This window comes from Salvelinus namaycush, chromosome 21, assembly GCF_016432855.1.
Source record: "Salvelinus namaycush isolate Seneca chromosome 21, SaNama_1.0, whole genome shotgun sequence".
Lineage (NCBI taxonomy): Eukaryota > Metazoa > Chordata > Actinopteri > Salmoniformes > Salmonidae > Salvelinus > Salvelinus namaycush.
This window is the reverse complement of record NC_052327.1, coordinates 12,335,197-12,407,285: the sequence shown is the minus strand read 5'-3', so window position 1 is coordinate 12,407,285 and position 72,089 is coordinate 12,335,197. Positions and strand designations below refer to the sequence as shown.

Below are 72,089 nucleotides of genomic sequence, written 5' to 3'. Positions count from 1 at the left end.
TACACAAAGGGTTTTGTTGTATTAAAATACAGTTATGTAGCCTCAGTTGAGAAGTAATATGTACCACGTCACAGTAAATTGAGACGCCAAAATTTGTATGATATGGACTCGTTCAAATCACAAGAAAATGAGCAACTAGCTGTTTCTTGTACTCTTATAAGGAAATATGTCATAATAAAAAGCGACATGAAAATAAACACTTATTTATAAAAGGTTTGAGAGCTTTGATTTAAGTACATCATTTCATTGGATACAATAAATGTACAATTGAATCACAGATTAAATATTTTTATTTTTATTTTGCTCAATTGTAAACGGGATCAAATTCAAGACTGACCGTTGAAGCTGAAATTATAAATATATCTAATATCTATCGAGAATTGTTCTGACAGAAAATAATACATAATACAAGTTTAGAAGGGTATTTAATCATTGTAGTGATTGTTGAAATTGGTTTCCATTGTATCTTTGTGCTCAACCAATACCAAGAGTTTCTCTCTTTATTGCTAGCCTATATATACAGTATGATAACACAAAGAAATGTGGTCAACATTGTTGCAGTAATAGTCATGTGCAAAATATTGTAGATACAGCATTATTCAACCTGCAATTAGTCCATAGTTGAAGCTAACAAAGCAAACTGTCCTTTTCCAAAAACTGCATATACCTTTTCTCTCACCCACCAAAAACCATGTTACTTTTTCTGTTTCATTGTGTTTGACAAGTTCTGTTGTAGCCATAGGAAGAATCGATTTACTGGGCAGGTTTGTACACTTGTCCAAACAAGTAGTCTTACTTACTACTGGATTCTGTGTCTGTATTAGGCCTGTACAGTACATATGAAACCCAAAAGATTAATAATTTAGAGTGAGTGTATGTGTCTGTCTGTGAAGGTGGGTCAAAGCAGTATATTGATGCTCTATCATTCCACCACTAAAGAACCAACATAGTTTTGTTCAAACATCAAGTAAACGTCTGTTTCTACAAACCAGCGTGTACAGCGATGCGAATAGATGCAAATACATAAGATGAAAATAGAGGCAAATATAGAAAGGGCAAAACAAAAAGAAAAGCAAGCAAAAGGAGAAACAAATGAGTTGAGGAAGATTTAGATTCAGAGAGGTAAAGAAAGAAAAGACAATTGGATGTAAAGGAAGGTTTGTAAAAAAGAAGACCATTCCTTGGGATCTATTTGAACAATTTGAACCATTCCAAATCTTATTTGTCTTCGCATTTTTTTTTTGAAAAGGGTTTTTCTATTTTATCCATTGTTAGTCATTGCTGTGCATGCTGGCTTTCTACTGGTTTTCAACTATTTGAACCACTCTCATTAATCAGGTTGTAAAGATAAGATGATTTTATAATCCATGTGGGGACATTTTGGTTGTGGCTCTGTGCATACATGAAAACACAGAATTGTCATTTTGAGTTTGCGTCCCTTTAAAAAGTCCCTTTAACTCGTTCAAGTGGAACCATTGACTGATATGATTCTGGTTGTACTGTAGATTGATGCAGTTAGATGTTAGTTATTATGGCCTTCTTACACAGAATCAAGCATAGACAAGGACACATACATCTGTATAATATATACACTAAACACAATAGTACACTCTCTTAATTACAATGTTGACTGTATATTACTTTCCCACAGATTGTCAGCTATTTGAACCATTTCAAATAGTTACTCTGTAGGTCTGTACCAGATCGCTATGAGGTTTTTTAACTATTTTAACTATTCTAATGATTTACAGTTCATGCTGGGTTGATAAAGGTTTTAAATGCGAACACATTCTCCAGCAGCAACGACTTGGGGAAGAGTTACAGGGGGGTAGGGGTGGGGGAGGATAGATATTTGACTACGGTAAACTACCAATGAAACAATTGATCGCTGTTAGTTTTGTTTTCCCTTCTAAAAAGAAAACAGTATAGATGCAAACTCTTAGGGCCGGTTTCCCAGACAGATTAGGCCTAGTCCTGGACTAAACCATATAAATGGAGATTCTTCTAAGAATGTTTTTTTTTTAATTATCCAGGAATAGGCTTAATCTCAGTCTGGGAAATAGTACATTTCCCTTCAGTCTCCAGAAACATAGAAAGAAACCCTGAATGTCAAAGTCCTGTTTTTTAGTTGTTGTACTTTTTAACAAAGACACAGACATGAGTGACAGGTATTCTGACTGGAAGCTGTTTCTGGAAAGTAGCTTGTATACCAAAAACAAAAGGGGATGTACATTTTTAGGAGGCCAAAGGTAAATTGGAGCTGTAAACAATTTCAATGAACGGTGTGTGTGATGTGTGTGTGTGTGTGTGTGCACGTGCGTGCGTGTGTGCGATGTGTGTGTGTGTGTGTGGGGGGACCGGCCCGAAGGTCTCTGCTCTCACCAGACGGATGTGATCGCCCGTAAACAATACCAGAGTACGTCTGTGCAGTCACTGGGTTATTTCTGACTCGGTGGATTCTACACTTGCGAACTTGTTCGAGGAACTAATCACGGCCACCTGGTCAGGTCAGCATAGGGCTAAACGTGCAGGTTACGTAATAGGAATCGCTAACATGTAGTGTTTTATCACGTCCAACTATGTCAGCAAACAATAATACAATAATAGGACGTTTTATCCAGTCTCACTGTACCTTTATTGTGGTATGGTGACTCCTTTCAACAGCACCCTTCTTGATGGAACATGGCAGCCATTTTGTGTGTTTGTGTGTGCGTATGCTTGTGTTTATGCATTTGAGTGTGTTTGTGTGTCCTCCCCATCGAAGTAACAAAGCTGATCTTGCCAACAGATTCAAAGAACAGTAAACAGTCTGTCCAGAGATGTCTGGGGGCTGTTAAGACTGTGACACCCACAGTCAGAGTCCTGCCCCGAAGAGGAGCACCACTCCCCCTACCTGGACACGAACAGAATGGTGCTCCGTTAATTACTGTACCCCCATGTAACATGTGCTCCGCTCGGGGCGATGACACAGTTCCTTGTAAGTAATGTCAAACGGAGTGTGACACAGCACCACATGTGGGGCCTTTCTAGGGTTGCAAAACTCCAGTAACTTTCCTAAAATTCCCAGGTTTTCCAGAAAGCCTGATTGGATGATTCCGGGATTCCTGCTTATTGCCTCCTGATTCCGGGAATCTTCCAACTGGGATTTCTAGGAAAATCTGGGAAACCCTAGGCCGACTGAAACGTGTTGTTTGATTATTTATGCTTAGTATTTTTCCTTGAATTCAGGCAACCATCCTCATTACTCTAAAGTATCTCCATTTCACAGGGTATTTGAATGAAAGTGTAATGTCAAGGTACATAAGAGTGCTTTAAGACAAAATGTAATGCCCAAATGGTTCAGGAGAAATAGTGTTCACCAATCTGGAACTTGTGTGTATATCAGTTTCTTGAGATAGGAGACGTTAAAAAATGCTTGGAGGGCCAGACGCACACGCTTGTGTCTGGATTGTTTTGACACGTGTGTGTGTGTGCATGTCTCTGTGTATGTGCACACAATATAATGTGCTGCACATGTGACCTTTGCACTGTATTTGTCCACAAAAAAAGATGCAATACAATTGTGTTCGTAGGAGATTTGTAAAATACATGATTTCCGAAATGGGGGAAGTGGTGAAACACAGTCCTTTTCTTCTCCTCTTCTTCTCCCAGGACAGACACATCCCTCTGTTTTACCACTTCCCCCATTTACGATATCATGTCTTTTACAAATCTCCTACTAACACAAGAGAAAAAGACAGAGAGCATGAGACTCTGCTCATAACAATGGGACTATTGCATCTTTTTTTCTTATATACAGTGGGGCAAAAAAGTATTTAGTCAGCCACCAATTGTGCAAGTTCTCCCACTTAAAAAGATGAGAGAGGCCTGTAATTTTCATCATAGGTACACTTCAACTATGACAGACAAAATGAGAAAAAGAAATCCAGAAAATCACATTGTAGGATTTCTTATGAATTTATTTGCAAATTATGGTGGAAAATAAGTATTTGGTCACCTACAAACAAGCAAGATTTCTGGCTCTCACAGACCTGTAACTTCTTCTTTAAGAGGCTCCTCTGTCCTCCACTCGTTACCTGTATTAATGGCACCTGTTTGAACTTGTTATCAGTATAAAAGACACCTGTCCACAACCTCAAACAGTCACACTCCAAACTCCACTATGGCCAAGACCAAAAAGCTGTCAAAGGACACCAGAAACAAAATTGTAGACCTGCACCAGGCTGGGAAGACTGAATCTGCAATAGGTAAGCAGCTTGGTTTGAAGAAATCAACTGTGGGAGCAATTATTAGGAAATGGAAGACATACAAGACCACTGATAATCTCCCTCGATCTGGGGCTCCACGCAAGATCTCACCCCGTGGGGTCAAAATGATCACAAGAACGGTGAGCAAAAATCCCAGAACCACACGGGGGGACCTAGTGAATGACCTGCAGAGAGCTGGGACCAAAGTAACAAAGCCTACCATCAGTAACACACTACGCCGCCAGGGACTCAAATCCTGCAGTGCCAGACGTGTCCCCCTGCTTAAGCCAGTACATGTCCAGGCCCGTCTGAAGTTTGCTAGAGAGCATTTGGATGATATAGAAGAAGATTCTTAGAATGTCATATGGTCAGATGAAACCAAAATAGAACTTTTTGGTAAAAACTCAACTCGTCGTGTTTGGAGGACAAAGAATGCTGAGTTGCATCCAAAGAACACCATACCTACTGTGAAGCATGGGGGTGGAAACATCATGCTTTGGGGCTGTTTTTCTGCAAAGGGACCAGGACAACTGATCCGTGTAAAGGAAAGAATGAATGGGGCCATGTATCGTGAGATTTTGAGTGAAAACCTTCCATCAGCAAGGGCATTGAAGATGGAACGTGGCTGGGTCTTTCAGCATGACAATGATCCCAAACACACCACCCGGGCAACAAAGGAGTGGCTTCGTAAGAAGCATTTCAAGGTCCTGGAGTGGCCTAGCCAGTCTCCAGATCTCAACCCCATAGAAAATCTTTGGAGGGAGTTGAAAGTCCGTGTTGCCCAGCAACAGCCCCAAAACATCACTGCTCTAGAGGAGATCTGCATGGAGGAATGGGCCAAAATACCAGCAACAGTGTGTGAAAACCTTGTGAAGACTTACAGAAAACGTTTGACCTCTGTCATTGCCAACAAAGGGTATATAACAAAGTATTGAGAAACTTTTGTTATTGACCAAATACTTATTTTCCACCATAATTTGCAAATAAATTCATCAAAAATCCTACAATGTGATTTTCTGGATTTTCTTTTCTCATTTTGTCTGTCATAGTTGAAGTGTACCTATGATGAAAATTACAGGCCTCTCTCATCTTTTTAAGTGGGAGAACTTGCACAATTGGTGGCTGACTAAATACTTTTTTGCCCCACTGTATATATAAATATGAGAGAGAGGGGGAGAGAGAGGGGGAGAGAGAGAGGGGGAGAGAGAGAGAGGGGGAGAGAGAGAGAGGGGGAGAGAGAGAGAGGGGGAGAGAGAGAGAGGGGGAGAGAGGGGGAGAGAGAGAGAGAGAGAGAGAGAGAGAGAGAGAGAGAGAGAGAGAGAGAGAGAGAGAGAGAGAGAGAGAGAGAGAGAGAGAGAGAGAGAGAGAGAGAGAGAGAGAGAGAGAGAGAGAGAGAGAGAGAGAGAGAGAGAGAGAGAGAGAGAGGAGCATCTTTCCCAACATGCTTTGTAATGAACATGGTTAAAATAATGGTTCTAATGTAGTCCAGGCAGACAGGTGTATGTGCCACCTTTTGATTTTGACACAGCACCCCGTAACGGTACGACGCACATTTCTACCATTGTGCAGACATTTTGCCGTCAGATTCCGTCATTTCCTGCTGCTACAGTTCTCATAAAACGATGCTGTGTGTGAACAAGCAAATCCTGCATGTATTGGTGGTCCTGACTTTACGTCGGGAAAATCGGTTTATATTTCAAATGCTTCGTTTGATAAGTTACTGTAAGTAGAAGTCCAGATATGAAGCCACACCTGTACAACTAACTATACATCATATATGTTCTTAACAGAAAATGCACAAATTTGTCCAAATAGTGAATTACAGTAGGTAGCTATAGTGAATTATTAATTGATTTTAAAGCTCTTGTCCTCCATGTCCCTCTAAAACATATCAAGTTTGGTAAAGAGATTATAACAGAAAGCATTCTTAGAACTGAAAAAAATAACAAAGAGTCGTCAAGCTTCCTGTCCCATTTGTAAAGTATCCCATTGTTAATTTGATGTGAGAGGGAAAAAAATGTTTTCTTCTTTTCTTTGTTTCCCGAGAGACACAAGTTAGCCCGCATGAAATATCTATAGGACTAGCGATTGGATGCTTATATTGCTGTTGTTGAGGTGGACATATTATTTTTTTACTCCAACATGTAAAGACAATTGTGTGTGTGTGTGTGTGTGTGTGTGTGTAAGAGGAGTGTGTATACAAGGTTTATGAAGTGTGTGAAAGGGAGAGACGCTGTGAGTGTGTTGGAAAAGATGTATGTCTTTACCGCGAGTAAATGGCTGTTGATCTGTTTTGTCTTTCGGTGAGAGACGGAAAGAAACAGAGAATACAACACGTTTTTCTAGCAACATCAATTTTTTTCAGACAACCTCGGTATCCTTGAGGGGCTGAAATACAACGTATGTTTGTTTGCGTTACAGGAGAAGCGTGTGTGTCCTTTTCACCTGGCCATTCCAATGAACCTGGACCAAATCAGACACACACCTGTCACTCTCCCAACAGAAGAAAACACAGGTAATAATCCACAGTATACATCCCATGGGGCTCTGGTTAAAAGTCATTCACAAATAAAGGGAATAGGGTGCCATTTGGGACACGGACCTTGTCTATGCTATAACCATGGGATGAAACAAAATGGTACAATTTGATTGTCCATAAACATACAGAAAACATTCCGGATGTTAATTCTGTAACTCCTTATGTCTTTTGACTGCAATCCTGTGGGTGGTTTCTGTCAAAGAAACACTGAAAAGGTTCAAACAATTTCAAAACGAGAGAAACAATTTATGTTTATGTTTAATGAGTATACTTTAAAAAAAATATATACAGTACCAGTCAAACGTTTGGACACGACTACTCATTCAAGGGTTTTTCTTTATTTGGACTATTTTGTACATTGTAGAATAATGGTGAAGACATCAAAACTATGAAAAAACACATATGGAATCATGTAGTAACCAAAAAAAGTGTTAAACAAATCAAAATATATGTTATATTTGAGATTCTTCAAAGTACCCACCCCTGATGACAGCTTTGCACACTCTTTGCATTCTCTCAACCAGATTCATGAGGTAGTCACCTGGAATGCATTTCAATTAACAGGTGTGCCTTGTTAGAAGTGGAATTTCTTTCCTTCTTAATGTGTTTGAGCCAATCAGTTGTGCTGTGACAAGGTAGGGGTGGTATACAGAAGATAGCCCTATTTGGTAAAAGACCAAGTCCATATTATGGCAAGAACAGCCCAAATAAGCAAAGAGAAATGACAGTCCATCATTACTTTAAGACATGAAGGTCAGTCAATCCGGAAAATTTCAAGAACTTTGATAGTTTCTTCAAGTGCAGTCGCAAAAACCATCAAGCCCTATGATGAAACTGGCTCTCATGAGGACGGCCACAGGAAAGGAAGTCCCGTAGTTACCTCTGTTGCAGAGGATAAGTTCATTAAGTTACCAGCCTCAGAAATTGCAGCCCAAATAAATGCTTCACAGAGCTCAAGTAACAGACACATCTTAACATGAACTGTTCAGAGGAGACTGTGTGAATCAGGCCTTCATGGTCGAATTTATGCAAAGAAACCACTACTACCAATAAGAAGAAGAGACTTGCTTGGGCCAAGAAACACGAGACATGGACATTAGACCGGTGGAAATCTGTCCTTTGGTCTGATGAGTCCAAATTTGAGAATTTTGGTTCCAACCGCTGTGTCTTTGTGAGACGCAGAGTAGGTGAACAGAGAATCTCCGCATGTGTAGTTCCCACCATGAAGCATGGAGGAGGAGGAGGTGCTTTTCTGGTTACACTGTTGGTGATTTATTTAGAATTCAAGGCACACTTAACCAGCATGGCTACCACAGCATTCTGCAGCGATACGCCATCCCATTTGGTTTGCGTTTTTCAACAGGACAATAACCCATCTCACCTCCAGGCTGTCTAAGGGCTATTTGACCAAGGAGAGTGATGGAGTGCTGCATCAGATGACCTGGCCTCCACAATCACCCGACCTCAACCCAATTGTGATGGTTTGGGATGAGTTGGACCGCAGAGTGAAGGAAAAGCAGCCAACAAGTGCTCAGCATATGTGGGAACTCCTTCAAGACTGTTGGGAAAGCATTCCAGGTAAAGCTGGTTGAGAGAATGCCAAGAGTGTGCAAAGCTGTCATCAAGGCAAAGGGTGGCTTCTTTGAAGAATCTAAAATCTAAAATATATTTAGATTTGTTTAACACTTTTTTGGTTATTGCATGATTCCATATGTGTTATTTCATAGTTTTGACATCTTCACTATTATTCTACAATGTGGAAAATAGTAAAAATAAAGAAAACCCTTCAATGAGTAGGTGTGTTCATACTTTTGACTGGTACTGTATATTAGGCTATTAATTAATAGGCTATGTCCAGCACATATTAGGAAGTCAATTTTGATGCAGATGATTTATGATTAGATTACTAGAATACACAAATGTTCTTTGAACTCCCAAATAATATTCAGTGGGAGAGAAAAGAGTGTGTGTGTGAGAGTATACAGTGTGTAAGAGGAGTCTGAAAGGGAGTGTGTGTGTGTTTGAAGAGAGTGTGTGTGTGAGAGTATACAGTGTGTAAGAGGAGTCTGTGAAAGGGAGTGTGTGTGTTTGAAGAGAGTGTGTGTGTGAGAGTATACAGTGTGTAAGAGGAGTCTGTGAAAGGGAGTGTGTGTGTTTGAAGAGAGTGTGTGTGTGACAGTATACAGTGTGTAAGAGGAGTCTGTGAAAGGGAGTGTGTGTGTTTGAAGAGTGTGTGTGTGACAGTATACAGTGTAAGAGGAGTCTGTGAAAGGGAGTGTGTGTGTTTGAAGAGAGTGTGTGTGTGACAGTATACAGTGTGTAAGAGGAGTCTGTGAAAGGGGGTGTGTGTGTTTGAAGAGAGTGTGTGTGTGACAGTATACAGTGTGTAAGAGGAGTCTGTGAAAGGGAGTGTGTGTGTTTGAAGAGTGTGTGTGTGAGAGTATACAGTGTGTAAGAGGAGTCTGTGAAAGGGAGTGTGTGTGTTTGAAAGACGGTGTGTGTGTGAGAGTATACAGTGTGTAAGAGGAGTCTGTGAAAGGGAGTGTGTGTGTTTGAAAGACGGTGTGTGTGTGAGAGTATACAGTGTGTAAGAGGAGTCTGTGAAAGGGAGTGTGTGTGTTTGAAGAGAGTGTGTGTGTGACAGTATACAGTGTGTAAGAGGAGTCTGTGAAAGGGAGTGTGTGTGTTTGAAAGACGGTGTGTGTGTGAGAGTATACAGTGTGTAAGAGGAGTCTGTGAAAGGGAGTGTGTGTGTTTGAAGGGAGTGTGTGTGTGAGAGTATACAGTGTGTAAGAGGAGTCTGTGAAAGGGAGTGTGTGTGTTTGAAGAGAGTGTGTGTGTGAGAGTATACAGTGTGTAAGAGGAGTCTGTGAAAGGGGGTGTGTGTGTTTGAAGAGAGTGTGTGTGTGACAGTATACAGTGTGTAAGAGGAGTCTGTGAAAGGGAGTGTGTGTGTTTGAAGAGTGTGTGTGTGAGAGTATACAGTGTGTAAGAGGAGTCTGTGAAAGGGAGTGTGTGTGTTTGAAAGACGGTGTGTGTGTGAGAGTATACAGTTTGTAAGAGGAGTCTGTGAAAGGGAGTGTGTGTGTTTGAAGAGAGTGTGTGTGTGACAGTATACAGTGTGTAAGAGGAGTCTGTGAAAGGGAGTGTGTGTGTTTGAAAGACGGTGTGTGTGTGAGAGTATACAGTGTGTAAGAGGAGTCTGTGAAAGGGAGTGTGTGTGTTTGAAGAGAGTGTGTGTGTGAGAGTATACAGTGTGTAAGAGGAGTCTGTGAAAGGGAGTGTGTGTGTTTGAAGAGAGTGTGTGTGTGAGAGTATACAGTGTGTAAGAGGAGTCTGTGAAAGGGAGTGTGTGTGTTTGAAAGACGGTGTGTGTGTGAGAGTATACAGTGTGTAAGAGGAGTCTGTGAAAGGGAGTGTGTGTGTTTGAAGAGAGTGTGTGTGTGAGAGTATACAGTGTGTAAGAGGAGTCTGTGAAAGGGAGTGTGTGTGTTTGAAAGACGGTGTGTGTGTGAGAGTATACAGTGTGTAAGAGGAGTCTGTGAAAGGGAGTGTGTGTGTTTGAAGAGAGTGTGTGTGTGACAGTATACAGTGTGTAAGAGGAGTCTGTGAAAGGGAGTGTGTGTGTTTGAAGAGAGTGTGTGTGTGTGTGTGTGTGTTTGAAGAGTGTGTGTGTGACAGTATACAGTGTGTAAGAGGAGTCTGTGAAAGGGAGTGTGTGTGTTTGAAGAGTGTGTGTGTGTGAGAGTATACAGTGTGTAAGAGGAGTCTGTGAAAGGGAGTGTGTGTGTTTGAAGAGTGTGTGTGTGTGTGAGAGTATACAGTGTGTAAGAGGGGTCTGTGAAAGGGAGTGTGTGTTTGAAGAGAATGTGTGTGTGTGAGAGTATACAGTGTGTAAGAGGAGTCTATGAAAGGGAGTGTGTGTGTAAAAGGGTGTGCATGAATATCTTGCTAGAAAAAGATTTGAAGAAATGTAATCCATTTTAGCAGTATACAGTTAGACCTTTTTTTGCTATTAAAATCATGTAGCCTATATGTACGACCTTGTGTAGTGATTTGATTTGACCACACAAATATTATCATTGTACTGTAATTTTTCAGACTGACTTTAATTATGTAGTAAAAGTAAAATAATAGAAAATTGCTGGTTAGTTTGTTTGGGATTGTTTTATAAAGTTAGAACTGAAATTATTGTGTGTGTGTGTGTGTGTGTGTGTGTGTGTGTGTGTGAGAGCGAGAGAGAATTGGATTTGTGTTTCAAGAGTGTGTGTATGCAGTGTGTAAGAAGATTGTGTGAAAGGATGTGCATATGTACATTGAATATCTTTATTGAACCGTTTTGAAGTACTCTCTCTTGGAAATGTAATGCATTTTAGCAGTATACAGCTATTTATTTTGGCTAGCAAAATCATGTAGCCTATATTGACGACCTTGTGTAGTGATGTGATTTGACCACGCAGATATTATCACCATACTGTAATTTTTAAGAGGATAAAAATACGTTAATTTCACAAAAAATGTCATTTGTTCTGTGCTGTAAAAGTATGACAATAGTAAATTGCTTCCCACTTGGCACAGACGTCAATTCAACGTCTATTCCACGTTGGTTAAACTTCATTTCATTGAAATTACGTGCAAACGACGTTGATTCAACCAGTGTTTGCCCAGTAGATTGTTAGTTTAAGAAGTGTTCGTTAAAGTTAGAACTGAAATTATTGATACATACAGCAACCTACATGGTAGGAAGACTATGCTTGGGATCTGTAGAGTATTGCGATTCTTCTCAGTTTGAATACGGTTTACTCGTTTGTGAAGGAGCAGACGGTTTTGATGTAGCCTATTTGAAAACCCTGCATGTGTAGTACTGTGACAGATATGCAGGCGTTTGCCAGGAAACCAGTATTTTGTTCATTACTCCTACGTAAAGGACGGTGTACAACTACCACGTTAATATTTTGTAGGCCCGTTTCAAAAGTTGCGAAATATTAGAGCAATTCGGTAGCCTAAATATGGCAGTTTCATTGTGTGACCAGGTTAGAATTGATCCGATACTTTTAGGTGCAGGTCTGTAAATTTTGAAGCACATGCAGCACGTGGCAGCAGTGAAGAGCTCGAAAAATGCAGGCCCTGTGCATATTTGTGCATACCGGTCTTTGGAAGCAAAAAAAAGTTACAGAAAAATTCATAACAACTGCATTAATATCGAGGAAACATTCGAAATCTGGGAACATGTGAGTGGCGGAGGTGGGGACTGTAGACGAGTGTCGCTGTCCAATGAACGGTGGTGCTGAAATGTAGCGCTCTTCGTATGACTGTCAGAAGCCATTTTAAACACATACACATCAAGGAAATTATTGATTGGAATATAACAAATGTCAAATGTGGACTTTTAGTGCAGAACAGAGATAAACATGCACATGTGATTTAAAAAAAAAATGGGTGCAAAGTTATATGCACTGGACAAAAATGAGGGAAAGTATAGCAGCCTAGTTTTCATTGTCAGACACTTAGAGTCAGCAATCGTGTGGATGGGCTATGGGCACACTTGAATGTATCGATACTAGAGGAGTGGCTGTGTGTTTCAGGGGAAATGTATGCAACACCCAGGAGTTTCAGAATATTGTCAAGATCAGAGTCCATATATTTGCTATAATTCTGAATGAGTTTGTCCCATGCATAAGACTCTTTTGTTTATATTTCGCAATTTCAGTAACTGCCATATTTTGTATGTGTTATTGGGAACACTTTCTGTTGATGTATTATCAATGTGTGTGTTTGCGTATAGGCATGTGTGAATACATACTTGTCTCTGATGTCAGACGTGATGATCCATTGAAAAATGACATGTGCCAACATGTTCTCCAAAAGAGAATGTGTTTTTTTGCAGGGCATGATAGTATAAAATTGTACCAAAAGAAGCTGTCGGGTGTTTAGAGAAGCTACACAGTCGTGAAGAATATTTACAGTTTGCTGCTGTTTTTATTTGATTTGTGTAGTGTCATATTTGAAATCATGGCAGATAATGACAGCTGTGAGTTATGTTGTGTTATGGCTGGGTAAATATGTATACTTCTTTGCTGCAGATGAGAAGCTGTCGAATATTTTCAGCATTGAGGTTGTCGCTGTTTTAACTCATTCAGAATATGTGTGTGAATGGGGTGATGAATTGTTGATTTCACTTATATTTTTTATTTATTTTTAAAACCTCTATTTTTGGCTGCGGTGTCATTAAGTATTACTTTGAATAACTGTTTTTCAGATGTTCATGGTGGGATCTGAGAGCAATGTGAACAACTACAGGTGCAACTCGTACAGATGGACGTAACGTATGAAATGTGCTGAATATATCCATGTATTTATATCCTAATTTGTACACATGGAATTGCTGTATTCATTTGATGCTTATAGAACGTCTCTTCATAAAATCTCAAATGCTGAAAGATCCTGTCAAAATACATGCTTGGTGTGTTTATTTGGCTCTTTGCTGACTTCCATTTATAGATGAATTCTGAAGGACCTTTATAAGATAACACTATAGTTGGCCACGTTAAATAACATCCTATTCATACGCCTGGTCATCTAAGCAGGATGAAAAGAATAGGCTACGTCTTAATGAACTACCAATTTTGGATGAATAGCCTATCATGTTAAGAGATATGCATGTAAAAAAGATATGTTTGGTGATATGTCAAATAGGCTACAAAAAGGGATTTCGTTGTAAACTGCTGAAAAGCCAGTTCACCCAATCCCATCGGCTCCACAAGTCACGTATACATTCGGGAATATTCACTTCTGTCAAAGAATGCAAATGACGGCATGACGATTTCTACAAGTCAATTGATTTTCCCAACAAGCACATTTTGATGAGTACACTACACCTGTCAGTTATACTCAGGCAGTTCTGGTTGGTCAATACTTTATGTTTAGTTACATGTCGGTGTAAGCATACAGCTAGTATGGCGATAGTGGGGGGTGGGGGGTCTTGAAGACAAAAGCAGCCTAGGCTACACTGTTGTGAGACTTTATGTCTGGATTACAAGCTAATGCATTTAACATCAAAATGCCCAACTCTCCTGAGTCGTGACATCCCGCCAAGGAGACGCATATTCTCTCAACAATCCTGTTCGAGTTGTGTGGTTCACAAATGTACAGTGCGATGGAATAAAGTGTTAAGACATCCACTGACTGTCTCTGTGTTTATGTAAGGGGAAACACTTTTTTCCAGTTAATCACACATCCTCCCATCTCTTCCGTGTTTGGGAAATGTACTATGGCAAAGAATTTCTATGATATTGACAAGATAATCGAGTGACCGCTCTAACAATGGAGATACACGTCCTGAAAGATGGAAGGCAAGCTGGAGGCGAGATCATGTGGGACCATTCTATCCATTGAGAGGGCAGATATCGCGTGTGAACAACAGGTACTACTCCGATATAAAGGCTTTCCCCAAAGTTGCCGAAATGCCACGTGTGTCCACTTATATCAGTGCATTCGTAACAACCTGACCATTACAAAACTTCAAATTAGCAGATATATCTTTTGGGGACCAAATTCGGTACTCTCTCATTGACCTCCATACAAACGTTCCTCACTTCGTGGTCTTATTTTCGTGTACAGATTTTGGATGGAGTAAACAATCTCGCTTCGTCTCGTCTTCTCTGACTAGGGTAGACGGGTCTCGCGAATCGTGAGAATAGAATGAAATGGCCATATGGGGTTTGTAGTTTTTTGGGGGGGACGGGTGCTTTTGTGCTCATAAAATGTAAGCGCATGTGTTTGTTCTGTTTTAGGGCGTATATAAGCTTTATCAGTGTAGTGTGTCCCATCACTTGTTGTAATTGTCAATATAATGGTACCAGGGTGCTTAAAATAGGTGAATGAGTCATGTTTAGAAGGGTGCAAGCTGATTTCATAATCGAATGACGTCTTTCCCAAAACTCTCCGGGAGGCGGGTGGATAGATTATTGTTCCACCAATCGGAGCATCCTTCCATTCATAAAGTGGTGTGGGCAGTTTTTTTTGGAACGCGTGGGTTTGGAGGGTTTCATAATCCTGACTAAACCTGAAAACCCTGTTTCAACAAGAACCAATGAAAGGCTCGGAAGAGAAGTTGCCGTATTGTACGCCCAATCGCTCCTCACCTAGGACCACATTTGAGCCACCCTGCTTCATAAAGAACACTGGGCACGTTTGTTTTGCATGGCCCGGTGCCTCAGGGGAATGGAGACCAATGGAATGGTCTATAATGTACATACTCCGTCTACCCGGAACACCGGGACATGCAAAACGAATGCGCCCAATGCATGAATGGGAATGGAGTCTGGGGGATTGACATGTAAATTCACCAAAGGGTGGGCAGTTTCTATTGTTAGACAGCTGTTGTATCCAATCACGAGCAGAGGTGGGTTTTCAGGCAGGCTATAGAGTAGGTGGTGGGTGTGTGTTTAAATCAGGATAGACTAGTGTTGTGGGAGTGTGATGCTACAACCTCCTTATAAAGGGATTCGCACATTGTGGCTTGAAATTAGAGCACATTGCCTAAATTTGAGGTCTCCACAGAGTCACTGAAAAACAGCTGTCATGTATTCGTTGAACGTGGAGGACATGCTTCCTGTGGCCGAGACGCCACTCTTCTGGGTCGGAGCATTCACCGTGGCCTCACTGTCTTTGTGGGTGCTCCACCGACTCCTCCAAGGTTTTCGAATTTGGGTCTGGGGAAATGGACAGTTGATCTCGCCGAAACTGGGCAAATGGGCAGGTGAGTTGGTCACATGGATTCCTTACGAAAAAAAAAACTAGTCACGAAGGCTGCTCAAGAAGCCTTGAGCTCTACAAGAAAATGTAAAAATGTGGATATTTACGCCAACTTTATTATACATCAAGAAAATACTGCATTCTCATCATATTTGACGTATCACCGACTTTAGGAACTTAAGTTGTGTATCAGGACTATCGCGTAAACGCACTAACAGGTTAACAAGATCACGCTTATTGGCTTTCCAGTGTGCAACAGCCGCACTTCAGCACCCATGATTGAAGTTCCAGACCCCAAACCAGCATTGTTGTTCGCTCTCCATTCGAAAGGATGAAGATGTCCAGTATAGATAAACCAAATTCCGCAGTTTGTGCACTCATTTAGAGATAGGTAATATGTGGGTGAGAATTCATCCAGCGGCACAGTGAACGACAGCCCATCCACATGATATATATGCCCAATTAAGACGTGACCTATATTTGGATTTACCCCAAATATAGATTCCTCTCTTTAATGTTAACATTTCATATGTTATTCAACAGTTTATAATATACCCCAGGCTATATTTGTCATGCGTGTATTGTTGCCATGTGTTTTTTGTTTACGCAATTAATAGCCTACCTAAAATGTGTTATCAAATGGATTGTTAAATTTTCGATATTCTTATCTGATTAGCTTGAAATTGATTTGAGTTTCTCATTCTAAGCATCCAACTGTATTTGGTCTAACTCGTATCCTGTGTTTTTCAAGTTTATTTTTTTGTTTAAACTAGGGGCTTCTTTCGCCGTCCTGGTCAAATAAGAGTATATTCTCTGTTAAGACATTTTAGGATCGTGTCTTTGCATAATGTGGAGACTAGTCTCGTTGAAATAGCCTTGGCCTAGCTTGACCCAGTTATCCAGTCCTCTTTCGAGCATACTACTGCGTCTGGAACAAAAGCGCGTTCTCGTCTTGCTGCGCAATTTGCGCCCCCCATACCATCCTTTACGTTCTCTTATCCAAAACGATGACAGTGTATTGTTTTTAAAGCTACACCTTTCTCTCTGCATCATGACGTACGTTTGTCTAAAGTTGTTTCTGGGTTTGGATGGCTTTGTTTATTTGGTTTAAAATGAATGTCATGTGCGTTGGATGAAGGAATCCAACATGTGTCGCATTGGTGGAATGCTTATTGAATGCGTAATGGCATAGTTTGATGTTCTCTTGGTTTATATGCTTCGGGGTACCAGTGGACATCGGCGCTCTAGCTATGTGATCGGTCATTGCCTTGTCATAGATTGCGACACATTTCCAAAATCATGTCATGGCGCTCACGTTGAATGGTCGCTTGAATGTAACCATTATATAACTCTTGCAGCCCATCTCCGAATTTATTGTTGCACATTCTGAGGTATGGCATGCTGCTAGCCTACATCACTATATACTAATGAAAAGCTGTAATATTATCATTAATAATTTCTGACTGATAATTGGATTTATTTCATTTTTTGTGGGGGTGCTATTTTTTTGTTTAAAGTGCTACCTTGGTATTTATAGATAACATTTTTTTGTTGTGAAATATGCATGCCTCACCCTGAAACCAACAGTCATAAGAGTACCAGTCTGACTAGTCTCTTCTCAAATTAATTTCCAATGACAGTCCCTAGAGTATGCACAGCAGTTGGAGGTGACAATGCACCAGGGTATGGAGAAACTGGTTCCTGATCCTGAAGCACAGGTCTAGCAGCCAGGTTGCACCACACATGCATGCTCACTCACTGAAGTCACCTTACAGCCTCTTCTCTTATAGCCTGATCCCAAATCTGTTTGTGCTGTCTTGCCAACTCCTATGGTCATTGTTTAAACCACACAAACAGATCTGGGACCAGGCTACCTGTTCATGGATATCATACCAAATGTTTTTGTAGGCCTATTTGTCTGTTGGCATCTTCAACAGAGTATAAAGTTACCTTATTGCAACGTGTGTACCATAGGGCCTTTAAAAAAAAAAAAAAAAAGATGCCAAGTTTGCTGACTTGCATGTAGCTCAGGTTTCAACGCACAGTTCCCATTGCAATACCCATGGCCTGGCTATTAACACAAGTGACAGATCTCGCCTGACGAGTTCCACTTGCCCAAAGCCACTGTCAGAACAGTGCACGCACCCCTGTACTGGTAGCTGAGTAGGTAAAAGTAGCCCCAAACCACTGATGCAGTATCAGTTAAGTTTTCTCCCCCTATGGCTAAGGTTTGGAATAAAGGTTGGAAATCTGACCCTAGACCTGTCAAGCGCAAGTTCTACCTCGAGGGCTGGTTTCTCGGACTTAAGTCCTGGACTAAAAAGCAGTGTGCTTACATGCATACACTTTTGTAAATTATGTATTCATACTTAGGTCAATTATGTGGACACCCCTTCAAATGAGTGGATTTGCTTATTTCAGCCACACCCTTTTCTGACAGGTGTGTAAAATTGAGCACACAGCCATGCAATCTCCATAGACAAACATTGGCAGTAGAATGGCCTTACTGAAGAGCTCAGTGACTTATAACATAGCACTGTCATAGGATGCCACCTTTCCAATAAGTCAGTTCGTCACATTTCTGCCATGCTAGAGCTGCCCCGGTCCAACTGTAAGTGCTGTTATTGTGAAGTGGAAACATCTAGGAGCAACAACGGCTCAGCTGCGAAGTGGTAGGCCACAAAAGTGCACAGAACGGGACCATCACATTTTGGATATGCCATGTCTTGCAATATGCAGACAGCTGGCTTCAAAGTACATTTACAAAAACACTATTTTCAATTGCACATTATTGTTGTCCAGGACTAGGCTTAATCTGTTTCTGGGATACAGGCCTGAGAGTGTTGCTAAAATGTCACCAGTGAAGAAATTCATGAAAGGAGACATTCTCAAATCTCCATTCTTTTTCAGTCCCCATTTTTCAACCTTCATGTGTCTTGCTGTAGCCTGCCAGTACATTGGCTAAATCTCTTGCGCACATACTTGATTTACGAGCTACGCAAGAATTTCACTGGCGTTCCTTTGGATGCTCCAGCGAGGCTGTTGTGTTCCCTGAGTGGAGGGGACCCCTGGTGGTAGGTTTGGAGTCATACACCCTGCCTGACTCAAGGAGGCATCCCCTCTTGTTCTCCTGCCTTATCCATCGTCTGTAAAAGACTAAAGCTTTTGCTTAACTATAGCATCTTATGTGGTATGCAGTGTCCTCCAATAGTTATGAAATTCAAGTGATCTACGTAAAACATTTATATCCAAAAATGTGACGTTTTTGTTTGGGGAAAAATGAATAGTTGAGGCTGTTTTAGAAATGACCAGCATATTCTGTAGGTTGAATATACTTTTCATAGAGCTCAGCGATCCCTATTTTAATTTTTTAATTTTTTAAATGTGAGACATTATTTTATTATTTATTATTTTAAGTTATTTCTAGACTCGACCGGTCTGTCTTGTAGAAATTCTCCTTCTCCCCACCTCTTCATTAGCTCAGAGCAGCACATCTTACATAAGGATAACCAGTGTGCTGCAGCTGATATACATTGCATGTGTGAGGGGGGGGGGGGGCAGTACAGAAGCTTCTAATTCCTTTTTAGAGGCATGGATCAAACCAAGGAGTAAGATTTTAGGGTTGGTGTTTTTGCCTCAGTAAATCTAACCGAATGGATGACGCTACGGTGTAGGAGACTTTGAAAGGTTATTCTTAGGATGTAGCTCATGAAAAGGTAATTGAAATTGGATTCAACATTAGGGAGACTAGGTTCTCTGCGGTGTAGTTCATCCATTGATGTTGATGGGCAGAGACTTCCACAGGGCATTTGACGTGCACCTTGTCACACAACCTCTAACTCTTCTTATCCCGTTTTCTCCCCCTCCTTGACAACATTAGTTTATTCAGAGATTGGAACTGTTACATATTATAAGGGATGGGTGTAGCCATTCAGGAGTTAGTGTAGGCGTGACATGGAAGACTGGTCAGTTCTTACGAAATGTAAAGGACCCTTTTATTTGGTTGACTGTCATGGCAACAGCCTAAGGATGTGGGGAAATTCATCTTTTGATGAAGGGAAAGTTGTTTAAAAGTGACATGCAAAAGGTTTTCAGTTGGTGTACTTGTCATGAATAGGTGCTCTTTCATTCATTGTAAGGAACATGCACACCCTGTCAAAAGTTTGGACACCTACTCATTCAATGGTTTTTCTTTTCTAAATTGTAGAATAATAGTGAAGACATCAGCTATGAAATAACACATGGAATCATGTAGTAACCAAAAAAGTGTTAAACAAATCAAAATATATTTGAGATTCTTCAATGTAGCCACCCTTTGCCTTGACAGCTTTACACACTCTTGGCATTCTCTCAACCAGCTTCACCTGGAATGCTTTTCCAACAGTCTGGAAGGAGTTCCCACATATGCTGAGCACTTGTTGGCTGCTTTTCCTTTACGCTGCAGCCCAACTCATCCCAAACCATCTCAATTGGGTTGAGGTCTGGTGATTGTGGAGGCCAGGTCATCTGATGCAGCACTCCATCACTCTCCTTCTTGGTCAAATAGCCCTTACACGGCCTGGAGGTGTGTTGGGTCGTTGTCCTATAGTCCCACTAGGTGTAAACCAGATGGGATGGTGTATCGCTGCAGAATGCTGTGGTAGCCATGCTGGTTAAGTGTGCCTTGAATTCTAAATAAATCACAGACCCTGTCACCAGCAAAGCACCATCACACCTCCATGCTTCACGGTGGGAACCACACATGCAGAGATCATCTGTTTACCTACCCTACGTCTCACAAAGCCATGGCGGTTGGAACCAAAAATCTCAAATTTAGATTAATCAGACCAAAGGACTTATTTCCACCAGTCTAATGTCCATTGCTCGTGTTTCTTGGCCCAAGCAAGTCTCCTTCTTGGTGTCTTTTTAGTAGTGGGTTCTTCTTTAGTAGTGAATTCGACCATAAATTTGACCCATTTGGGGGTGGCAGATAGCCTAGTGGTTAGTGTTGGACTAGTAACCAAAAGGTTGCAAGATCGAATCCCCGAGCTGACAAGGTAAAAATCTGTCGTTCTGCCCCTGAACAATGTTCCTAGGCCGTCATTGAAAATAAGAATTTGTTCTTAACTGACTTGCCTAGTTAAATAAGGGTAAAATAAATTCCACTTTTTTTTTTAGTAATGGATGGTGTTAGTGCTCAGGCGCATGAGGTACATTTCCACCAAGTTAGGAGAGGCCACCTTAGCAGTATAGTTGTAATGGGGTGAATTGAATACTATTCACTGCATAGAACTGCACAAGGTTCTTGTTGATTTTGGTAGCCCAACATGCCCAGAACCAGAGTCCATCAGTGCATTTGGCGGCAAGTCCGTGCATGCACAACACAATGTGGTGACACCTGTGATTGTATTGCATCATAAATCAACTTCCTTAAGGCCTATTCTCTGTTTCAGTTGAGGTCTTGGGTTTTGGAATAGGTACATCCCTAGGCAATAACTCTGAACCCTAACCCAATTCTCCTCTTGCACAGACTTCCTATGATGTCTTGGTTTCTGAGAACCTTGTGGAGAAGATTTGCACAACGTTGACGGTGAAAGATTAAAGACCTGCATTGACATTGTGTGAAGCTCTACAGTCGAGAGTTTGGGTTATTGATTACCTCCTTGGCAAAACCACTTAACTGCAGAGCTTTGCACACTGTCGACGAGGCGTGTGTCTCCACTATGTTTGATAACCAAGACCTTATTGGAAGAGTATGTAAGATGGGCATTGGGTTAGGATTCAACTGAAGCAATGGTTGTGTCCCAAATGGCACCCTATACCCTATGTAGTGCAGTACATGGGCTCTGTTCTCTCGGACTCTGTCTGGGCATCATAACGCTGTCCTACTGGGTTTTCCTGCTGTCTCCTGTTGAGGCGTCTGAAATCTCTCGTGCGCTTTGTTACCCCTCTGCAGAAAAACCTGCTAAATCTAGACTTTTTAAAGTTGTAGTTTGTCTTGCAGATAAGGTACTTTCATCTGAATCTAGACAACTACAATTTCAAGTCTAGACTTTCATGGAATGGGGTAACTAGGGATTCATCATGGAGGCTCCTCAGAGGAGGAAGGGGAGGACCATCCTCAGTGAATTTCATAAAAATGGAAACGCATTGAAGTTATCCTTTTTAGATAAAACCATTCTAAATATATTCACGTGACCAAATTGATTAAAGCACACTGTTTTGCAATGGAGGTCTACAGTAGCCTCAACAGCACTCTGTAGGGTAGCACCATGGTGTAGCCGGAGGACATCTAGCATCCGTCCTCCTCTGGGTACATTGACTAAAATACAAAACGTAGGAGGCTCTTGGTTCTCACCCCCTTCCGTAGACTTACACTAATTATGACCGGATGGAGGATGTCCTCCGGAAGTTCAGCGCTCTTGCAGCATGAACTGACATGTCCTCCACCCAATCAAAGGATCAGTGAATTAATCTAGTACTGAAAGCGTAAGCTACAGCTAGCTAGCACTGCATTGCATAAAATGTGATGAGTAGTTGACTCAGACAATAGTTCAACAGTTTCAACAAATACATTTCTTGAATGGAGATGCAAGTTTCTATCTTTTCAGTTTCACTTAGCTAGCAAATGCAGCTGGCTAGTTTAGTGGCTCAGAGGGATGCTATGTTAGCTAGCTGACTGACTATCCAACACAATACTGGAACTCTTCCAAGTCAAGGTAAGCTTTTGGTTGTATTAATTTGTTGTCACCTGGGCGTGCCAGTGTAACTGCATGATTGTAGCGTGTTTACTAACGCATTAGTTCTACAAGCTATGTTGACTAGGCCGTTACTTTAGCTAATATGGTGACAACGATGTAGGCTGTGTGTAGCGGTTATGATATGGTTTTGCTTGGATAGGCTTTTCCGCCTGGTCACATACAGCTGATGTGTTGTATATTGAAGTCCACAAACAAAGGGAAAATGTGAGGAGGAGAATGCATAGATGCTAGAATGAATACAACGTGGCTGCTATGATCAGGGGTGTGTTCATTCTTCTTAAACGTAAGCAAACGAAACGGGGATAAAAAATACCTGAATTTGTCCAATAGACTCGTTTGCCACTGGACTAATGATTACACCCTAGATAAGCTAGATGCAGGCAAGAGTGTGAAAAGCAGTATTGAATGTGTCAGTCTCACACAAGGTTAATCTCGACCTGTGTGCACCTACGTTGTAAACTTTCATTCATAGGCTAGGTTATAGCAACCTCATGATGGGTATAGGGAAAATTTGAGTATCATATAGTAGCCTAAACCTATTGACGTTACGTTCAACTGGGTGAATGGAATATGAATGACAGTCATCCAACATGCTGTAATAGAAATAAGGCCATGCTCATGGAAAAAATAACCGTCCTCCCTCATCATAAACGGCACTGACCACCACTGGGATTCATAGTTACACGGTTGTAAAGGAAAGCCTGTTCTGGTCATCAAATTTATATCTGCGACAGTTTATTGTCCATTGAAATGAATTCCTTCCATTTCTTTGACCTAAAAAAAAAGTTATCCCCCGTGAGAAGTTGCAATATGAAGGAAAATAACAAGCCTGTGACTGTGGGAGGCTATTTTTGCACACTGTACTCAAATATAGATGCTATATTTGGTCGTGGGCGGCTCGAAGTAGACTTATTTTTGCTCTCGGCTCATAAAGCAGTAGTTGTCGACTTTATTTATTTTTGCCCATGTGACTTGCTGCTTTGTGTTATTTAAAGCAACTTGTTTGAGGTGGGTGAAGGCAGGGATGGTGTTCGCGTTGGGTTTTCTACTGCAGCCCGCCCCCCTACCACACACCTTTCTCTGGCAGAGGGCTGGCTCGTTGATAGGAGGGACAGGGGTACGACAAATGACTTAACAGTTCCTGAGGAATGGAGAGGGGCAACACGAGGGCCGCATCCTCTCCACGAATGTTAATTGGGGCTTTAGTGAGGGATGGGGATCCACTTTCAGTTTGGCACCCATTTTGACTTGCGCAGTTTTTTTTTCGGGAGCTACAGCGCTATATTATATACAGCCATGAACGGTGCTGCAATAGGATGCTGAAATAAGTATGATTGCTCCAATGCCGTTCTGTATTTTCTTTTGGGATGCATTGCAGAGTGTAGACCCCGTTTTTTAGGCATACCAGTTTTCCCCCCCACCTGTGTCCATTCCTTCCTTGTTGGTATTCAGGTGCTGCGGCAGGCAGGCGAGATCCAGACGAGGCTGCGCTCTGCTCCTCGCTGCTATTTTTAACTCGTGCTGCTTTTTTTAGCCCTCAATATGAATATTGAGCAGGCGACAGGCAGGGGCAGCTCCACTGTGCCTCTGAGGTGGGAACGTCGATATGCAGCAACTACCTCGGCTACGTGATGTGTAGCACTGAGCGCCGAGTGCAATTTAAGCCCCCCCCCTCCACCAGGGAATAACTTAACCAAAATGGCATTGAAAATGTGTTATTGTCTGAAATATATAGAGATGGGAGTGACACATCTGAGACATTCTACACTGAACACAAAATATCAACGCAACATGTAAAGTGTTGGTTCCATGTTTTTAATGAGCTGAAATTGAAAAAAAATCCCAGAAATGTCCCATATGCACAAAGTGCTGATTTTAAACAGCATGATCATTACTCAGGTACACCTTGTGCTGGGGAAAAAAAGGCCACTTTAAAATGTGTAGTTTTGTTGCACAAAGTGTGCAATTGGTATTCTGACTGCAGGAATGTCCACCAGAACTGTTGCCAGAGGATTTAATGGTTAATTCTCTACCATATGTTGCCTTCAACCTTGTTTTTAAAGAATTTGGCAGCATGTCCAACCGGCCTCAACTGCAGACCAAGTGTAACCGAGCCAGCCAAGGACCTGTACATCCGGTGGCTTCACTTGGGGGGTGGCTGTAATAAAGCCCTTTTGTGGGTAGAAACTAAATCTGATTGGCTGGGCCTGGCTCCCAAGTTGTCTGCAGCCCTGCCTAGTCATGTGAAATCCATAGATTAGTGCCTAATTTTAAGTTGCCTGATTTCCTTTTATACGAACTAACTCAGTATACTCTTAGACTTGTAATAAAACAAATTCAACAGTAAAAAGGTGTCCATGGACAAAGTAACCGCTCGTCCCTCCGTACCTTTGTTACGTGCGCCAGTTGCTGTGGTGTCACTTGTGTGCCTGCTTGCGTAGCTCCGTCCTGTGTGCAGCGTCACTGACCGTAATGCTCCACTCACGTGAGGGGAATTTTAAAATCCTGCTCTTCGTGAATTTAACAATGGGAAATTTGGACACAATGTTCCTTTCTGGGTCCAATGAGTGGAAATGTTGACTGAATGGGTGATGTGTTTTAATATTTAAAAATATATATATATATATATTCCAGGATCTTACCAACAGATTTGAGTTTAATCTATTTTATTCTTTCTGTTACATATCAGAGTATTTTGGTTAGAATGAGTAAATGCAAGTCTTTAACATTGGTTGTCATTGTAGCGTACAACACAATGGGGGCGATGGGATAGTAAGTCAAGTCTGGATGTGTCTGATATGGCCCCCTATTCCCTATATAGTACACTACTTTTGAGTCCTATTTGGGCCCTGGTCGAAAAGTAGTGCACTTCATAGGGAATAATGGTACGTCCGGAATGGCACACTGACCTGCCACCTATACAGTGAGGGTGCCATGAATTACGATATCCACTTGCCAAAAATGTTATTGTCCTTCTCATCTTTACCAAAATTAGTTTGAGGGCATGGTTCTTTTCTATAATATGAGGGAGCGGTGTAGCCATCCAGGAGTTACAGGAGGGAGGCGCGAAGCGGCTACATAGGACATTCTGAGCTGCAAAACCATCGATTAACTTGAATCTGCAATGGTCTTTATTTTTTTGTTGAGGTGGAATCAGGGTTCAAAACCTAGTTTATATTCCCATTGCCCCTTCGTCTCCTCTCTCCTATTCATCGTTCCTGTAGGCAGATGGCGTGGTATGCGAACATGGTGCTTCCTCCTCCCTCCCACTCACCCTGTGTCTCGTGAATACCCCTCTCCCATCCCTCAGTCTCCCGTCTTCTATTCCCACATGAACACACTACATTCCGGCGACCATGAAACCGCGCAGTGGCAAAAGTGTAAGCAGTAATGCACTTGAGTGTACAGACAAACTACTCCTCCCGACAGGTGAAAAAAAAAAAAAACATGCGCCCTACAGTTCCTGTGGGATTCCATAGGCATTTAACTTCTAGTGAGTTGCATACCCTTTGTTCCACATGTTAAACTCTGGAATGCGGTCGGTGCAGATTCAGAACCTCTCCTTCCACCCCCCTCGGCCCATTCCGTTTTTTTTGTTTCAGTCCGTCTTGTTTTGTTGGTTCGTCCAACCAATCCATGGGACTATATGGTCGTTGTTCCCTGAAAGAGAATGTGTTGCTGAGTGGGTGTACATGCCCTGAACTTTGGGTCAAGTCTCGGGTGAAGCAGGGCGGGGGAGGAAGTTCAAGGAGTTCTTGAGTGCAGGAACTTCCAGTCCTGACAACACTGCCCTTGTCATAATGAACCTATGCTGTTGCGTTCACAAAACGATGTGCCACCATTTTTAACAAACCGTAGATGAAATTACATGTGCAATTTGTGTAGGCATCATGCACTCTCCTGGTGTATTCCTAATCGGGCATATATCTCACGACCAACTGCGTGGCTCACTATCTAGCATACAGCTCCTCTGTTGCTCATATACAGTATGTGTAGGTAGAGTAGCTCACTATGGCATTTCTTTTGAGGGATGTGTTGGTATACTGTCATCTTTAGCCTGGCCATACTCTGCATGTAGCCCCTTGTGCAGGGGAGTGTACCATCTCCTCTAGTCTCAGACTGATGCGCCGCAGTCAGTTGCCCATTGAGGCTTTTCTGCCAAGGAGCGTTTCATTCTTAAGATGGGCGGGGGGAAAAAACAGAATCTGCTTCTCTCTTCACTTTTGACTGCGCGCTCTCTCTCTTCTCCCTCCTTTCACTCACTTGTTATTTTCCTCTCTCTCGGTTTCTATTTTTAGCCGCCCCTAGGATCCCTGTTCTCCCTCCCTCCACGCTTTCTCTCGTGCTCCTTGTTCGTCATCATCCCCCTGGGTTGGTTCCTCTGTGCTATTTCATAGTGCACAATGGTTTGTGCTGGGGGAATAGTACGTATTGGTGCCCACTTATCTGGTTGGGGGGGCTTTGGTTAGTGTTAGAAAGAGGTGTGACTGTGACGATCAGTCAGGCATGGAATAGGGGTGATGTGATGGGCAGAAGCTGGCTAAATATAGCTGTACGCTGTCTTGACAAAGCCAGCCGAGAATGACACGAACATCCGTCCGGACTCCTTGTACCTCTAGCCATCCTGCTTTACCTCCACTGTCTTTAGTCTCTTGCAACTACTTTGAATGGAACTCTCTTCGGCCAACTGTAAAAGAGCATTGTTTAGAGGCCTTGTTTTAAAATGTAGTTTTAGCTTAACGGTAACATTTAGACTTACGTTTTTATTCGGTACCACACGATAATGGACGAACAAGGTTGTTGGGTGCGTCTCAGCTGATTTTGCTTTTGTCATAGATATAAAAAATTGCTATCCAGTCACCCGTGAAGGCTACAGTACTATGTAAACTCTGTTGCTGTTTGGATCCCCCAAAGAAGCAGTCTGACCGGAAATGAAGGCGTGTCATGATTTCGGCTAAGACAATTTTCTCTGCAATTAGTTTCTTTGAAAGCCTTGACAGAAATTACATGAGGACACTTATGTGTTACTTTGTTCGACCCCCAATATATTGCGTATTCCCCACTACACTGTTTCAGGTATAGTGACTTGGAGCCAGGCTGCAAAAATGTAAACGAAACCTATTCGTAGGTTGCACGTCTGTCACTCGGTTGCGTCATGCCGTTGTTATGAACCTTCTCAAGCTGCCCTCGATGGCACCATAGTGGTGCCCTAAAGTGGTGATCGCCTCTGTCCAGAATGACTGGGCTTAACTACTGTTTAGTCTGAATTCCACTATAGTGCCTGGAAATACGATGACATTGCCAAAGTAGTCCAAATATTTAGTAGGAAACGACTTTGTCAGCAGCATGTCAACTTTACTTTAGACAGATGGCAATGGTGTCATTAGCTAGCAAAGTTTGTCAAAAATAGCTAGCAATGCTAACATTAGCTAGCTAAAATCTGGTGGCCTATCCTCAATCTTAGCTAGCTAACGTCATCTGGTGACAGCAAAAGGGTTTCCTACTAATTTAGTTGTCCTCCTTTTTTGAATGGCATTGTATTTCCAAGCCACAGTAATGCACTTTGGACCATCTTCATCAGCTCTCATTGACGATGAATTGAGTTGAATGCTCAGTCGAGGCATCGGTCCAAAACGAATGTACGAAACATGCAACCATGAGTACTGATTATTTTTTATTTTTTTCAGTTGTGACGGGAGCCACAGACGGCATCGGTAAAGTCTATGCGGAGGAGGTGAGTTTCCTGCATGACCCCTTTATTTAATTTCCTCCATTGGAAAAGCTTAGTGACGCACAGGCCGTGGTAGGGAGGGCTCTTCCAGGTCTATTGTGGAAAAGGATTCTCGCACACACCCACACTTGTTTTTCTGTCGTTGTGGGGAACTAAAATTTCCAGTCCAAATCCTATTTTCCCTTACGTCTGACCTTAATTGTAACCCTCACGCTAAACCTAACCCCTAAGCTAAAAAATAGCATTTTTCCTTCTGGGAAATGTTCCCACCCGGGATAATTTCTTGTTTGACTATCCTTGTGGGGACGTTGGGGAATTTCCGGTCTCCACGAGGATAGAAGAACAAGAGCGGTGGTAACAAGGCTACCACTCAGCTCCTCACGCAGTTCCGTGTTGAGTTGGCACACCCTTGTCAATGGCCTATGCATGTGTTTAGAGCAGTAGTGAAGGCTTAGCCAAGACCGTAGTTGGCCGAGGCAACCGTGACATGGTTCAATAGGAATCTAGTAAGTCTCCATTTTAAAGAACTGTAGAGTTCCCTGGTTTAATATAGTCTTCAGTGATTGTGGTGTACTGTTCTAGTCGACTCATCCCATCTTTCTTGCTCCCTTTCTCAGCTCGCTCGTAAAGGGTTCGCCATGATTCTCATCAGTCGGTCCCAGGGCAAGCTGGATGATGTCGCCATGCAGCTTGGTAAGTGGGCAGCAGGTAGCCTAGTGGTTAGAGCGTGGGACTAGTAACCGAAAGGTTGCTAGATCGAATCCCCGAGCTGACAAGTTAAAAATCTGGTTCTGCCCCTGAACATGGCGAAGACCCTCAAATTCTCAGTGCTGTGCAATTTGTTTCTCAGGTGCCGTATATAAAAATATTAAATGCATAAAGGATACCGGCACACTGACTAAAGGGGAGTTTTTATTTTAAATGACCAAAATTGTTTGGTTGCATGAGTCAGTGGTCAGGTTTCCTCACTGCGTTTGAATGGATGATCCTTTATTTTGGAAAATAGCACCATTACCTTAGACATTCTGGCCTTCCGATAATGCAACCGTAAAAGCGACTGGATTCTGGTCTCCTAAGCCGTCACCTTGGGTGCAATGTCCCCTGTCGTGCTGACGAGTCAGAGTGGGGTGATGGGTTGTCAAGAGCAGGGCTCAAGGTTTCAAACCGCTGGCACTCCTCCCCCTCGAACAATCAGCCTGGCAACTTAACCCCCCCCCCCCCCCTCAATCTGGCATCCCCAATCACTGTGCCAACAAACGATCCCTTTTCTGTACCTCTAGTCACCTTTTACATTTTTTTCTTCAATTGGCTCACAATGAACCTGTTAACCCAAACCTACTTAATCTGGCAGCCCCAATCCCCATACAAACCCTGTGACCAATTCCAACTCTTTTCCCCCTCAGTCTTGGACCCTTTGAGGATAAAAAAAAAAAAAAATGTCACTAGCTAAATATAGCTTCATGAATAGGGTGTGTCGGTTCATGGGGATATTCCAGCCCAGCCTTGTATCTCTTCACTAGACTTCTCTACTCTCTTGTGGAAACTTCATCCCTATCCAGCAGTGGTAACGGCTGCCTGCGTATCCCTCTGAGTGGCACATCCTGGGATTTTTCCTCTTGGAACTTACCGGGTTGCCCATCAGACAAACAAGTTTTATACATGCTAATTGCAGCAGGCATATCGAGGGAAGGAAAGCGTCAGGCATTTTCAGGTTTTATTAGTGGGTACACGGCGCCCCCTCCTGTTTGAGGAGTTCTCTATTTTTACTGCTCATTTTTCAATGGAATTTTTGGTGTTGAAAGGGTACCACCTGTTTGATGGGGTGACCGCTGAGTGTGTGATTATCTTCTCTATTTGCGTCCTGTCCACAGAGGAGCAGTACAAGGTGGAGACCAAGACCATCGCTGTGGACTTTGGCCTGTCGGACATCTACCCAAAGATCGAGGCTGGACTGGCTGGACTGGAGATCGGAGTCCTGGGTAGGTGTTCCTTTGGTCTGGCCTTCGTCACCGCGTGGCTGTGTATACCACTTGTCCCCACACTACATTATTCTCTCGCTTTACACTGAGTGTACAAAACTTTAGGAACACCTTCCTAATATTGAGTTGCACTCCCGTTTGCCCTCGAAACAGCCTCAATTTGTCCGGGCATGGACTCTACAACGTGCCTCAAGCTTTCCGTAGGCATGCTGGCCCATGTTGACTCCAATGCTCCCAACAGTTGGCTGGATATCCTTTGGGTGGTGGTCCGTTCTTGACACACACAGGAAACTGAGCGTGAAAAGCAAAGCAGAGTTCTAACCAGTGTGCATGGCATCTACTACCATACACCGTTCAAAGGCAATAAAATATTTTGTCTTGCACATTCACCCTCTGAATGGCAGACATACACAATCTGTGTCTCAAGGCTTTGAAATCCTTATTTAACCTGTCAACTCCCCTTCATCTACACTGAAGTGGATTTAACAGGTGACATCAATAAGGGATCATGGCTTTCACCTGGTCAGTCTGTCATGGAAAGAGCAGGTGTTCCTAATGTTTTGTACATTGCCCCCACTAACAACTTATTTAACTAGTCAAGTCTGTTAAGAACATTCTTATTTACAATGACTGCCAAGGCAATAATGTCATCGGTCTCATAATCAACACTGAGAAACTACTCTTGCGGGCACACACTATTGCCATTGAGCTTTTATTTGTCCGTAGTCGTGCAGAAGTGTGTAAAAATATATATATTTTAAGTACATTTCCAGAACAGACTGACAATGTGTTGTAAAATGCATGTTAGCGTTTTGCTTAACACCAACACATACCACAGTCAGTCTTGAGTTCTAACCCTGGAGACACTAAGCCAAAGCAATTTAAGTGGAATGCTATTGGGGCAGTGTCGTCATTTGCAATTAGCCGCCTACTAGTGATTTTTATTTGAATTTCTCAGGCGTTTTTATTAGGATGTGTTCGTACAGAAAGTGATGTCTGTCCACATTCTTGGTGAGTGACTGTCACATTCAGGTAATGCTTTGTTCTTTGTGAGAGGGCATACAAGTTCATGTGCTGCTTGGCTTGCTTTTCCAGTTTAAGGTGCGGTTATATGCCCCTTTAAAAAAAAAAAGATTTAAAAAAAAAAAAAAATGGAATGCCTGGTTCTCTTGTGAGGTCTTGTTGCCTCCTGGTGGTTTGGAAGTGTAACGCCATCAGTTAGAATGTTCTTATTTGCAGTAACAATGGTCTCGTTGGCTTCTATTTTTATTCAACAGTGAATAATGTGGGAATATCCTATCCCTACCCTGAGTACTTCCTGCATATTCCTGACCTGGACAACGTGAGTTTTTCTGGAGTTAATTCTGTGTAGTTGAGCGACACATGGTAACACGTTACTTGAGACTTCTTCGAAACCAATTGAGTGTCAATTAGGCTGTTTTACACAGGCAGCCAAATTCAGTAATAAGTAAAATTACTAATTGTTCTTTTGAACAATCAGATCAGCTTTTTACTTATTTGTTTTTAACCAGTAATTGGGCAAAATATCAATATTGAACAGGGCTGCCTGTTTAACACAGCCAAAGTTCTTAGCTGTACTTTGTCTAGCAAATAGCAAGCACTTACTTGCATTTGGAGTTAAGAGGGGGGAGTAGGTGTCAAAGCTCCTTGTTCTTTTTCTTCATTCTAGTTCATCACCAACATGATCAATGTCAACATGACCTCCGTTTGCCAGGTAAGAGTTCTCTTGCTTCTGTAGCAGTTATGTGTGTATAAATCTATACCATTGGGCAGCTATGCATGTCTATACCATAGATATTCATCTAGTTTTTCAGCTCTTTTTTTATTTGTATTTTATTGCACAGGTTGCGTGCACTGTCGGTCTGCGGCAAAGTTCAGGGAGTTTAGTATTACAATGTGTCGACCGTACAGTGGCACAGGTGGCATGTCGATGGGCGTCCATCTTTCACGCTTCCTCTTCATCCTCTTCTCCTACCTCCACTGTTGCTGCCGTGCTGCCTGTGGTTCCCAGAGCAACGGTGAACTACACCAACGCTGTCTGTGTTCACCACCCACGCACCACCATTTCTTCCCCCGCTTTCTCTCGTTCCTTCTCTCGCTTGCCCTTGCCTCCTACACGGCTGAAATGTACCCGTGTGCTATACATCTCCCATAATGCCGCTTGGGTAAATCTGTAGCGGTAATGTGAACTTCCTCGCTGGTCCTGTATGACTTCATTCCCTTGCCATTTCAGTATTTTATAAAAATAACTATGTATAGGTCGTGTTAGCATCCATCGAAATGGAAATTTGTCTTGAAGTTAAATATTTGCATAAAATGAAACATATAATGGTGTCCCATATGACTTATTTCATGTGTGATGTGTATTGGCACAGCCAGTGTGATTCCTGACCATGCTGTTTTGTCAGGTAATCGAACTGTTTGCTCAGGAGTTCACCTTTCTTTCCGTGCTCCCTTTTCAGATGACTCGACTAGTTCTGCCCAGAATGGTAGAGAGGTGAGTTTTCTTTAAGTGCTATTGCCACATTATAAATGAACATTAACTTTTTATTTTGATGCTATTGATAGTCTGTTCAAGTGTGTCTGACTGGTCAAACAAGGTTCTCAGATGTAATTCTTTAAAAAAAATGGGTTTACACGCTCATGCACATGACAAAGCTGTAAAACTACAAACACTAAATCAAATCCTTAGGTACCCAAAATAATATTAGGTCTACAGTCTGTTCCGCCATCATCCCACTGCTTGCTGTTCCTTTTTCATTAAGGAACAGGCTGGCACCAAGGCTGTCCTAACGCTGGAACCTACATCAGAAAAGCCTAAATGTTCTCAACTTTTTTAGAATGACCATGAAATGAAGACCTGGGCTTCAAATGTTCAGGACATGAGTTCAACAGTGTTATACAGAGGATGCCTTTCTACCCTGTTTCTTTCTATCCCTTTGTTCCCCGTTCTGACCAGCTGCTTTTCAATTCACACAAAGTGCACCCTCTTCCGATTGGCTCTGACGAATCACATGGGCTCTCTGCGCCAATGGGAAGGCGGGGCACATTTAGTGCCGTGAGGGGCTAACCAACCCCGTTTTCACTACATCACTGCAGCAACCGGAGTGCTAAATGCGTAAGCAAGCCGCTGTCATGGCAACCCGCACAGCGACTATGATTAGTGTGTGTATGGCAGTCTACAGTGGCACTAGGCTGCTTGTACTCTTGTGACGGACAGGAGGCTCTTTTGGCACTCCATGGCAGGGGGAAAAAAAATAAAAAAATCCCTTTTGATTTTTGTTGTTTCAGGTCCAAAGGTGTGGTCCTCAACATCTCCTCTGCCAGTGGCATGTACCCCGTCCCTCTTCTGACTGTATACTCCTCTTCCAAGGCAAGTGCCAGTAGTGTGTGTGTGTGTGGAGGTCTTACGTTTACACCTTAAATACACACACTTTATATACATTGCATCATTTAACTGCACAACTGCTAGTCAATGTCTGAGTATGCTTTTCTGTCCCCTACCACTGATTTCAGTTTGTCTTCACACTGATTTGGTGGAACAGCTTCAGTAACATATCTGCTGACTTCAGACTCTGGCAGCAGTAATGGTACAGCACTGATGAAGGCATAAATCTGAAACTTATGCTTTCGAGGATGGATTCAGTTCCTGTTTTTGCATCTCGGGCCTCTAGTTTATTCTTAAAAAAAAAAAAATATGGTTTGGAGTGCAAGTACTTTTTGAACTCTACAGATTCTCTCTCCCACGCGCCGGCTGCCTTTCATTCTAGCCTGACCTCAAACCTTAATACTGGCTATCTAGGCACCAGATATACCCCCCCCCCCCCCCCCCCCCAAAAAATGTCTTCCGGTGGCTCACCCTGGTTAAATGGCCACGCTCGTGCTTTAAAAAGTAACACAGAAACGCTAAATGGAAGACCTTACTTCAAGTATTCTGAGCTAATTAAGGATCTGAGAAGTTACATTTGCTGCTGTTGAAGATGCAAGAGTGAACTACTTCTCTACCCTGATCTGAGTACTTCCACTCTACCCTGATCTGAGTACTTCCACAATCCAATTCTGTGGAGGACGATTGTTTCTTACACACAACAATAACATGCCTGCATCCCCTGATCACTTCACACTGTTTTTCAGTCTTTACAGAAAAGATAAGATCCTAGATTGACAGCAGCTGGGCCCCATACAGTGTTTCTGGTCAGGAGGCACTTGAGACGACTACTCTGAGACTGTCTACTGCTTCCTTTTTGCTCCTTTGCGCATATCCTTTGAGTCCCTCCTTGATACTGAAGACCTGCCCCTTGGGTGTGATCACTACTAGCCTACTAAAAGAGGTTATGACTTTTGTCCCCAGCGTTCTGTCTATTGTAAATAGCTCCCTGACCTCTGGCTCCTTTCCAGACTATTTTAAAACTGCTCCTGTCTGACCTCTCCTTAATTAAAAAGCCCAGTCTAGACCCCCTCCTCCCTGAATAATTATAGACTCCTCTCTTGGCTTCCTTATTTATCCAAGATGTTAGTTGTTTTCAAGCAATTTGAGTATGAAGTCAGGCTTCCGCTCACGTCATAGCACGGAAACTGCTTTATTGAAAGTCCGTAATAATGACCTGTCTCTGCCGGTAAATGCTCTCTAGTTCTTTTGGATCTCTGTGCTGTGTTTGACACTTTATCATAATGTCCTTGTTGACCGGCTGGAGAGGTGGGTGTGACTCTCTCGTGTTGCTCTAGACTGATCCTGTCCTGCTTTTTAACATCTAAGCTATATTTCTTAAGTCAAGTCTGTCATTGATTTGAAGTTATGCATGTTTTTATTTCCGCACGCCTAGATTACTGTAAATCTGTGTACCCATCTGTCAAATCACTCCATCCAGTTATTTCACAATGCTGCAGTACTGCTTTTACCAGGCACCAGGAAATGTGACATCACACTTTTTTTTTTTTTTTAGCTGCTCTACACTGGCTACCAGCCACTTATTTTTCCTTTGTACTTTTTTTTGTATAAAAATTAAGTTTAAGGCTAGATTTGGTTTAGCCCCAACCTACATTGCAGAACTTCTCTCCCATATGAGCCAAAACGCAGCCTGAGGTCCCCTGGTAAAGCACTGTTGACCATTCCAAAGTCTAGGTTGAAAACAGAAAGGTCACCGGGTATTTTCCATTAGGGTCCCTAGACTTTGGAATGGTCTCCCAGAGGTGGTCAGGCTTGCAGATTTAGTGCAAATCCACCCTGGAAACACCCTGTTTCTATAGATTTTAATTGGCACTTCTCCCTCTTTTTCTTTGTTAGTACTTATTTTATTTAATGATGTGAAGCACTTTGTTACTTGTATTGAAAAGCACAATATAAATAAAGTTATTGGTGCCCATCACAGGAGGCTGCTGATGGGAGGACGGCTCATAATGTCCAGAACTGAGCAAATGGAATGGCATCAATCACGGGAGCCATGTGTTCCGCCGTATTTGATACTATTCCGCTCCAGCCGTTACCACAAGCCTGTCCTCCCCAATTAAGGTGCCACCAACCTCCTGTGGTGCCCATCATACTGCAGGCATATTTTCCATAGTAGGATTTGTTACATATAGAAATGATGGCAAATTAGTATTATTAGCAAAGCTGGTTTTTGGTTATCCCAGTCTCACAGTTCAGTGGGGGAAGCACTTTCTCTCGTAGGTGGTAATGGTCAGTATTTCTTGTTCGCTCCTTTAGGCTTTTGTGGACTTCTTCTCCCGGGGACTTCAGGAGGAGTATAAGGCAAAGGGAATCATTGTCCAGGTGAGAAGTCATCCTGTTCACCTGGGCCACATTCAGCAGGACATAATGTTGGCCACCGTTCAGATACTTGTATTATGTAAAACCTAACCTGCTTCTCTGGCATTTTATCTGCAAAGTTCAACAATGTTTTGTGTACTGAACATGGTCCTGTTCGCTACTAGTTGCTTTCCAGTTCGTGACGTGTGACAGTTCCACAAAGGTAGTTAGTATGGCTTCTTCCTGACTGATCCTCAGCACAGAACCGTACAGTCATGCCTATGTTTTTATGGCTCACGCTACGAGACTGTTCTTTGTTTACCTCAGTGTAACTCGTCTCTTTTTAACGTGGCTACATTTGCTGTGTTTTATACGTTGTCTCATTTTAAGCTAACCTCTGTCCTCAGAGTGTGCTGCCGTTCTTTGTGGCGACCAAGATGACCCGTATCAGGAAGCCCACCTTGGACAAGCCCACCCCGGAGCGCTATGTGGCTGCTGAGCTGACAACCATCGGACTGCAGGACCAGACCAACGGCTACTTCCCCCACGCAGTCATGGTACGGCTCCACCGCTCATCTCCCTTTTTTGTTTTGCTTTTGTTAACTTCAATTTTTTTTTCTTCTTGTTGGACAAATCCAGGGGTGTGTTTACTAGGAACTAAATGGTAAGCCAAACGGAACAGAACTTGGAGGGACTTACCTGAATTTGTCCAATAAGTTACAGAAAGTTTTGCCATTATTTTCTACGGTCTTCGTCTCTAAGGGCATTTTTACACAATTTTGAGCTATGGTTCAAATCTAAGCTAGACTATTTGTTACGTTGTATTTCATTTGTTCTGGCTGGGTTAACTTTGTCAAACGGGGGAAAAATGCGTAATCAAAACCACATGTCCATGCAAGTCATTTGTTGATTGGACAAATGTTATCAAGTTAAATCCGTTTACAGTAGGATTATCATCAAGCATCACTTATGTGTCCTAAACTTCATATTTTCGCTTTGGTCTTCCAACAACATGCAGGAGAAACCTGCGCAATAGCTGTTATAACTGCGACAGGAATGGGCTATATTCAATAGCCTACTGTATAGCCCCCGTCTCCTCTAATCTGCGTCGGATGCGCTCATAAATGCTCTGCTACGCACAATGTTTCAGAGAGCTCAAGTTATGATGCTCCATGCATTTCATCAAATGCTTGCCGTCAAACAACCAATAGTAATGTGCAACTATGGTTCTTGTCCGATGTTTGGTCCGGACTGTTCTCACCTGCAGCGAACCGCATCACGGTACGAATTGAATCAGACCGAGCCAGAGATCACCCTTTGAGCGAACTGCAGTGCGTTGTTTAGTGTGCTCCAGAGTGGCGATTTTTAACGTTTACCAGTCCAAACGAAGCTACCCAAGGGGGTAACCGCGCCAGAGTTCAGGAAAAACCACATCAAACCAATTTGGTGTGAAAGACCCCTAACTGAATACACCCCACGTAGTCCCTCCCTTTTCAGTCGGTTTTCCTCCGTTTGGTGTGGAACTTACCATTTTCTTTTAGAAATGTGACGTGTAGAACTGATATGATCGATTTGTCATGTAGAAGCGACCAGTTTCACATCACTGAAGAGTGAATACGCCCTCAATGTGTTTATGTCCACACTGAGTGTCAGCTAACCGACCTTTTGTTGTCCGTGTGTCCTCAGGGCTGGCTGACCACTGTCCTGGTGCCCATCAACCTGGTCATTTACTTTGGGGCAAGGATGAACCGAGCCCAGCGTACTGGCTACCTGAAGAGGAGAAAGCTGAGGGAGCTGGCCAACCAGAGTAACGGGAAGAGTGACAGGCTGAAGAGCGAATAAGAACCCCCCCCCCCCCCCCCCCCATAGAAAAGAATGGAGAATGAAAGCTGACCATAGAACTACCACTGACTAGCCCTGACTGTCCATTAGTTAGTAATGTCGAATGATTCACGGGTGTGTTTTGAGGATCTTTTTGTATGTTGAAGCTAACGGATATCTTCCTCGGAGCCCATATTGACGTAACATGACACGTCTTTTGAATGAAGTGGTTCAGTGATGACGCCTCTAACCAAAACGGCAGCTCTAACAAAGTGGCTGTGACAAATACATACTCTGCTCTCAGCACAGGGAATAGAAAAATAACTGTGACCAAAAATAATTGCAGAGAAGAATCTTTAAAGGCCCAGTTCAGTCAAATGTGATTTTTCCTGTTTTATATTCGTTTCCACACTGAGGTTGGAATAATACTGTGAAATTGTGGTAATGAAAATGCCCTTTTAGTGTAAGAGCTGTTTGAAAAGACCGCCTGAACTTCAGTCTGTTTTGGTGGATTAGAGTTTTGGTCTTCTATGGTGACGTCACCATGCAGTCAATTAGTTAATAGACCAATAAGAAAGCGTTCCAAATCTTTCTGCCAATAACCGCTAATTTTCAGTCCCCTCACTGATTACTCCCAGACAATCCTAGCAAAATCCTTGCTTGAGCAATTGCCCTTTGCTAAGAAGCTATTTTTGGTTATTTTTGACCATTTTAATTAACAATCACAGTAATTTACTTGTTACCCAAAACAACATATTTGATATTGAGAAACATCTTCATTTGACCTTTAAACAGGGTGATTTTCGTTGACTCTGCTGTTGTAAGCAGAATGGTGGCGGGACAATTTTTTTTAATATATATTTTTATACATGTACGTAAAACCAAGCCGCAGGCACATCTTCAGGTACTTCGCACAGTGTGAAGTGTAGTTTACACACTGGCTGTGCCTGAAAAGTTTACAAGCTATCACCCCCCCCCCCCCAGCTTGTTCGCCTTAACTGTCTAGCTGAGTTATTGTCAATCAAGAGTGTTGGCTTTTTGTGCATATTTAAATTTTTTGTGTATTTAAAAATAAATAAAAAAATGTGGTGGGATTTGTTGCACTGATGTATTTTGCTTTTTTTCAGTTGTCTAAACTTTAAGTATTTTTTTTCTTCTCCCCCCTATAAAATGTAATTGTTTTCCACATGCCTTCCAGTTCATGCTGGCATTGATCACGTCCAATGAGAGGGAGTCTTGCACATTGAAGGCTTTATATGGAGCTGTGAATGCCCTAAATGATAGTAGTTCCATTGAAAGCTAATACTATACACTTGCCTTACAGGCTCAGACTGTATTGCCAAAGACTGTATACTATATATTGTGCACGAGAGCCTTTTGGAGTGGTGAGGGACTTCAACAACATGCACAACTTTTTTTTTTTTTTGGTTTGTCTGGGTGTTGCTCTATGTATGACTTGGATCTCTGTATGACTTGTTCTGACCGATGTCCAGACTTGGTGCCTTATGAAGATCTCAGGTGTGAAACTATACCAGTTTATCAGGAATTTTGGAATTGCAATGTACTCTGTCACACTTGCTGCTTTGCGCCTGTACGATTTAATCTGAACTTTCTACTTGATAAATTCTGTACAATAAAGAATGTGGTCTGTATTTTATTTCCTGTTTGACTTGCTTCCTGGATATTAATGAACAAGAATTATGCCTTTGCAATCCCTTTTATTTTTTATGTCAGCTGTTCCTGAATGTTAAGATTTATCCCAAATGACACCATATTCCCTACAGGGGTGGGGGTCCGAAATGGCACCAAGTTTCATTAGTTTGCATGGGATGCGCATGGTATACATCCACCGAAATGCTTACCTGCAGGTTCCTTATCAATGCAACAAATGAATTCTACGACTGAAGTAAATGGCGGTGGAATAGAACATTTTTGTAGTATAATACAGAAAGGTACAATATTTACACGTATGGGGGGGACAAGTGTAACTTGAGCAGTATAATGAGTCTGGTTGCAGCAGTAACGTGTGGAGAGTCTCTGAGCCTGTTATCGGACTTCATGCTCCGACACAGTCTGCCTGATTTGTAAGGGAGAGAACAGCTCGGGTGGGGGGTCCTTGATGCTGTGTGCCTTCCTCAGGCACCGTTTCGAGTAGCTGTCCTGGATGGGTGGAAGTACGGTCCCGGTGATTTACTGGGCTGTCTTCAGCTGCTGGAGGGCGTTGTGGATAGAGCAATTCCCGTACCAGGCCGCGATGCAAGCGGTTAGGATGTGCCATGGTACAGCAGTAGTATTGGGAGAGGTCCCAGGGCGGAATGCCACATTTTTATCAGCCGCCTTAAGTAGAGACACTTTTGCGCCCTCTAGACAAGAGTGGTGCTGTTGGTCTATGACAAGTCCTCGGTGATGTGAATGCCGAGGAACATAACTCGTGACTCTCCTTACTACAGTCCCATTGATATGGATCGGAGCATGTGACCTTCTCTGCTTCCTGAAGTCAACAATCAATTTCTTTGTTTTGCTGACGTTGAGGGAGCGGTTGTTGTGACAACACCACAATGCCAGTAAACTTACCAACTCCCTATAGGCTGACTCGTGATGTCGTCAGAACTTGATGGAGTGGGTGAACAGGGAGTACAGTAGAGGACTGAGGACATACCCCTGTGTTAAGTCAGTGTGGAGGGGGTGTTGCCAATCCTCACAGCCTGTGGTCTGCCCATCTGGAAGTTCAGGGTCGAGTTGCAGAGGGTAGTGGCCAGACCCAGGGCTCTGAGCTTGGAGGGGACGATAGTGTTGAATGCTGAACTGTAGGCAGTAAACAGCATTCTCACATAAGTGTTCCTCTTGTCCAGATACACTATGTGGACACCGTGTCAAATGGAGTCAGCTACTTCAGCCACACCCATTGCTGAGAGGTGTATAAAATCGTGCAACCAGCCATGCAATCTCCATAGACAAACATTGGCATTAGAATGGCCTTCCTGAAGAGCTCAGTGACTTTCAACATAGCACCGTCATAGGATGCCACCTTTCCAACAAGTCAGTTAGTCAAATTTCTGCCCTGCTAGAGCTGCCCCGGTCAACGGTAAGTGCTGTTATTGTGAAGTGGAAACGTCTAGGAGCAACAACTCAGCCGCAAAGTGGTAGGCCACACAAGTTCACAGAACGGGACCGCAGCCTGCTGAAACGCGTAGCGTGTAAAAATTGTCTGTCTTCGGTTGCAACACTCACTACCGAGTTCCAAACTGCCTCTGGAAGCAACATCAGCACAATAACTGTTCATCGGGAGCTTCATGAAATGTGTCTCCATGGCCTAGCAGCCGCACACAAGCCTAAGATCACCACGCGCAATAACAAGCATCGGCTGGAGTGGTGTAAAGCTCACTGCCATTGTACTCTGGAGCAGTGTAAATGCGTTCTCTGGAGTAATGAATCACGCTTCATCATCTGGCAGTCCGACAGACAAATTTGGGTTTGGCAGGTTGCAGGAGAACACTACCTGCCCGAATGCATAGTGGCAACTGTAAAGTTTGGTGGAGGAAGAATAATGGTCTGGTGCTGTTTTTCATGGTTCGGGCTAGGCCCCTTATTTCCAGTGAAGGGAAATCTTAACACTACAGCATACAATGATATTCTAGATGATTCTGTGCTTCCAACTTTGTGGAAACAGTTTGGGGAATGCCTTTTCCTGTTTCAGCATGACAATGCCCATGTGCACAAAGCGAGGTCCATACAGAAACGGTTTGTCGAGATCGGTGGGGAAGAACATGACTGGCCTGCACAGGGCCCTGACTTCCACCCCATCTAACACCTTTGGGATAATGCTCTTGTGGCTGAATGGGAGCAAGTCCTCGCAGCAATATTTCAACATCTAGTGGAAAGCTGTCAAAGCAGCAAAGGGGGGACCAACTCCATATTAATGCCTATGATTTTGGAATGAGATATTCAATGAGCAGGTGTCCACATACTTTTGGTCATGTAGTGTATGTTACGGTCGTGTGAATAGGGATGGAAATGGCATCTTCCATGGATCTAATGGAGCTGTAGGCAAATTGGAGTGGGTCCAGTGTGCCTGGCATGCTGGCCTTGATCTAAGCGAGATGCGGCAATATTCATTTGGGTATGTCACTTTGTTTTTCTTGGGCACTGGGACGGTGGTGGTCTCCTTAAAGCAGGTGGGGACTACAGCCTGGGAGAGGGACAGGTTGAATATGTCCGAGAAGATGCTTGCCAGGTGGTCAGCAAACACTCTGAGGACGCAGCCAGGGATGCCATCTGGGTGGGTCCCTCACGTCAGCCTCGGAGAGCAAAAGCACCTGGTCTTCTGGAGCAGCGAGAGTCTTCCTGAATGGCTCAGTATTGTCTGCCTCGAAGCGAGTGTAAAATGTGTTAAGCTCGTTTGGGAGGGAGGCTTCGTTGGGCACCGCACAGCTGGATTTTCCTTTATAGACTGTGATAGTCTGTAGTTCTTGCCACATGTGACACAAGTCTGAGTTGTCGAACATAATTTCAAGTTTGAGACTGTCTTGTCTTGTTGTGCCCCTAATGGTTTTGTGGAGTTCGTACCTGCTTGCCTTGTATGCGTCGTGCGGCACGAGTCATCGAGGTTAGTTCTGCTGACATTGAATGCTGCAGTACGGGCTCTCAGCATTGTATGGATATCTCATATTTATGTATGAACTTCTACAATTCATAGTTTGTGGTTTTTAAGTAATTTAAATGTTAAGCTACAGTATATTGTCCCATGCTCACATTGTGTAATTTACTGATGGTCCCTAACGAGCCCCATATAGATATCCAAAGTGAATCCAAATTTACTATGGCCAGTGTGCACGGCATTACGATCGAGTCATGTGCAGAGAGCTCCAAATGGATGATTACTTGGGTGCTGCCAGCTGTGGGCATGTGGGCAAGATTTAAATGAACCCAATCGAAGGAAAACTGTTGTGTACCCTTCATTCCGTGACATACCTTTTTTTTCCGAATTCTATTGCAAAGGTCTGTTTAGGACGAGATGACATTTTATGACTAAAATAATCGAATTTACACTTTGTAGTACATTTTGAAGCTAGAATAAATGTTTCTGACTCAGTAATGCCACATAGGCCGTTTTCAACCAGAAAAGTTTTTGTTCCCAACAGAAATTAATGGTAAATAATGTATTGTGTTATCTTGTAGTCACTTTTATTGTAAATAAGAATATAATATGTTTCTAAACACTTCTACATTAATCTGGATGCTACCATGATTACGGATAGTCCTGAATGATTTGTGAATAATAATGAGTGAAAAAGTTATAGATGCACAGATATCATACCCCCAAGACATGCTAACCTCTCACCAATACTGCAGGGGAGGTTAGGATGCTGGGTGTCAAGCAATAGTGGGCCAGGTGCTAAAAACATTTTAGATTGGGACTAGCACTTTGAAAAAGAGTCCGTAGAAGTGGGTTTTAAGAGAAGGCCTGTTTTAAAAGTTCTGAGTGATGGAGTGGCTCTCAGAAGGTCAGAGAGCATTCCATGGGCGAGGGGCAAGGGAGCAGAAGGCTTGGTCCCCCATAGCTCGGAGGAGTGTCTTGGGGACTTGAAGCAGTGCGAAGTGGCTCGCTGCTTGAGATGATGTCGCTGATTTAAATCAAATCAAATTTGATGTAGGTGGAGCAGTTTCCATTCAGGGCTTTAAATACTATCAGGATTTGGAAGTTGATCCTGTAGTTGACCGGTAGCCAGTGGAGTTGGGCCAGGATCGGGGTGATGTGGTCTGGCCAGGACCTAACAGCACTGTTCTGGATTAGTTGGAGCCTCTGTAGTGATTTGGTAGGAATGTCCCCAAACAGCGTATTGATGTAGTTGATCCGAGAGAAGATGAAGTCGTGGATGAGTTTCACTACATCTGGCTAGGAGAGTGATGGTTTGACCCGGGCAATGTTTTTAAGATGGGAAAATGATGTGTTACATACAGTCATTAAAACTAATTTTTCAACCACTCCACAAATTTCTTGTCAACAAACTATAGTTTTGGCAAGTCGGTTAAGACATCTACTTTGTGCATGACACAAGTAATCTTTCCAACAATTGTTTACAGACAGATTATTTCACTTATAATTCACTGTATCACAATTCCAGTGGCTCAGAAGTTTACATACACTAAAAATTCCAGAAAACGATGTCATGGCTTTAGAAGCTTCTGATAGGCTAATTGACATCATTTGAGTCAATTTGAGGTGTACCTGTGGATGTATTTCAAGGCCTACCTTCAAACTCATTGCATCTTTGCTTGACATCATGGGAAAATCAAAAGAAATCAGCCAAGACCTCAGAAAAAAAATTGTAGACCTCCACAAGTCTGGTTCATCCGTGGGAGCAATTTTCAAACGCCTGAAGGTACCACGTTCATCTGTACAACAATAGTATGCAAGTATAAACATCATGGGACCACACAGCCGTCATACCGCTCAGGAAGGAGACGCGTTCTGTCTCCTAGAGATGAACGTACTTTGGTGTGAAAAGTGCAAATCAATCACAGAACAACAGCAAAGGACCTTGTGAGGACGCTGGAGGAAACAGGTACAAAAGTATCTATATCCACAGTAAAACGAGTCCTATATCGACATAACTTGAAAGGCCGCTCAGCAAGGAAGAAGCCACTGCTCCAAAACTGCCATAAAAAACCCAGACTACAGTTTGCAACTGCACATGGGGACAACGATCATACTTTTTGGAGAAATGTCCTCTGGTCTGATGAAACAAAAATAGAACTGTTTGGCCATAATGACCATCGTTATGTTTGGAGGAAAAAGGAGGAGGCTTGCAAGCCGAAGAACACCATCCCAACCGTGAAGCACAGGGGTGGCAGCATCATGTTGTGGGGTGCTTTACTGCAGGAGAGACTGGTGCACTTCACAAAATAGATGGCATCATGAGGCAGGAAAATTATGTGGATATATTGAAGCAACATCTCAAGACATCAGTCAGGAAGTTAAAGCTTGGTCGCAAGTGGGTCTTCCAAATGAACAATGACCCCAAGCATACTTCCAAAGTTGTGGCAAAATGGCTTAAGGACATCAAAGTCAAGTTATTGGAGTGGCCATCACAAAGCCCTGACCTCAATCCTATAGAAAATTTGTGGGCAGAACTGAAAAAGCGTGTGCGAGCAAGGAGGCCTACAAACTCTGTTACACCAGCTCTGTCAGGAGGAATGGACCAAAATTCATCCAACCTATTGTGGGAACCTGTTGGAAGGCTACCCAAAACGTTTGACCCAAGTTGAACAATTTAAAGGCAATGCTACCAAATACTAATTGAGTGTATGTGAACTTCTGACCCACTGGGAATGTGATGAAAGAAATAAAAGCTAAACTAAATCATTCTCTGCTATTATTCTGACATTTCACATTCTTAACATAAAGTGGTGATCCTAACTGACCTAAGACGGGGAATTTTTACTTGGATTAAATGTCAGGAATTGTGAAAAACGGAGTTTAAATGTATTTGGCTAAGGTGTATGTAAACTTCCGACTTCAACTGTATTTGTTTTATGTGGGCATCAAAGAACAGAGAAGGATCAAACTTGACTCCTAGGTTGGAGATGACAGAGGACAGGTGGATGGCCTGGGCGTTGATTTTAGGGCAGATGTTTCCAGCACTGATGACCTCCTCGGGTGTCCCAGTAAGCATAGCCTCAATCTTGCTACTGTTCAACTAGTGGAAGTTCTCTTTCGTCCATGCCCTGATGTCCTCTAGGCAGATGTTTTGCTAGGGCAGAGATGGTGTCCGGTTTGCTGTTAATTTAAACCTGGATATCAACGTAGCAGTGAAAGTTGATGTTATAATCTCTGAGGATTTGCCCGAGAGGGAGCATTGCATGTAAATTAAAAACAAGATAGGCTCCAGGGCTGACCCCTGCGGGACGCTGCGTGTGACTGACGGTGTCAATCTTTTTCTTGAAAAAATCTGAGACACAATTGCACTGCAAAGATGAGGCTGCAGGAGAGCATGAGTTTGCAGGGTTGAAAAGGCAGTTGATGGTATAGAACAGGGTTCTGGAGTTACCTTTGTTACTGTCAATCATGGCAGAGAGGAAGGCTGATCGTGCTGCTTTTAAGGCAGCAGGGTAGCTTGCCTAGTTGTCTTTATGACTCTGATGGGGAAGAGGTTCCCAAAAATGTTTCATTTAAAAGGCTCCTCCAGTAAAATAAGAAACAAGCCAAAAGGATTTGTGGAAAAGTGAAGTTTCCTGACCCAAAAGTATTTCATAAATAAAAAGGGGTGGGGGAATCAACAATGAAATATTCAGTTGACGTTCTGAGCATTTCAATAACCTTGCCGTGACAGATTGGATGTGTTTTTTCCCCACTTTTTATTGCTTTAGTTTAAAACAAATGAGTCAACACTATAATATACAAATGAAATAACGCGTTACACTAAACAATTGGTAGGCAGATGCATTAAATAATATTAATGAAATAAATACATTGTACGAAAATTAGACAAAGACATTCCTTTCCATTCTGTAAGCTTCCACTACCTACAACATCCAAACAGAAAAAGGAGGTGGGCCAATATTTTTTGGGGGAAAATTCAAATAGACTTTTTATTTTCGCTGCCGAGCTATTGAATTTGATTAGGTCTTTGTACCCGCATAGCTTTCTGGTTACTCAGAGTAAACCTCTGGGTATTCAGGTACCCGAGAGCCAATCACATCAACTCGGTACCGGTACCCTGTGTATATAGCCAGGTTATAGTTACTCATTGTGTATTTATTCCTTGTGTTATTATTTTTCAAATTTTATACTATTTAAATTTTTGTTTCATCTGAATTATTGGGAAGGGCCCGTAAGTAAGCATTTCACTGTTAGTCTACACCTGTTGTTTACGAAGCATGTCACAAATACAATTTGATCTGATTTGAAGTCAATAAGCTCAGCGAAACCTGAGATCTGAGTGGAGACAGATTGGAGAGACATCTGGGCAGTGCTTGACTTGGGCAGGAGCTCAATGGAGCTGAGTACCGGCACCTAAAACATTCTACTGCTTGAGCTCCTGATCCTCTTATAGAATATTATCTATAAAGTATAATGGAGCTCCTTTACCTAAATATAAACAGTACTGACACCCAAATTGAACACCGGCACATATTTTAGTTCAAGTCAGGCATTCAAGTGGGACATTTCATTATCTGATGGACATATGAACCTTCCTACTGAGCAACAGCCTCGCAATGTCACATTCAGATGGGGAAAAGGTTGATGACATGGGGTTAAATTTGCACTAATATATACATGTGATATTTATGATATAACATTTGCAGCTTGAAATAGATAATAATACTTATTTTGGGACTACACTGTAAAGTTGTTGGACCGTTTAGGATTGCATAACTAAATAGGAACCCTTAAATTTTGTTGAAGTTTCAGGGGGATTTTTTTCAAGTAACACAGGATAGAGCTGTCAAATTTGATATGTGGATAGCTAGCTTTTAATTTGTTCTAATCCTGTTGGTAAGTAACAACAAGCAAGAAGATGATATTTAATACCAAAATATGTTGGAGACGTTCATAGTCCATGTACTGATCTAGTGATGCATTTCACTCAAGCTGTAAGTTAGCGCTATAAGTAACGTTAGCAAGCTATGGACTCCAAATGGGTGGCCACCATGCTATTCGCTTAGCTTGCTATCTTGTAACGTCAGCTTGGTGGCTGATAAAATCATGCCATTTATGCTCTGCATTTTTATTATAAATTGTGTTATTGTTACAGAATTTAAGCACAACCAGCTTGCTAGCTTCAGAGAGAACATGCAGTTTGATGTTATTACAAAGTTGGCCTCTGGGTAGCAGTATATGCGAACTAAATGTGACTGCTTGTTTCAACCAGTTTCAGACCTCCAATCGTGGTCCTCCTCTAGATGTGATGTCGGATAAACGTCAGCGTGCAAGGGTCCAGGGCTCTTGGGCCAAACCACTGCCCAAACAACCACGTCCAACAGGTTTTCTCTCTTGTCATGCAGACTAAATTAGACCAGGGCCCATATTCACAAAGCGATTCCGTATAGGCTGGTCTAGGATCAGTTTTACCTTTCAGATGTTAATGATTAAGAAAGATTATATGGGTGGTGGGGCGGCTCTCCTACTCTGAGACACTTTGTGAAAACAAGTCGAACTCTCCTACTGTAATTTTGAGAAGTTCCATCCATGGTAATATGCATGTTTTTAAATGGTCATATGGAGGCATATACATTTTCTTTGGCAGGAGCAATTTCCAGTTGCAGCACTGTCGTGATACCAAGTGCCAATCCACCACCTGCAGGTTGGGGAGTGGGACAGCGGATGTTTGAGTATCAACAGCCTGCTAAGGTAAAAAAACAGGATTGGAGTTTATTGTGTTAATAATAGATATTTTCCGAGAGAAGAAGTTTTTGATTGAGGTGTCGCCATTGACGACAGATTAAATCAGCCTTGGGCTGACAAGGATCAACTAAAAAGTTCCCCTTCTTTCTTTCTCTCTCCTTTCTTTCCCTTGCTCAGCCAGTCAGAGATGTCCCTACGGAGAAGGTGATAGAGTGAGTAACTTGATCAAACAGTCATCTTCTCTACTCCGTCATTTAAACAACCCAAATTAAAAATGGTTACGCATAGTGGAAGTATAACAACAATTCTTTACACATGCACCCTTTCCTGTTCCTCAGAATGGGGGGTGATTATGAGATCAGCCATTGTCCATCAGGAGTGTCAAGGTGAGTTCAAATCTAATGCATAAGGAGGTCCAATAGACATTGGATCAACCATATAAATGACAACAGGGTCCTGTTCATTAGGGGAACACCGTAACAAAACGTTTCACAATGGAAAATTAAATTGTGCTTTTCTTTCTTAATTTTTTTCTTTTTTTGGGGGGGGGGGGGGGGGGGGGGGGGGGAAGTTCAGATAATACCTCTCCATTTCAAACTGTTTCCTTCCATTTGTGTCTACTGTACACAACCCAGAATCTCTGTCAGCTACTGCCTTCCACCCACTTAACCAGTCTGCTTCCCCATTCAACAATTCTCTACCCCCCCCCCCCCCCCCCCCCCCCCCCCCAGACTGAGGCTGATCCATGGGTTCCTACCACCAGAGGAGGCTGACTGGGCCTTCAGTAAACTGCTAGCAGAGCTGCCTTGGTCTCAAAAGACTAACTACAGACAGGGTAGGTTGACAATTATGTCTCCAAGGATAGACCACAGAGCAATACTGTACACACAGCCTATAGACGTGAGCAAACTGAATTTTTTTTTTATGGGTGCCATGTTGGCATTGGAAGTTTCTCCCAATTAGAATGTTATTGTCATGGAACGTTTGGTACCAATGTAAGATCGACCATCCCTGTACAGCTGACCCGGGATTCAATCTCAACAACAATTCCTATTCTCAAGCTAACATGCTAATCATTGCCCTACCAAAACCATAGCTATCTACATAGCCTCATTTACCCACCGTTCCTTCCCATTTTGACCACGTGACGGAAGGACTGGATCAGGACAAGTCTTCTCCAACCATAGGTCACGGAAGGAAAAGAGACAAGGAAAGATCATTTAAGTGGAATTGGAACCCAGCCTTGAATGAAGTTGCATCAGATTTCCCATTGGTCTCTGTTGGATTGAATCCAGCCACGTTCCATCATTGAGCAAGACACAGTAGCAGACGACAACAACACGAAGGAGGCGCATGACTCAAAACCATTAAGCCCAACAAGCATATGTAGGAAGAACATGGCCCAGCCGCTGCCCCTCACATTGTGTCAACACGAGTCAATTGTGACATCTAGGTTCAAGAGGAAATAGAGGGGGTGCTACTGCTACATACACACACACTATATACACACACATACTACACACATACACCCACTCCTCTTTATAGCCTTGCTGCACATTGACTCACTTTTTCCTACTCAAGCAAGACTCTAAATAGGCTCTACATGACTAAAGTTGTGTTCCAAATAGCGCCCTATTCACTAAAGAGGGCACTACTTTTGACCAGAGCCTTAAAGTGGCGTGTATTCATGGATGCCAATAATCCAAAGCCTGGCAGATGGCGATATTGATCTGGTATTGATGGTTTTGTCTTACCATCCAAACACATTGTATGCAGCTGGCAATACATTCGTATCCTAAAACATTCTCCATTCAGGCTGCCAAGGTGTTGATTTCCTCCTTAACTAGAGTTAATGGCGAGAAGAATTTGGAAAATATGCATACTTTCTTTATGAAACACAATTTTCCGCCACCTTGCTAGTGGCTAATGCTACATCCCGATGTTGCGCCCTGTGTACAGCCAGGGGTGAACAACGGACTGCTGCAACTTGATTGGCTGAACGCGATAAGCAACATCCGGGACTAGCATTCCTAGGCATTAGCCACTTTAGCATGGTGGTGGAAAATTGTGTTTCATAAAGAAAGTTATGCATATTTTCCCTGTTTGTTAACTGCCTTCTCGCCATTAAATCTAGTTAAGGAGGAAATGTTTTAGGTACGAATTGGTTCACGGGGATACGAGTTTATTGCCGGCAGAAATACAATGCTTTTGGACGGTAAGATGGAAATGACTCTATTGCCATCTGCAAGCCTTTTTGCTAGGATGCCAAGGGAAGCCAGGCTTTCCCCCAAATTTTACCACGAAAGAATGTATAAAATAATTTATTAAGTCGCTCTGTGTTTCATAATTGTCCTTTAATTCGCCTAGTGGCTGAATGCATCTCACCGGAGAAAACATCAGTGAGCGAAACGGCGCCCCTCTGTCTCAGTATGTGTAGTCCCTCTATCTGATGCTGTCTGGTCAAAAAGAGTATGACATTGTTGCTGCCCATAGCTTTAAATTCAATAGCAATGGAAGCCAGTGAGCATTTGGCCTCCCTTGATAAAAAAAAATATAAATATAAAAGAAAAGACAATCAGCGTTGAGCTGAACTGAGTGAGCTCCAAACTGAGTGCACCAAAAGGAAGTGTCAAGGGAAGCCAGTTCGGATTTGGCTTCACACCAATCACATCAAAAGCAAAACGTCATTGACAGAAACAATGTGAATTGTTGCATCTCATTGTGTCGTCCTCCGGTGGCTAGCTAGCTAGCTAAAATCGGTACTTTCGTAAATTAGCCGTGGATGGAGATAGGGATTTGGACTTGTGGACTTGGTGTACCGGCCAATGATTGTAACGGCAATTTTGATCCAACCTTAAATTCATACATTGTGCCCCTACCCTGAGAGGATGGAAGTTCAATATGTAGCTAGATGTACATTGTAGGCTCACATTAACTAGCTGGCTCATCGTTACCGATGAAAGTAAGCAAGCCTTTTAGCCAGGTAGCGTAGTCTAGGACAACAAAAACAAAACGCGTGTAGGCTACTCTATACGGAGTCATAGACCGTTTTGCTAACTTGAAACAAAGGACGATGGCATTGGCATTCCTCAGTCTACAAGTAGGATGACATGTTTTTTCTACTTGAATGGATACATACACACACACACACACGCATGCACACAGATTTAATTTGAAATCAGTGTTATGGACAGCCACATGATGATTAGCTTAAGTTGATTGGACAAAATTTGTTTATGATATCTTTAAGTTGTCACGGTATTAGACTAAGCATAGGTGATTTGATGATGTCGAAATGGTGAGGGAATGATGTTGGCGGCAGAAGCTCCTGTTTTTTTGTGACTTGCAGTAATTCAGCAATGGTTCTAAATCAATAGTTGTTTAGTAGTCCGAAAATGTTGGAAACATTAAATTGCTTGACCATGCTGTAGGTCATGAAACTGTTTGTTACATTCAATATTTGCTTTGTGGACTTCACCGGATAGATGTTGCTCTCAGGTTTTTTGATGAAACAAACATGTGGTTGAATTTATTCTGCTTACTGTGACTGTCTTCTAGTTGTCTCGCCCTTATGTAACAATGTTGCTTCCGTCCCGCTCCTCGCCACAGCCTGGGCTTGAACCAGGGACCATTTGCACACATCATTAACTGCCTCCCACGAAGCATTAGTTACCTATCGCTCCACAAAGCCGCGGTCCTTGCAGAGCAAGAGAAACAGCTACTTCAACGACTCAGAGCGAGTAATGTCACCAATTGAAACGCTACTTGGGGGCACTGCTAACTAGTTAGCCATTTTACACCGGTTACACTTATATTGAACAAAAATATAAATGCAACATGTAAAGTTTGGTCCCGTGTTTCATGAGCTGAAATAAAAGCTACCAAAAGCTTATTTCTCAAAAATGTTGTGCACAAATTTGTTTACATCCCTGTTAGTGAGCATTTCTCCTTTGCCAAGATAATCCAACCACCTGACAGGTGTTGCATATCAAGAAGCTGATTGAACAGCATAATCATTACACCGGCGCACCGTGTGCTGGGGACAATAAAAGGCCACTGTAAAATGTGCAATTTTGTCACACAACACAATGCCACAGATGTCTCAAGTTGAGGGAGCATGCAATTGGCATGCCCCCTGACCAGTCATGTGAAATCCATAGATTAGGGCCGAATGTATTGATTTTTCTTGTATGAATTGTAACTCAGTAAAATCATTGAAATTGTTGCAAGTTGGATTCATATTTTTGTTCAGCATATATATCACGGTGGTGTATAAACTAACGGGTAATAGAGCAAACAACGCAATTATCACAACACACCGGTTGTAATATGGCTTTTTTCCTGGCTTGGCTTCCCGAATGTATTTACCCACGCACTGCTACTGGACCCAAAAGTAGTGCACTGTGAATGGAATAGGGTGCCATTTGGGTTGCACCCCTTGACTGACTAGAGTTTTGTTTATCCTTGTCCTGATATCATCTTTTTTATGGGTACAGTGAAAGGTTTTGTTTTTAGCTATAATAAATGAAGTCATGTCTAAATATTTGCTTTGGGCCTAATGTATGAACTGTGAGGTCTCAACTCGAGGACCAGTGGGACAACGTTTTGACTTTGTGACTGTTTTCTTTTACGAAATGCCCAAATGGAGCTCTGTGAGAAATGTATTAGTGCTTGCTTCCATAGAAAAGAGCGATGGAGCAAGGTTTTATAAAGATGACCTGGGAACTGCAGGTTTGCCACATTTGGGGTGACTATTTCATGGCACAAAATAGTTTATCTTTTGCACCATGAAAATGTCGCACTTGGAGTAAAACAAAGCAGTGGAAGGCACTTAGAACAATGACCACATTACTTAGCCCACACACTGCCAAATATGGATGCAAATTATGATGTTTTTTGGTAATTTCTCAAGAAATCAAGTACAACTTATGATTAAATGCTCTATATATATATATATATATACACACACACACACACAGTATCAGTCAAAAGTTTGGACACCTACTTATTCAAGATTTTTTTCTTTATTTGGACTATTTTCTACATTGTAGAATAATAGTGAAGACATCAAAACGATGAAACAACATATGAAATCATGTAGTAACCAAAAAAGTGTTAAACAAATCAAAATATATTTTATTTACCCTTTGCCTTGATGACAGCTTTGCACACTTGGCATTCTCTCAACCAGCTTCACGAGGAATGCTTTTCCAACAGTCTTGAAGGAGTTCCCACGTATGCTGAGCACTTGTTGGCTGCTTTTCCTTCACTCTGCAGTCCAACTCATACCAAACCATCTCAGTTGTTGACGTCGTGTGATTGTGGAGGCCACGTCATCTGATGCAGCACTCCATCACTCTCCTTGGTCAAATAGCCCTTAGACAGCCTGGAGGTGTTTTTGGGGTCATTGTCCTGTTGAAAAACAATGGTAGTCCCACTAAGCGCAAACCAGATGGGATGGTGTATCACTGCAGAATGCTGTGGTAGCCATGATGGTTAAGTGTGGCTTGAATTCTAAATAAATCACTGACAGTGTCACCAGCAAACCACCCCAAAACCATCACACCACCTCCTCCATGCTTCACTTTGGGAAGCACACATGCAGAGATCATCCGTTCATCTACTCTGCATCTCACAAAGACATAGCAGTTGGAACCAAAAATCTCAAATTTGGACTCACCAGACCAAAGGAGAGATTTCCACCTGTCTAATGTCCATTGCTCGTGTTTCTTGGCCCAAGCAAGTCTCTTCTTATTATTGGTGTCCTTTAGTAGTGGTTTCTTTGCAGCAATTTGACCATGAAGGCCTGATTCACGCATTCTCCTCTGAACAGTTGATTTTGAAATGTGTCTATTACTTGAACTGTGTGAAGCATATATTTGGGCTGTAATCTAAGATGCAGTTAACTCTGCTGCATAGGATAAGTTCATTAGAGGTAACTCTGGGTCTTCCTTTCCTGTGGCGGTCCTCATGAGAGAGAGTTTCATCATAGCGCTTGATGTTTTTTGCGACTGCGCTTGAAGAAAAGTTCAAATTTTTCACATTGACTGACCTTAATGTCTTAAACTAATGATGGACTGTCGTTTCTCTTTGCTTATTTGAGCTGTTCTTGCCATAATATAGACCTGGTCATTTACCACATAGGTCTTCTGTCTTCTTGTCACAACACAACTGATTGGCTTAAATGCATTAAGAAGGAAAGAAATTCCACAAATTAAGTTAAGGCACACCTATTAATTGAAATGCATTCCAGGTGACTACCTCATGAAGCTGGTTGAGAGAATGCCAAGAGTGTGCAAAGCTGTCATCAAGGCAAAGGGTGGCTACTTTGAAGAATCTCAAATATATAAAATATATTTTGCTTTGTTAAACACTTTTTTTGGTTACTACATGATTCCATATGTGATATTTTATTGTTTTGATGTCTTTACTAGAAAATAGTAAAAATAAGGGGGAACCCTGGAATGAGAAGGTGTCAATTTTTGACTGGTGCTGTATATATTTAAGTATACATCACCATTTACAATGACATTACTGGGACCTGAAAATACACTGTTTTGTTGTTTACTCTACATATGTATTAAACTTTATATCACTACACTATTTATTATTGTCCCTGACAGAGCTCCAACTAGTCATGATTTCTAATTTTTGTCAAATTGCCTTGACACAAATACAGTACCAATTTAGAGATGTTTCACTTGGCCCTGCCCGCCCAGCTCTATTGAATCACCTCATTTGTGTCTGTGCAATGTGCATGCACTACAGTAAGTGATTGTGTGTGTGTGTGTGTGCGCGCCTGCACCTCCGTATGTACAGAAAATGTGCTTCTATCACTAGGGTCTATTCAAGAACACAGGTTATTCATGCAGTGTAACTGTATTGTCACTGTGTTGTATAGGTGAGGCCTATGAGGAGCCCAGGTTAACCTGCTGGTATGGAGAACTGCCATACACATACGCCCACTCTACTCTGGAGGCCAACGCACAGGTATGGTATATCTCCACCTCCTGCTGCATGACGGTAAAAGTGGAGCTGAATTGAATGAGCGTTGTGCCTGCTTGTAAAAGAGATTTGACCATTTCCTCATGTGTTTCCCCTTTACCTCAACCACTTTTGCTCTTTACCATTTCTCTCGGACTCTTGCGTTCGCTCTACCTCACTCTTCTTGTTCCTCCTTTTACTCTCCTCCTCTGCCAATGTGTACACTAGTACTGCTCACACAACAGCAGCTTATCTATATACTTATTCCCTATCCCCTACTACCTCCCTAAGAAATGCTAAGCATATAAATAATCAGTGAACATGGTGAAACACTGTTAAAAGAAAAGAGCACTATTAACATCTAACATGAGCCGCGGCGCATAACCTCTTTCTCCCTCTTCGCCCTTCTCGCCCTCTCTCTCAGTGGCACCCGCTGCTGGTCACCCTGCGCTGCGCCGTAGAGAAGGCGAGTGGCCACCGTTTCAACTCGCTGATGTGTAACCTGTATAGGAACTGCAAAGACAGCATCGGCTGGCACAGTGACGATGAGGTCGCGCTGGGCACCCGGCCCACCATCGCCTCCCTCAGCCTGGGAGACATAAGGGTGTTCAGCCTCCGCAAGCAGCCTGCACCGGTAAGACTGGGATCATGGGGGAGAGGGAGATGGAGGGATGAGAGACAGGGGATATAAGGTCCACCATCGCCTCACTCAGCCTGGGAGACATGAGGGTGGGGGGAGATGGAGGGATGAGAGACAGGCAGGGGGGATATAAGGTACACCGTCGCCTCACTCAGCCTGGGGGACATGAGGGTGGGGGGAGAGGGAGGGAAGGGAGAGACAGGGGATAAAAGGCCCACCATCACCTCCCTCAGCCTGGGGGACATGAGTGTTCAGCCTCCACAAGCAGTCAACGCCTGTTAGACTGGAGGAGAGATGGAGGGACGGGTTACAATCGTGTAGGGATGAGGTTTCGCTCTGTTTGGAGTACCCCCGAAATACCTCATATGTTGATTTTACCAGTAGGCCTATGTTCCTATGGGTCTTCCTAAGTACCCCCTATGGAAATGGGAAGTACTCACAGGGGTTCATGTATGAGCAATGATTCTTCTGCCATTTCCATCCTTGGGCAGGCTGCCCAAGTCTTTTTTTCGGGTTGCCTTAGTCCAAACAGTGTCAAAAAAGAAAACCATTTGTATTTATTTATTTTTGGGGGGGATGGAAAAACACTTTCAGTGTAAACTTAAACGACTAAAACTAGATATAAAGTATGTATAAAAGATAATGGACCTATATATATTTTTTAAGTAATATAATCTTTGAGAACTAATTACCAAAATAAAAACTAGACAGTCACTGCTATTTAGCAGTATTCATTTTATGTTTGAGCAAAATAACATGCTATTAGCCATGGCAAATGCATAGCTTTAAATGTAAGCTGTGTAGAATTGCAGGAAATTAGCTTTAAACTGCAAAAATTGTTTCTGCTTCATGGAGAAATGTGTAGAATTGCAGGAAATTGCCATAAAAATGCACAAATGTCTCTACACCACCACGATGGGTGCCTCTAAAATGGTCTCAAAAATGTTTTGTTGTGCAAACCACGCTCATTGCTACGCCCACCACCCAAGCCCCTTTTTGAACCAGGAAGAAACCTCTATGAGAGTAGTTTGCCATAGATTACTTTAGCCTAAATCTGGACAGTTAGCCATAGTCTTGTTAATACAATGTTATTACCCAAATGAAAGAAATACTACAGTTTACTATATAATACTACAGTTTTAATGTAAAATTATCAGTGGTGTAAAGCACTTAAGTAAAAATACTTTAAAGTACTGCTTAAGTCGTTTTTTTAGGGTATCTATACTTTATATTTAGGGTATCTATACTATTTATATTTGACTACTTTTACTTCACTAAATTCCGAAATAATGTACTTTTTACTCCATACATTTTCCCTGACACCCAAAAATACTCGTTACATTTTGAATGCTTAGCAGGACAGGAAAATGGTCTAATTCACACACTTATCAAGAGAATATCCCTGGTCATCCCAACTGATGATCTGGTGGACTCACTAAACACACATGCTTCATTTGTAAATTATGACTGAGTGTCACATGCTGACCATACGCGAGCGTTGCAAAATACGTTTACACATACATGTTATTCAATCATTGCACTCCCACTGCTCGTGCGCCTCAGCGAGCGTCTGCGTGGCCAGGCACTATAAAATAAATTGGTTCCATTTGTAACGCTCAACGCGCTGCAAGTCTAGCCTCTCCCATCTCCTCATTGTTTTTTAGGAGCATATACCCACGTGGGTGATTGAAAGATGAACTTAGGTCTACACTCCGGGCGGTTGTAGTAATGCTGTAAATTTGGTTTCCAACCGCCATATAAAGTCCAAAGAAGAAAAAGAAGACTGAAGGAAGGAGGAGAGATGCCGAGAAACGAATTCGGTTTCCCGTTTTATCTGTGAATTAATTGTCGGAGTAGAGGACCTTGTTCATTTCAGGTCAAATAACAACCCAATGTTTATATACCAGGACAAATTAGCTAGCAGCAGCAAGCTAGCTAGCTAAATTGCCATAAATGTTTAATGCTTTTTGACCTGTCCCCAAATTAGTATAATTGGTTCAAAGTTTTTGATATTTCAACCTGTGTGTTCTGATCGCTTCTGGTGTGGGTGAAGAAAATCAACGTGCACGCGATGGTGCACGAGGGCGCACGTCTGGTTTGGTCAGCATGTTAGTGTGCCACTAGCTGTCCGTAAATTTACATTTAAAAAAAGTAAATGGTGCCGTCTTGTTTGCTTAATATAGGTAATTTGAAATATTTATACTTTTACTTTTGATACTTAAGTATATTTTAGCAATTACATTTACTTTTTGTACTTAAGTATAATTAAAACCAAATACTTTTACTTACTCAAGTAGTATTTTACTGGGTGACTTTTACTTGAGTACATTTTCTGTTAAGTTATCTTTACTTTTACTCAAGTATGATGTACTTGAGTAATGTCCGCAAATCACGACACTTTTTTAACTATAGTAAATACTACAGTATTTAATTTGCATATAAGGTACCCTGCCCATTCCCCTGCCGCATATCCCAATTTGTGCCACCCATAATTGAGAAACCAACATGCCAAGTATAGACCATATATTGTGTTCCCTACAGGTTATAGTAAAGAACAGACGCTCAGACCCCAGTCCTACCTACAAGTTATGAAACATTTGCTCTTTTACTATTTCTCCAGGAGGTTTCCTCAAGGAGAAAGCCTGCACTTCAATGTCAAAGATAATAAAACAAGAACACTATAGTAAATACTACAGTATACTACAATCCGCTACAATCCGTAAAAGCACTACATTAAAATTACTTTAGTATATAATACAGTTTTCTTTTACTACAGTATTTACAATATAGTTTACTGTAAATACTACAGAATACTAACAGTATTAACTGTATTATTTTTGCGGACTTAAGTCTTTAGTCCGCAAAGACAATACAGTTAATACTGTTAGTATTTACTGTAGTATACCGTAGTATTTTTTTCATGTGGGTACATCAGTGTTTATACTCAGCTACTTTCTAACTAGGTGGTAACACTCATCCATCATAATGTAGATGAACTGTGCTCGTTGTGTAAGTATACAGAGGTGATATGTGGTGTTAGTTTGTACCCTAGACTCAGTATGTGTGTGTATACATTTGTGTACTCGTGTGTGTCAGGAGGAGGACGGGGACTACACGTATGTGGAGAGGCTGCGGATCCCTCTAACTCACGGCACTCTCCTGATGATGGAAGGAGCCACTCAGGATGACTGGCAGGTAAGCCCGGCTAATCAAATACAGGGACACACCCTAACAACACCATCTACAGGTAACTGCCAAAATAAAGGAAACTAACATAGTGTCTTAATAGGGCGTTGGGCCACCACGAACTGACAGTGTCTGGTACTCTAGTGGAGGGATGTGACACCATTCTACCACGAGAAATTCCATCATTTGGTGTTTTGTTGATGGTGGTGGAAAACACTGTCTCACGTGCTGCTCCAGAATCTCCCAGAAGTGTTCAATTGGGTTGAGATCTGGTGACTGAGACGCATTGTTTTCATGCTCATCAAACCATTGTGACCACTCATGCCCGGTGGATGGGAGCATTGTCATCTTATGTGGGGATAACCATGGTAGACAAAAATAGTGGCCTGCCCATCATTTTTATACATGACCCTAAGCATGATGGGATGTTAATTGCTTAACTAACTCAGGAACCACACCTGTGTGAAAGCAACTGCTTTCAATATACTTTGTATCCCTCATTTACTCAAGGGTTTCCATTATTTTTACTTGTATGTCCCACACAGGATGACTGGCAGGTAGGCCAGGCCAATCAAACACAGGGACACGCCCCAACAACACCAGGTCGTGTTCATTAGGGCACACAATGGAAAACATTTAAAAACAGAAAACAAAAGTGAATGTTTTTTTATTGGATATATATATATATACATATATTACATTTTGTCGACAAGGTACACACGTGAATGTAAAAGTGAGTTTATAATTATTAGGGATATTTCTTATTCACAATTTACATTTCACAAATACATATTGGCAATTGAGTTAGCTAGCTATAAAGCTCATGTTCATTCATAGATCATGGTCCCCCAAGAACGATTGACCGAACATGTACACTACCAGTCATAAGTTTGGACACACCTACTCATTAAAGGGTTTTTCTTTATTTTTACTTTTTTCTACATTGTAGAATAATAGTGACGATATCAAAACTATGAAATAACACATGGAATTATGTAGTAACCAAAAAAGTGTTAAACAAATAAAAATATATTTTATATTTGAGATTCTTCAAAGTAGCCACCCTTTGCCTTGATGACAGCTTTGCACACTCTTGGCATTCTCTCAACCAGCTTAACCTGTAATGCTTTTCCAAAAGTCTTGAAGGAGTTCCCACATATGCTGAGCACTTGTTGGCTGCTTTTCCTTCACTCTGCAGTCCAGCTCATCTCAATTGGATTGAGGTCGGGTGATTTTGGAGGCCAGGTCATCTGATGACGTACTCCATCACTCTCCTTCTTGATCAAATAGCCCTTACACAGCCTGGAGGTGTGTTGGGTCATTGTCCTGTTGAAAACAAATGATAGTCCCACTAAGCGCAAACCAGATGGGATGGCGTATCACTGCAGAATGCTGTGGTAGCCATGCTGGTAAGTGTGCCTTGAATTCTAAATAAATCACTGACAGTTTCACCAGCAAAGCACCATCACACCTCCTCCTACATGCTTCACGGTGGGAACCACACATGCTGAGATCATCCGTTCACCTACTCTGCGTCTCACAAAGACATGGCGCTTGGAACCAAAAATCTCACATTTGGACTCATCAGACCAAAGGAGAGATTTCCACCTGTCTAATGTCCATTGCTCGTGTTTCTTGGCCCAAGCAAGTCTCTTCTTATTATTGGTGTCCTTTAGTAGTGGTTTCTTTGCAGCAATTCGACCATGAAGGCCTGATTAACACTGTTGATGTGTCTCCTACTTGAACTCTGTGAAGCATTTATTTGGGCTGCAATTTCTGAGTCTAGTAACTCTAATGAACTTATCCTCTGCAGCGGAGGTAACTCTGGGTCTTCCTTTCCTGTGGCGGTCCTCATGAGAGCCAGTTTCATGATAGCGCTTGATGGTTTTTGCGACTGCACTTGAAGAAACTTTCAAAGTTCTGGACATTTATTGACTGACTCATGTCTTAAAGTAATGATGGACTGTCGTTTCTCTTTGCTTATTGCCATAATATGGACTTTGTCTTTAACCAAATAGGGCTGTCTTCTGTATACCACCCCTACCTTGTCACAACACAACTGATTGGCTTAAGAAGGAAAAAAACTTAACAAGGCACACTTGTTAATTGAAATGCATTCCAGGTGACTACCTCATGAAGCTGGTTGAGAGAATGCCAAGAGTCTGCAAAGCTGTCACCAAGGCCAAAGGGTGGCTACTTTGAAGAATATCAAATATAATATATTTTGATTTGATTAGCACTTTTTTTTGATTACTACATGATTCCATATGTGTTATTTTATAGTTCATACAATGTAGAAAATAGTAAAAATAAAGAGAAACCCTTGAATGAGTAGGTGTCCAAGCTTTTGACTGGTACTGTAGCTTGCCTGTCCCTGGCGCAAAAAGGTAGAGAAACACTGATCTATGCCAATAGAAGTGTTTTGGCATTCAAAATCATACGTTTTATCGACCTTGCCAGGAACAACAACCCAGTTAGCCGACTGCTAGTGCTAGCCACGTGAGCGTGTTGCTATCTAATCATATGGTATGTCATAACAGGCTTTAGTTCTAGTGGGTTATGAGTTATCAGACAACAGCAAAGACTTTCTAAAGTAAAGAACATTATGTCTGTCTCTGTCGTTCTGAGCTTTTCTATCAGACAAGGATTTCTTAAGAGAGAGAGAGAGAGAGGGTGTGTTTGTGTCTAGACTACCTCCTTACACTTCCAGTGACCTGAAACGATAGAACAGTGTCTGCAGTTTTATGACCCTAGCCCCCATAACAAACTGCACTTATTTATGACTGTTACACTTATGCTGTTTTTCTATTATACACAAAGAATGCTGTGTGATGTAAAGTAAGAGAGTTCCCAGACAGATTGACAGCCAGACCGAGGGATTGATAGGGAGCATGAGGAAGGAAAAATGACGTCAGATTTAATGATAGCAATTTATTTGCTCTCAGGGTCCAACGTGTGTGTGAGAGTGTGCACGTGGCTGTGGTCATCTGTGGATATCATTGGTGTATATGTGGATGATTGTGTGTGTCTTCGGGTCGGATCACACCGCCGGACCGTCTGTCTCCGTCACTAGGACGGTAGGAGCCATTTATCCTGTCAGACAGTGGAGTCTTCCAATCCTGCTGGACCCCGTGTTCTCCCGCTCCACAGTCAGTTCCCGTAGTTTCCTGGCCTCGACACTGGGCCCTAGAGAAGCGCCACTTGAAAGACCCACTCCTTAATTTAAAGAGAAAGAGACAGAAACGTATTCAGACCAAAAAGGTCAGCTGCGTTTTATGGCAACATCTGACAGGAGTCCCATCCCAGAGAATTCAGGAAAGTACACATTGGATTGCCGTAGTTAGTCTGGCCCCCACCTTGCCCCCACTTACTCAAGCTGCTTTTCACACAAAACCACCCAGTGCTTAGTTAATTCCCCATTTGTTTGAAACGGACACTAAACATTTAGACTGGGACGTAGATCTTGTTGTGTAACCGCTGCGATAACTCTCCCCCCGTCTAAATCCGGACTGAGCGGTTGTCTTCGCCAAGACTCGTTCCCTGGTGACAGTTTTTAGATAAACAACGAACAATGTATCTGATTTTGGTTGAAGTTGGAGGTGAGAAGTTGGACTATGTCTGCCAAGTCACTAGTAAGACATTTTGTGTGTGTGTGTATAAGAGAGTGAGAGGGAAGTGAGGGAGAGAGAATGAAATAGTCTCCGGTCTCTGATACAAGGCCAAGGAGCAGTAGGACAAAGGACTGATGTTACTGTCTGTCTGTGTTGTATACAGTGTGTGAGCTGTGCATGTGTTTTGTCTCTGGACTTAACTGCGCTATGGGAAGGCTCCTTAAAGTGACGGTGGTTAAAACAGGAAAAACCAAAGTAGTGGAGGTACTTGACTAACGCAGTTCAGTGAAGTCTCTCTAATACACAGAACTGTTATATGCTTTTGTTGTCCTCGACAGCATTCAGTGGCCAAAGAGTACCACGACCGAGGGCCTCGTATCAACCTGACCTTCCGCACCATGTACCCAGAGCCTGAGGGACCGAGACCAAGGGCCGGACTACCACCCCAACACTAAACACACTGTCCTTCACAAACACCTTCACACTTAACACTCTGGGTGGGACTGCTATAAAGAGTGGTAATGGAAGATTGTGTGGCGGAGGAGGAGGAAATGACCTCAACCCTTGATGGACATCGTTAAATACACTTTATGGGATAGTGAGGAAGATGAGTGTTGACATCAGGGGAAAATACAAGCTTAAAACCACCAGACAAGATTTGGAAGGAGTTGTCAACGTTTACAGTTATGCTCACTAAATATGTGGAGTAGATTTAGCCTTAATTATATCCCATAACAGATTAGTTTGACAACTATAGTTTGTGTGGACTGGAATCTCGGGGGTCTCTGAAGGCCTTATGAAGTTAAAATATAATTTTGAATAATTTGTCCCACATTTATTTATTTGAGAAGGCTAATCAGGAAAAGATGGAGGTGGAGTTTTGGCTTTCTACCTGGTTGCCTTTCAGTTAATATTTCTTTGGCTTCACATTTAGATTTTGTTTAATTAGGTATTCTATTTACAATTACAAGTCATAATTTAATACCCCTTGGTTTGTAGCCGTTTGAGAGAACATCCCAGGTATATAAAATGTGAAAGAACAACTAGTGGCCAAGTTGACCAAATATAGCCCTGTTTATTTTGTAACACGAAAGGATGAAGTTGTTGTTTTGAATGTTTGGTAAATAAAAACAGAGCGAGAGAATCATACTTTTTTTAGCAGATATTTAGCAGATATTATTGCGGGTGTAGTGAAATGTTCAGCTTGCAGACGTTTGAAAAGATCTCTTTCATTATCACCGTGTATAAGGAGGAGAAACACGTTGGTTAGCGGTTCTGCCTTCTGTTTGCAACCTTTTTGTTCATGCCATTACATTTCATTTTAAATGCCTTCATTTCATTTTCAGGTATTTTCAAGGCCATTTATAAGGCATTATCAAGGCACATACCCAACAGTGTGCCCTGGAGTAAGCTCGTACCGAGATAATATCTTATTCAACGGCCGAGTGGTTACATGGGTATAGCCATCACACCCATCACCTTACCCTCAGTATGTAGAAGTCCCATTTGAGGGCCTGTGAAGTTTTATGTAGAGATAAATTAGCCTCAGTCCTCACACACATCACAGCTTGGACCTGATGCTGAGAGAGTCATGGCCCCACACTAAGGTGATACAGGTAGCTGCCAAAATAAAGGAAACACTCCACACACACACAAAGCGTCTTAATAGGGCGTTGGGCCACCATGAGAACAGCTTCAATGCGCCTTGGCATAGATTCTACAAGTGTCTGGAACTCTATTGGAGGGATGTGACACCTTTCTTCCACAAGAAATTCCATCAATTGGTGTTTTGGTGGTGGAAAACCCTGTCTCAGGTGCTGCTCCAGAATCCCCCATAAGTGTTCAATTGGGTTGAAATCTGGTTACTGACACACACCCTTTAAACCCCCTATGCTCCTTTTGAGACCCCTGTTTCAAAGTCACAGATCTCTTCTACCAATGTTTGCCAAAATAATGGGCAATTGGGCATTTTTATACATGACCCTAAGCATGATGGGATGTTAATTGCTTAATTAACTCATGAACCACACCTTTGTTTTGGCAGTTACCTGTATATTCAGTACCATGGGGAAAGTTTCCCCTTCACAACCGTGGACCATGGAGGGCTCCCCTCTCCCCTCGTAACTACAGTAGCCAATTTCATTACTCCAACCTAAGCAGAATGTCTCCTCTTAGTTTGGTTATCCATCTGGTTCATTTGTGTTGACATGCACATGTACGTAAGGTAATACATATTTCGCAACGCACCTGGATGTTGGAGAGAGAAATGTATGTTATAAAATGGACGTAAGTTTGAATTTATTTAATGAAAGTTGTTAAATCTCAGTAATACATCTATTTTTGCAACACACTTAAAGGGGCATTTCCCCCCCCCCCCCCCAATATTCATCAGTCCATTTTTTTATACAGTCCCACGTTTTCAGTCCCAAGTTTTCAAGATATCATTGTCCTCTTGCCCAAAAAGCAAGCAAGAGCAAAAAGTCTCATGTGTTTTTCAGTAAACAGGCCTGCTGTTAAGATATCTTTGAGTCTTGTACGTTGTGTGAAATGTTACAGTTGACTGATGAGAATTTTGGTTTTGAATGGACCTCTCCATGCAGATGCACTACTATATGTTAATATATAGACACTACCTCAATCTCTGGCTACTAGGTTACAACATGTCAAAGCATGTAATCCAGTCATACCACAGCAGCTCAGGTCATTAGAAGATGTATTTATTAATAGGTGTTAGTAAGATATCTATTACCTGCATCATTGCAAACAGAAGCTCTCCTTGTGACAGTGCCAGAGATTTTAGACCAGGGCCATGTTCATGAGGGCCCAATGTTTTAACACGTTCTGCAATGGAAAATGAAAATGAGTTCAGGTCTCACCAACCCCGTTTCCGTCAGTTTTCTTCTGTTTGATGTCGAATGAATACACCCCAGGTTCATGTTCATTAAGTCACCTGTTTCGCAATGGAAAATGAAAACCAGCGTTTCTTATCTTCATTTCACCCCGTTTTCTTTTGTTTTGTGCTTACTGAACAGGACCCTGTGCGCTGGTTGGAGGGGTGCATCTCAATAATCTAAACTGGCGTCCTATCCTTGTCTTCTCTCCTCCTCCTCCGCCACTGATAGAAAAGATCTGGACAAGTGAAATCATGTCCTGCAGGCACTAGCATCCATCACATTGCTTCGAAAAATATGTTGCTTATGCTTTGAAAGAGAGGAGAAAAAGAAAGGATGCCAGGTAGCACTATTGAGACACACCCCTAGCCTGTGAAACACCATGATATGAGGGTGATAAACTTCAAGGTGTAGACACTGGTGAAGCACATTGGCAGTGACTTATCCGAAGCTTCACTTTCTTAGTCTCTACACTGGCGGCAACAGTAGCCTAAGACTTTTCAGTTTAAACTAGTTTCAGTACTAGTATAAACTGCCCTCCGGCCTGGGCGCTCGCCCGTGAGTTATTCACCCATAGTGATTTGTTGAAGCATTTAATGAAAGTAATAATGTGTTCCCAAACACTTAATGGGCAGTGGCACCCCAATCACTACCCAGTGCCCTCCCTCCCCTTTACTCCTCTGGGACTGACCTAGAGGGGAGAGGAGAGGAAAAGAAGAGGCGAGATAGTACTCTGTTTGCTCTTCTGTCAGACAGACACCCAGTACATTTGGAGAGTCACGCTGTGGGTTCAGTGGGCGCCACCTTGGCACCTTCACTTTGCGATGAACATCCCTTGAAGAATAATTGTTCTGTGTGAGCACGTACGTGCGTGGGTGGCAAGCACAGGGGTGTTGTGTAACAGGTTAAAGGCCCTTGGTTGAGCAGGGATGTGTGTGTGTGTGTGTGTGTGGAGCCAACTCTCGCCAGCCCACACTGTGGTGGGACTATTTGTTCCTAGAGAGAGGTTGAAGGTGGAACTCTTGTGTACAAATGGACAGAGAAATGCCTCCGCACTGTGTTTGTGGGTAAAGCGCTTGTATACTGCTCTTGTTTGAGAATACAATTCCTAACCAAGATATCTACATATATTTCCGGATGTTGTGTATCCCTAGAAGTAATCCAAATTCGTCCGAATTTAAGTTTTGAAAACATAGCGTATCCCCAAAAAGTTGAGCCGCCTTGGTGGTAAGATTTTCCACGTCTACAAATGTATATTCTGAGTGAAATATTACCGTCACGTTTGAAAAATGCACTATCTTGAGTACTTATGCATGACAAATTGCTAAAATACTATGCATATTACTGAAAAAATGTAATCATAATTTGTATGGGGTACGTTGAGCCAACTGGAACCTTGGCATAATGTATCCCAAAGCAACCATTTTGACTATCAGCCCACACAGCTACAAGGATGCACATTCATGCTAGGTTTTAAAGACCTTATATTGAAGCTGCTAGAGACCCCAACTGATGTATGAAAGTCTAAAAACAATCTACTTTGGTTTAGATACAAGTGTCATGAAATCTATAACACAATAAATATATTCAATTGCGGTTTGTTGCTTCACAGCCGACATGACCTCTTCCTAAATATTTGGTCACATGATTCATTTTGTGTATGGTTTCCTAGAAGCAAGAGGTGGCTAAACTAACCCTTTGGCACGACTTACCCCACACTCCCCTATATATGTTAAGGGCTTTAAAGTTCCTAGACAGGAAATGCAATATCTCTAAATGTTCCATTCCTCTTTCCATTTCCATTATACTCTACTGACACGCTAAAATAGATAGGTACATAGGCTTTACAGCAAATTGTATTGCCACCCCCTTACAGTAAATGTAAAAATATATAGAGGCTCAAACATTGAAGCATATTTATTTTAGCATCACTTTTATGTTTTATTAATTCTTTGGAACATTTTCCATTTATATACATAGTTGACATGTTTTATGTTCTAACGGGACAAATCCAATTTCTCATCTCTGAGCACTTTTAAACCCTACCTTCCAGTATCTCCCTGGCTTTTTGAGCCTTATCTTTTTCTTGTTCGACGTTTCCTCTCGGTCTGGAAAGGTTTTTGGCATGTGACCAGAAACGTCATGCTGATAATTACTACGTTAGCCGCTGTGTGCTAGCCCCTGATCCCGACACCTGTTATTACAAGCTGGAAACGGGTCCTTGTGGTATCGCGTGTTAGCCACAGGAGCCACTGGATTCCCAAATAGTCTGGACTCACCCACATGAAAAAATACTATAGAGTACTATGTTATAAATACTGTAGTAGTCACTGTAGTGTTTTTGTGGATGTTACTGTAGTACTCTGGTATTTACTGTAGTATACTGCAGTATTTACAGTTAACTACAGTACAAATACTGTAATAAAATAGAACTGTTATGCTATAGTAATTAATGTAGTGTTTTTGTGGGTTGTAGTATACTGTAGTATTTACTGTTGTGTTTTTGGGGATATTACTGTAGTATTTACTATAGTGTTTATTTTTATTTTTGATCTTTGACATAGAAGTGGATGCTTTCTCCCTCATGAAACCTACTGGAGAAATACTGAAAGAGCACATTCTACATACCCTGTAGGTAGGTAGGACTGGGGTCTTAATGAATAGTTCAGAGCTTCTGTTCTTTTCTATAACTTGTAGGGAACACAATATGGTCTATCCTTAGCATGTAGGTTTCTCTCTTATGGGTGGCAGAAATTGCGATATAGGGGAAGGGAATGGTCAGGGTATATACACATTAAAAACTGTAATATTTACTATAGATAATAAGTGTTGTGCTTTTGTGGACGTTACTGTAGTATTTAATGTAGTATTCTACAGTATACTACACCATTCTATAGTAAGTACTACACACGATCAAGGGATACTACAGGGTGTAGTATAGTATTCTACTGTATACTACAATTTCCTATATAATTCTAGCGTAAGTACTGTAGTATTCTATAGTAAACTGTAGTATTTTTTCATGTGGGCAGCCCAGTGACTTTACTGTTAATGCTATTACAGTAGTCCGTGACGTGTATTGTGCTATCGCTGGCCTTCACTGACATATGTCCCTCATAAGGTAATCTCTGAACCCAGAACCAAAGCCTACTTTTCATTAGAAACAGTTCACTTGATAAGGCTCATGTTTGCTTCTAAGATAGGGTCTTCGAACGCTTGCGTCAAACAGGAATTATGCTAAAGTGCTATTGTTTATACATGGCTATCTCAGTATTGTAAATTTAGTAACAGAAGTATTTTCTTGATGGTTCTGTTCGTGCTTTAGCCAACTTGTCGTTGCCTTGACAAACGCCTATGCAACACTGTTGAGAGCACTGAGTAGAGGCATTCCAGGGTCATGTTCATTATGGTACACTGTAGCAAAATGTTTTGCAATGGGAAAACAAAAACAAGCGTTCCTTGGACAAGTGGACCTACTGATAGCCTATACCTCCCACTTTGTTTCATAGCGTTTTCCCCCGTTTTGTGTCTACTGAACACGACCCTTTGCCCCTTTCTTCCCTAAGCAACATGATGATGGCTCAATTTAGGTTTCCAATAGCCTTGGAGTTCCCGCCATATTGCTTACAGGTTCCTTAAGATTTGCAAAAATCTATTGACAAGTTGCTAGGCCAGGAGTCTGGGGTTCAGTTGATTTAGGAGATTATAGTTTTAACCCTAAGGGGCAGTTTCATGGAGACAGATTAAGCCTAGTCCTGGACTAAAAAGTAAACTCTAAACAGAATCTCTCTTGAAAATACTTGTTAGTCCAGGATTATTCTTAATCTGTGTCCATGAGACCACCCCTAAGGGAGTTACCATGACCTCTGATGTGTGAAAAGAGACAGGGTATAGAATGCACTCAAAAAAAAAGTACACACTCATGGGCTGATGGAAACTGGGACACATTGTGTGGATATGTGTGTGTGTGAGCAGTATGCATGGTCATGATGTCCAGGCTCCTGCTGTGTTTCGCTAAGAGGCCTGCTGTCTGGGAACGATGTGACCAATAGGCTCAATTTCTCAGACAGACGGCTCCGTTCCATCAAACCACACACACACCACACACACACACACACACACACACACACACACACACACACACAGAAAGAGACAGGTTCAGACAGAGACTTTTGTCTACCGTGTGTGAGTGACCCTTACATACCCAAACCAGAAACTGTGGATATATGGCAGCATTCGTGCAAAACTGAAAGCGCGAACCACCGCATTCAACTATGGCAATGTGACTGTGAATATAGCCAAATACAAACAGTGTAGTTATCCTTTTCTCAATAGGGGGGCGCCATTTTCACTTTGTAAAAAATCGTTCCCAAATTAAACTGCCTCGTACTCAATTCTTGCTCGTACAATATGCATATTATTATTACTATTGGATAGAAAACACTCTCTAGTTTCTAAAACCGTTTGAATTATATCTGTGAGTAAAACAGAACTCATTTTGCAGCAAACTTCCTGTCAGGAACTGAAAAATCTGAAATCGAGGGCTCTGTTCCAGGGTCAGTTTATTAATTTGCATGGAATCTATGGGTCTACATGCACTGCATACGCCTTCCACTAGATGTCAGTAGGCAGTGAGAGTTGGAATGGGGTGTCTAGCTAGATCTGAGGCCGAACAAGACGTCTTGGAACGGAAGGTCTGGTCTTTTCATTGTTTGGCCTGACGCGAGAAGGAGCTCTGCATTGCGCTCTGAAAAGATTTCGTTTTAGAAGTTAGATATCTCCGGCTCTGATTTAATTTGATATATGTGTTAAAAACATCATAATGTAGTTATTTTAAACCGAGTTATATCAGTTTATATCAGTTTATTGCGATTTTCGGTATATTCTTTGTTTTGCGTTATGGTGAGTTGGCCACTTCTGTGCCGCATGGCTAGCGTTTGCTAGCGTTCTACAGATGAAGACGACATTCTACAACCGAACAACGATTATTCTGGACAAAGGACAACTTGTAAAAGATTCTGATGGAAGCTCATCAAATAGTAGGAACAATTTATGATGTTAATTCGTATTTCTGTCAAATGTTTAGACTAATATTCCGCCATTAATTTCGGCGCTGTCTCGCTATAACGTAAGCTGTATGTCGTAGTAACGTTATTTTTAAAAATCTAACACAGCGGTTGCATTAAGAACTAGTGTATCTTTAATTTGCTGTCCAACCTGTATTTTTTAGTCAAGTTTATGATTAGTTATTGATTAGATTAGGTGCCTCTCCAAGATATCTCCGGACAAATTGTTTGACTACTTATGGCTACTTATTCACATTGTTCAACCACGAATTGTACCGCTAAATATGCACATTTTCGAACAAACCATATATGTATTGTGTAATATGATGTTATAGGACTGTCATCTGATGAAGTTTGAGAAGGTTAGTGAAAAAATTAATATATTTTGCTGGTTTATTCGCTATCGCTAACGTTATGTTGAATGAATGGGGCTGTGTGGTAGGCTATTGTAGTAAGCTATATTGTGCTATATTGTGTTTTCGCTGTAAAACACTTAAAAAATCTGAAATATTGGCTGGATTCACAAGATGTTTGTCTTGCATTTGCTGTACACCGTGTATTTTTCATAAATGTTTTATGATGAGTATTTAGGTATTTCACGTTGGTTTCTGTAGTTATTCTAGCTGCTTTGGTGAAAGTTGTGATGGTGGCTGCAATGTAAAACTATGATTTATACCTGAAATATGCACATTTGTCTAACAAAACATATGCTATACAATAAATCTGTTATAAGACTGTCATCTGATTAAGTTGTTTCTTGGTTAGTGACTATATCTTTATTTGGTCGAATTTGTGATAGCTACCTATGCAGTAAAAAAATGGTGAAAAAAAAAGTTGGGTTTTTTGCTATCGTGGTTAGCTAATAGAAATACATATTGTGTTTTCCCTGTAAAACATTTTAAAAATCGGAAATGATGGCTGGATTCACAAGATGTGTATCTTTCATCTGGTGTCTTGGACTTGTGATTTCATGATATTTAGATGCTAGTATTTACTTGTGGCGCTATGCTAGGCTATGCTAGTCAGCTTTTTTACTGATGAGGGTGCTCCCGGATCCCGGGATTGTGACCAAGTAGAAGTTATTCTCTCCGTAAGCCAATCAAACAGGCAAAACGTCAGTACAGAGATAAAGTGGAGTCGTAATTCAACGGCTCAGTACGAAATGTATGTGGCAGGGTCTACAGACAATCACAGATTACAAAGTGGAAAACCAGCCACTTTGCGGACAGCGACGTCTTGCTCACAGATGAGCTAAACACCTTCTCCCCGCTTTGAGGATAACACAGTGTCACCGACGCGGCCCGCTCTCAAGGACTGTGGGCTCTCGTTCTCCGTGGCCGACGTGAGTAAGACATTTAAGCGCGTTAAACCTCGAAAGGCTGCTGGTCCAGACGGCATCCCTAACCGCATCCTCAGAGCATGGACATATTCGATTTCTCCCTATCCCAGTCTGGTGTCCCCACTTGCTTCAAGATGTCCAGCATTGTTCCTGTACCCAAGAAAGGAAAGGTAACTGAACTAAATGAATATCGCCCCATAGCACTCACTTCTGTCATCATGAAGTGCTTTGAGAGGCTAGTTAAGGATCATATCATACCTTACCTGACACCCTAGACACACTTCTATTTGCATACCGCCCCAATAGATCCACAGACGATGCAATCGCCATCGCACTGTACACTGCCCTATCCAATCTGGACAATCTGGATAAGAGGAATACCTACTTCAATATCCTGTTCATTGACTATAGCTCTGCCTTCAACACCATAGTACCCTCCAAGC

General features: G+C 42.1%; 2 protein-coding genes and 1 non-coding gene across 3 annotated transcripts; all 3 read left to right on the top strand.

Annotated features, from left to right (window-relative positions):
* Positions 1-15,369: 15,369 nt before the first annotated feature.
* On the top strand, positions 15,370-39,222 carry hsd17b12a (hydroxysteroid (17-beta) dehydrogenase 12a). The gene is made up of 11 exons (XM_039018042.1): positions 15,370-15,547; positions 27,971-28,017; positions 28,632-28,707; positions 29,886-29,993; positions 31,271-31,335; positions 31,684-31,728; positions 32,477-32,511; positions 33,306-33,387; positions 35,719-35,784; positions 36,168-36,317; positions 37,447-39,222. Exons 1-11 carry the CDS (start codon positions 15,370-15,372, stop codon positions 37,600-37,602), a joined length of 1,008 nt encoding a protein of 335 aa, XP_038873970.1. The 3' UTR covers positions 37,603-39,222.
* A 7,779-nt stretch (positions 39,223-47,001) lies between these two features.
* On the top strand, positions 47,002-63,499 carry alkbh3 (alkB homolog 3, alpha-ketoglutarate dependent dioxygenase). Its single transcript, XM_039017196.1, has 10 exons — positions 47,002-47,080; positions 47,457-47,568; positions 47,832-47,935; positions 48,107-48,141; positions 48,268-48,315; positions 48,661-48,764; positions 54,831-54,919; positions 55,338-55,547; positions 58,650-58,748; positions 62,689-63,499. Exons 2-10 carry the CDS (start codon positions 47,493-47,495, stop codon positions 62,803-62,805), a joined length of 882 nt encoding a protein of 293 aa, XP_038873124.1. The 5' UTR covers positions 47,002-47,080; positions 47,457-47,492; the 3' UTR covers positions 62,806-63,499.
* Positions 58,145-58,199, top strand: LOC120066865. The gene has a single exon (XR_005478845.1). It is a non-coding gene; the product is annotated as a U7 small nuclear RNA (small nuclear RNA).
* Positions 63,500-72,089: the final 8,590 nt, after the last annotated feature.

What these genes read in the sequence shown, in the direction of transcription:
- hsd17b12a (XM_039018042.1), top strand. Translation starts at nt 15,370, where the DNA reads ATGTATTCGTTGAACGTGGAGGACATGCTTCCTGTGGCCGAGACGCCA. An exon ending in ACTGGAGATCGGAGTCCTGG is followed by an intron (nt 29,994 to 31,270) that starts GTAGGTGTTCCT and finishes TTTATTCAACAG; the next exon opens with TGAATAATGTGGGAATATCC. An exon ending in CTGTATACTCCTCTTCCAAG is followed by an intron (nt 33,388 to 35,718) that starts GCAAGTGCCAGT and finishes TCGCTCCTTTAG; the next exon opens with GCTTTTGTGGACTTCTTCTC.
- alkbh3 (XM_039017196.1), top strand. Translation starts at nt 47,493, where the DNA reads ATGTCGGATAAACGTCAGCGTGCAAGGGTCCAGGGCTCTTGGGCCAAA. An exon ending in TGTCCATCAGGAGTGTCAAG is followed by an intron (nt 48,316 to 48,660) that starts GTGAGTTCAAAT and finishes CCCCCCCCCCAG; the next exon opens with ACTGAGGCTGATCCATGGGT. An exon ending in TCCGCAAGCAGCCTGCACCG is followed by an intron (nt 55,548 to 58,649) that starts GTAAGACTGGGA and finishes CGTGTGTGTCAG; the next exon opens with GAGGAGGACGGGGACTACAC.